Raw genomic sequence first — 66,468 nt, forward strand, 5'->3', positions numbered from 1 at the left:
GTTTAGTCACACTGCGGCAGGCTTCTGTGGAGGGAACACTGAAGTAACACGCTGCAGGAGAAACATCAGATGCTATCAAGGTCTGTTGTTAAGAGAAGCTGAAGTGGTTCTTCCTGAGCATGGCCCATCAGTTACAAGACACTGCCATCTGAACAGAAGGGCCTAATGGATGAAGAAGGTTCTGGAACACCTGATAACAACCCACAGGTGGATACACCACCACACGGAGAACTGTAACCTTCTAAATTCTATGACAGATTATATAAATAAGACAGCCCTGTTGAGCATCACCAATATTCCCTGAGCTGCTCCTACCAATTAATCAGAATAAGGCAAATGTCTCAGGCAGCAGATTCATGGAGGCAGTTGTGGCAGCTAGGCTGTTCCTATAGGTCTCCAAGTGACCCCTGCAAAATAGCTTAGCTTAGGTGTGGTGGAGGATGCCATCCCAATCAGCTTCTGCTCATGAAATGGGGAGGATGCCATCTTGTCCTTTGGCTCAGGTACCAAAATGTCCTGCATATTCTCATTCATATCAGACTATGTTGACAGAAAATAGGCTCTTTTCTAACGCACCCAAATACTCATAATTCCTCATGTGGAATATCACCCTTTTCTAGCTGAGGAGGCATTTTAATCGTCCCAGTTATGCCCTCTTCTATAGACACAATAAATTATTTATTGGTTCCTTTTAATGATATTTCTAATGGTTGTCACAATTTTGTTGAAATAAAGGGTATACACACACACACACACACACACCACACCACCACACACACACACACTTGTGAACAGAAGTGTTTGTAGGTGAGTATGTGGTTCGCGCCCCTTTTTATAGCCTATGTTGACAATCTGTAGATGACTCTTCTGTCCATTTCCCTCCATTCCATGCTCAGAGAAGCTACTCTTTTATTTATATCCCCCTCCCCCCCCCCCCCGTCACCAAAGGCAGCTAGTAGTTTCCTGTGAAGGGGGCAGTCACTCCATTCTGGGGTTTAATCTGAAATTTTAAAAGCTAACCACAGTTTTGAACCTGTCCCCAAAACAAATTCATATGAACAAAAGTGCCATAGTAAAACCAGAGATGGATTCACTGCCCCAAACTGAGGAGAGCCACCAGTCACCAGGCCCCCTCAAGAGCCTACATTTTTATCCATCAAAAGCTTGTCTGTTTAAAGTTCGTGTAAAGGATCTTCAACATTTTTGTAAACACTGTAAAAACAGTTCTGGGGGGGAGAATGTTGAGACAGTAAGACTGTACATATTTGTCATTTGCTGAAAAGCAGAAGAAAATAATTGAGGACTCACAATCAAATGTTGCCATGGTTTTGGAATACTCCCACTATATATTTGTAAGGCAGTCAGACTCATACCTGGCTTTTAACTGCTGTTAAAAGTGAAGGGTGCTCCTGAACAGATGCTGTTTTCGCTTCCTAGAAGTTTCCCTTGTAGTAGAAGAGCAGGAGCAGATATTTTCTTGGGAGTTTTGGGACAAGCTGGGGCCAGCTGAAACCATTGGGCAATTCATTTCCTCAAGCTGCTAGGATGCTGCCAAACATCAGTAGTTCAGTGTCTAAAATAGGTCATAACTTGACTTCAAAAGAAGGTGGGCTGGGGGTGTTTGCCTTGCTTTTAAACCACATTGCACTTCCAGCAGCATGGCAGCTTAGATGCAAGGTGCATGCTCCTTGCAAACCTGGTTTTAAAGGGAAAATTGAAAGGGGGGGATCAGTGGCACCACAAAAGGTTTAGCTGTAGTCGCAGGAAGACAAGGGGCTGCATATTGTCCACCCCTGCCTCATAGTAAGGAGAGGAGAATTGTGGCATACATACATACGTACATACAGCAATTCTTCCAAGATATCTATATCTATCGATATAAGCGTTAGAGATTAATTCCCTCCTCCATTTCCCTTTTTCTTTTCAACTGATATGCCCAACATTCTATGGCTGAATAGTCCTTAACATCACTGAGATATCAGAACTGCAGTGATTTGTAGTTTGTGAGCTTCATAGAATTTTCTGCTAGAGAGCTCTCCTCCTCTCTCCAGGACTATAGTAAAGATTTCTAAGTATGACACCAAACCACAAATCCTGGGATCCCTTAGGATGCAACTATGACTACTAAAGTGGTATTAGGCTATAATATTATAATATAGATACTCTCATGATCCTAAACAGGGAGTTAAAAAATCTTTAAAATTAATTTATGAATGAGGTTCCCTGGGGGGAGGGGGGCTGCTTCAGGCTGATAGATGTGGGACTTCCTCACTGCTTGAATGAACAAGGTTACTGCCAAGCCCTAACTGAATGAGAAGAATATGCATTAGTCTAGAACAGGGATGTAATTCTTTGCTAAGTCTTTTCTCATAGGTAGCAACAAATAATTTCAGTAATTTTCTTCCCACTATGAGAAAGTATTCAAAAGCCACAATTTTTGAAAGCTAATTGCATTTGAGGACTTATTCTGTGCAAAATTCACACGTGGCTTTGTGAGGGAAACTGCATAAAACAGAAAATACTATGCAAATCAACAATAATCCCCCCTTTTTTGCAGAATAATTTCCAATTACAGGATTTTCCATGTGGGAATTAGTATTTCTGTGTTGAAATGTTATTTTCCACACAGAAAAATGCTGTTTTCTGTGCAAAACAACCCCATGTGAATTTTGTGGGTACTAAATCCTTAATTGCAAAGATTCTTGTCAGTCCAGAATTCTTCTCATCAAGGTTTCTGAGTACTTGAAAAACATATTTTTGACCATATTTCAAATATTTTAAACTATTTTTTCGATTCATAGTTTGGAATAGGAGTGAGCAGACTCAAAACTTGTGGATATTCTTTGTTTTTTACTGAACCCCTTATGTCCATCAGCTAGAGCCAGCTGCAAAATGTGAGCTCAGGTAGGGAAGCATACACTATGATGTAAGTAACAGGGTGCCTCTGAGTCTGAACACATGTATGCTCAACCCAGGAATTCATGATCATAACCAGAACCAGAATGTACAGGGTAATAGGTATGATACAGTCACATCTTACTTTGCTGTCCCAAGTTATGACTTTGAGGGGTGAGGGATTCTGGGAGCTGTAGCCCATCTCCCTAAACTTTCTCAAATGGCCTTCATGTGTCAGAGTGGTTTTGAGAGCTGGGGACAGGAAGATTAACACTTCCCATTTTTTTGCTAAGATAGAGATTCAGAAGTACTTTCAAATGCTAAATAGCTGCTGATCACTTGTAAATCTTACCCTGCAGCAATTAGCATTTGTGAAGAGAGAACTCAGAGCAGGAATGATAGAGAGGCATAATTTCAAAAGATTTGAGCAGACAAGTTTAGCAATAAGTTTTAAAGCATAACATTCATGTAGAGTATAATAGGTACCACTCTGATACACTAACATCTTACTTTGCTGTCCCGTGTCATCTGAGGTATAGATGACAGAAAATTCATCTATGGTTGCATTAAGAATTTCTCCAGAATCACCTGAATTGTCTTATTCAACCAGGGGAAAAAGCATAGGCCAGGGTTTGTCTTACAGCAGTACTTTTAAATGCTAAATAGTTGCAGACCACTTGCAAATCCTTATTATGCAGCATTTAGAGGAAGGTATTATTGACCTTAAAAACCTGCTTCAAAAAGGTTGCTTCTTATGGTTTAAAGCTGAGGTCATACACTAACTCACTTGGATAGAATGAATGGAAAATTGAGTTTGGAAAAGTTACTGGTATGGACTACAGCTTCCAGAATCTATCAGTGACAATGTTAACTTCCCGTGCCCACCATGAATAAACATAAATGAGCACAAGACTTCTAAATGTAAAGGGCTGTAGTGCTAAGGAGTAAATTTTCACAGGATTCTGTGGAACATACATCAGAATAAAGATGAGTAAACTGCTAAATGTCCCATTTACATCCATAGGACTGATTCCCTCATAGTGCTGGTTAGAACTGTTGGACTTCAAGGTTTTTGCATACATACATAAACATTGATAATGAAGTTGCTGTCATACAGAGCATAATTCACTTCCTATTGCCCCTGTGTCCAATCTCTGTAAATTGCAGAATGACCAACCAGCATTTGGAGGTTAATCCTATGCTTCTCAGCTTTGTGTCAGATTCACAGCATGCTTCATTTTCAGTCCTGTTCCTAAAGCTGGCAGCTCATATCTTATTATCTCAATTTTATACAGGAGGTTCTGCTCAAAATAATTGTTGTGCAGCTGAGAAACTGAATTGAAAGCTTTTATTACATTGCATTGTGCCTCTTTTGGATTTTAAATAGGTTGTTGAATAATAGATCCTGGAGATAGGGAGTTCAAGCTGACCTTTTTGCCAGCAGACTTCCTCTTGGATTAGTTCTTAGGGTTTGGTTGCTGAGTATGGAGACTGCAGTCAATAAATCAGAAGACTATTTAGTAACAAGAAGGGCAGCTATGAAAGAACTAGACAAGATCCTAAAGATACTAAACAGAGCACTAAAGTTAGAATTGTCCAAGCCATTGTATTCCCCATCACTATGTACATATGTGAGACCTGGACAGCGAAGAAAGCAGATAGGAAGAAAATCAACTCATTTGAAATGTGGTGCAAGAGAAGAATGCTGAGGATACTGTGGATGGCCAAAAAGATGAACAAATGGGTCCTAGAACAGATCAAGCCTGAAATCTCCCTGGAAGCCAAGGTAATTAAACTGAGACTGTCATACTTTGGCCACATCATGAGAATTCACAGCTCATTGGAAAAGACAATAATACTAGGAAAGGTAGAAGGCGGTAGAAAGAGAGGAAAACCCCCAGCCAGATGTCACAGGCCTGAATCTGCAGGACTTAAGCAGAGCAATGGCAGATATGAGTCTTGGAGATGTCTCATCTACAAGGTCACCATGAGTTGGATTAACAACAACAAAACTTGGCTCAAACTAGAGGCAGACAAGAAAGAAAACAGATGAAGTAGGTCTGAGGTCAGATTTGCTACCTATGCTCAATATCTATATCTATATATATTTTAACTTATTGTTCCAACCAGTCAAACAGGTTTCACAAGGTTTTTTAAAACAATGCAAAAACCTAGAGAAGCTGCTCATGGGAGCCAAAAGGAGGAGGTGAAGTAATTCAGGGGTGTGCAAAGTGCATATTTCCAGATGTTGAACTGTAACTCCCAGCAGGCTAAGTCAGCCTAATCAGTGATAAGGAATGCTGTGAACTGCAATCAAACAGTATCTGGAGAGCCGTACTTTGCCAACTCCTGTAGCAATCCTTTTTTCCTAATTTACTACATATACTGCTCTCTGCTTGCCTTTAAATTTTCCTTGTCTGCAGTCTCTTTCATACTTCAGTTATTGCATTTTAATGCCACTTTAGTTGCCACAGCTACACCCTATGGAATCCTGGGATCTGCAGTTTTATGAGGCACAAACTCTGTAGCTAATAGTCCCAAGCCCCTCACAAAACTACAAATCAAAGAATTTCATAGGATGGAGCCATGGTAGTTAAAGTGCTATCAATGTACTGTATTAGAATTGTTTCTCCTTTAATCTGTTTATTGCAGATGATTCTTTTTAAAATGGTTCTCTGTTCCTTTTCTGAGTCCAACCCATGGTAGTAGTAAGTAATCGTAGAAGTAGTAATATTTATTTCTTATCCACCACTCCTGATGGATTGATGTGAGGAACAACACCAGATTAAAATACAACACAATATTGAGTTCACAAAGGCAGAAAATTACATTTTTTCTCATCCCTTAGCCAAACCTGCCCATGATCTGACATATTATTCTTTATGTGTGTTGATCCTTGGCTATTTTTGTATGAAGGAAACATGTTAAATTAGAATATGTTTAGGCCATCTGCATCCATTGCAAATTTTTGTTAATTTTTCCTTCAGTATATATAGTTCTTCCAAGGGTTTCTATGAACAATACAAATGAAGAATTTTAGCAGCACTTGTTAGAAAATTTTTGCTGGAACAGTACTTTGGCACACTGTGCTTGCTAGGGACATAAATCCTTGATTATTCCATCCTTGCATGAGAGGACAAATGATTAATTTTCTCTATACTGTGGGAAGAAAAGAAATATTCCTCCACAGTATTCTGTCTGTACTTAAATGTCCTGAAATGCTGCAGAGGAATTATTCTGTGGAGAAGAACACCTGATTCACTGTGTAAAGAAAATGTACAGGAAATCCATTTTCTTCTCAGAAAGCAAGTTTTTTGCCTCCTTCCCCCCAAACCAGGTGTTTCTTGCTGCAGAGTAATTCCTCCTTAATAGCTTTGGACATTTAAATACCAGAAGAAAATGGCACAAAATTCTCAATGGTCTATTATTCTTCCCTCTAGGCTTTCTCAACTGTCAGATAACTTGCTTACAAATATTCTTTTTATCTCTTTAGTGCTTGCTGACAAATATTCAAATTTATGTTGTCATATCAAACTGCCTGTGCCCTGATGTAACGGAAGTGATCTTCACAACCAGCTCTGCATTATTATTATTATTATTATTTAGAGAGCACTGTAAAGTTTGCACTGCGCTTTTACATAGTAAGAGTCAAATAAAATAAGGTGAAAAAGAATAAAAACCAGCCAAGCTGCGTACAGTGTAAAACAACAACATTAAATGATTAAAATATCTCTAAAATAATACTAATTGGTATACAATAAAAACAAATGAAACTAATTTGCCGGACTGAAGCCACGTGTTCTAGAGAGAGATTTGGGAGTACCATCTAAATTCTTAATTTTACATGGGGTCAAACTGTCTATTTTGTGTATTTTGTTTGTTTGTTTATTGTTGTACTCTGCTGCTTTGGGAAAACCATTTGGTGGTATGCTTGTTAGAGAAAGGGTGCACAATCTGTGGCACCCCAAGGGGTATCTTCTGTTCCCTGCTACTAAATCACTATACTTTATGAATTTACTGCCAATAAAAGTTCTATCCCTTTCTCTCTCATACAATTTCTTCTTTTCCTGCTGCTACTGCTAGCAATGAAGAAAAAGCAATCTGTGTGGTGTGTGTTATGGAGCCTCCAAACCTCTGAGACAGCATTGCATGTTGCATTTTTGTAATGAATAAAAGTTGAAGCTAGAAAATTTAGGGATATCTATTTAAACTGTTTTATCCCATCTCCTGCTTTTTGATGTTGTAAGCTGCCCTGAGTCCCTGTCTTGGGAGAAGAGCGGGATATTAATGATGATTGATGATGATGATGTTCAAGACCAAAAAATATATGCAGCTAGAGAGTGTTAGACTGCAACGGGCAAGACTTCAGCTCACATCCCCATACAGCTATGAAACCCACAGAGTGACTTTGGGCCAGTCACTTTATTTTCCTAACCTACTTCACAAGTTACAGACAGTAACATCCAAATTCCACAGGCTACTCCTGAATATATTTCAGAAGGGTTAGAATTAAGAGACATAGCTGTGTTAGTCCAGAATACCAGTATGCAAAGGGATCTTGTAGCACCTTTGAAACTGTGTGAAAGAAGTGGTAGCATAAGCTTTTGTAGATGGTGTACTTCCTCAGAAGTATTGAGTGATGTGATGCCCAAGAAGAGCTGAGGAAGTAGACCAAGTCCACGAAAGCTTATGCTACAGCTTCTTTTGCACAGTTAGGGGCAAAACAGACCATTGGAGCCGCCCCTTTCTTCACCAGATTGGGGCTGCAACAACTGCATGCTGCGGCCCTGATCCAATCCTTTGCTGGCCCTAAAAAGAATGGCAAAATGCCACTCCTTTTAGCACCAGCAAAAGGGTGCCCTTGTTGCTACAGTGGTGGCTTTTCAGGGTTTCTTTGGCGCAGTGCGTCTAAACGCTTATCTAAAGAAACCATGTGATGCCGCCTGCTGTCTGGTTGAGTGAGGGGCATGGCGCCAGCATCAGGGTGCAGTCGGGCGTGTGGCATGCGGTCACCACACCCTCACTCTGCCCCGATGCTGGCATTTATACCAGTCTGTTTAGCCCCGTAATCTCAAATGTGCAACAAGATCCTTTTGCACACTACTTCAGAAGGGTTTTTTCTTAAATGAGAGATAAAATTAGTCATGGGAAGAACCACAACCACTCTTGAGCTCCTTAGAGGCAAAGCAGGATATTGATCTGGCATATATATGTATTTTATTAGTAATTTGATAGTATGTAATTTACATACATTACACTGCAGTTTCAGAAATCTGTTTTCTATGGAATTTATAAACTAAATATAAGAATACATTTGGATTTTTTTCTTCTGACCTCAGCTGCCAAAATGGGAATGACTTGCTTGGGAGGCTAAACCTTACATGACATGTTTCCTGAGTATTCTCCTATCAGTAACACAGTATTCTTTACAACTGGCTGCTTTATTTGACCTTTCAGTTGCCCTCCTCTTTTCATATTTCAGTTCTATACATTCTCCTTGTTTGAAAGAAGCAGAGTGGAAGCTGTGTAGCCAAGTGAAGAAACACTTTCTTTTGCTAGTCTGGGATTTTCTGGCTATCTGCATAATTCTCAACCATATCTGATCACAACTGTTGCATTGTGCTTGTTAGTTGCTGCTATTTTAAAACAGCTGTGGAATAGAAAAGAAGATTTGAAGAGGAATGGATGCTTAACTATATACCTACTATGTCAATTATCGTTTACTCTAAACATGTTGTTTGAATTTTACCATGTGTATTATAGATGCTCTGGTTTGGTCTTGAAATGTTTACTCTGCAATCTTCCATTTGTTTTGGCTACCTGAACTATGTAATTATTTTTAGTGTTTCCTATGAAAAGCCTTTCCTTCAGGTTCTTATCTGGAAAGCATTTTTAACTAGTGTCCTAAAGGTAATGAGATTCATGAAGCCCTGTCCTATATGTATCTTTATTTGGAAATGAATCCCACTAAGAAAGCACAAAGAGTATGGTGGATTTGGATCCATATTTATGATGTTTTAAGCAGAGTTTGGGGGAAGTAATTAATTAGTTTATTAATTCATCAAATGATACCTTAACCCTACAGCAAAGTGGCTGAACTTTTTATTTCGAAAAGGGTATATATATATATATATATATATATATATATATAAACTGGTTGGTGTGGAAGGGTTTTTAAATGGGTACTGTGATTCCCCCTCCTTACCTTTTAGATTGTTTTCTTTTAATTCTGTACTTGGTTTCAAACATGACTTAACTGACTTTTTAAAATTGTTCTCCTGTTTTTAGGTGATTGAACTGTATACGGTTTTAATTCATGTTGTAAGCTGCCTTGGGCCATGTACTGTGAGAAAAGTGGTACATAATATAAACAGACAAATAAACAGGCGTGCTTCATAAACTGATGGTCTAGTGCTATAGATTGTATAATTGTTGTGTGGCACTGAGTCTTTCTTTTCCAATTCACAGTGACTCTTAAGGTGAACTTATCATGAGGTTTTCCTGGCAAGATTTGTGGTTTGCCTTTTCCTTCCCCTGAGGCAGAGAGAGTATGTCTTGCCCAAGGTCACCCAGTGGGGTTTGGTGACCAAGAGGGGATTTCATCTATTCTTACATTTTAATGAATTAATTATTTTAGGGCACCAGAATTCATTGGAATGCCATATACAATATAACTGGAGGCCTCTGGAGAAGGATGATTAAAATTAGAGAAAATTCAGTATATGGCTATGTGTTGGCTGGCTTCTTATTCTTAGCTTTCTGCTTCTACCTTATGGCTGTTGGGGAAGCAGGGGAATGAAAAAGAGAAACTGAGTCCTATGGAGGAACTGAATAGGGGAAGATGATTTGTTTGCTTGGCAGGAGGCCCTGGGGCAGCTAGGTTTATCTCAAAATATGCTTTGATTGAGATTTCCTGCATGGCAGGGGGTTGGACTTGATGGCCCTTGTGGTCTCTTCCAACTCTATGATTCTATGATTCTATGAAAATGTCAGGCCCTTTGGAGCCAGAGGAGATTTTCACATGGTCAAAAGTGATGGGAGCATAGCAGGATGCTCCTGTCACTATTGCACAATTGAGTTAAGATGATCAGATGATGCCGCATGATGTCATGATAATTGCATAATTATCCTGCAAATAAAGAAGAATTCTAGTGCCACCTTTCATTCACGGGATTACTGTGATGTCGTATGACATTGTTTGATAATCTTCGCACAATTTCACAATAGTAACAGGAACATCCCACTATGCTCCTTTCACTCTTGCCCATGTGAAAATCTCCAAAGGTTCACATACATTTCTTGGTCTATACTCTATATTGATGCTAGAGCCTTTCTGGGTGGTGAGGGTGTATGTGCTATAACTCTTCAGTTCTCCTCTGATTTTCATCATTTTTATTTTCTGGTTCTGTGCATTACTATTTAGTGTGTCCTGCAATGAACTCCTTCCCTACGTCTTTAGTGTATTTATTGCCCAGACAGTCCTGGGCACTTTCAGATAATTAAGTAAAAACTTTTCTTTAACCCCATCCTCCTTTCCCTTTTCTTTTGGTTTTCTCGCTCTCTCATCTAATTCTGCTTTTCACTCACCTCTTCTTCAGAGGGTCGCTCACATTTCTGTGTAAATTTCACAGCTTGTTCTGAAAATTAATGATTAAAGGAAGGAATCAGCCAACATAATTTAATAAATTAAAACATTTCAATTATTAATGTTAATGTTTCTAGTGGCCCACATTGGCAAATTAATTTTGAAATCTAATATTCCATGCTCTGATTTTAGCTATGATGTTCAGCATTCTGTTTTGATCTAGATCCACTGTTAAAAGATGATGGTTTGCTGCCTTGATCTGTGCAATGCAATATTAATAAGGCTGCCTGTTCAGAGAACTCAAAAACATCCTGGTTACTTTATATGTGTAAATGTTAACTAATTTAAATGTATACTGTGCATGTGAAATTTCCACAGTCAATGGTTCCCTGCACCTTGAAAAGATGTCCACAACGTCATGTGATAAGTAGACACTATTATCCTACTGTAATTGCACTTTACTAGCCTCTTGTAACAAACTCCTAAGGGAAGATAAAAATGAGCCAATTTAAATCTTTTCTGCTGCCAGTCTTAAGGGATGCTCTGCTGCTTCATTCATTCCAATTGTCCTTCCCTAATCAAAGCTGGGACACAGTGGTTCCTTATGGTTTATTGCTGACATTCGTCAAAGGAGAACCTTGGTAGAACATTTCTTAAAATTGCAAAGTACCTACTTGTCACCATGGTGAAGCATTTTAGACATGAAGGGAGAGGAAGCAGAGAAATCCCTACTGCAGACATTACCATGACTATTCCCAAACTGGTCAAAGGTACAACAGGAAACAGAAAAGTACATAGATGGTCTGCTTTACCATCCAAGTGCACTCAAACTAAATGAGATTTTCTTCATTGATCTTACCTTATGGATTGATTTGAAGGGGCATCATCAGAACTGATACTGTGGTTTGCAAGGAAAGGGGAATTAACACTTTCCTCTGCCACCGCATTCCAGAATAAAGCAGAGGTGTTCAGCAAAGTTACTTTCTAGACTATAACTCCCACAATCCCCCAGCCAGCATGATCAAGATCTTGGAAACTAGTCCAAAAAATTGATATTTCCAGTTCCATTCCTTGTAGCAACTATTAAGAGGCAAGTTCCCACAAGCACTGATGTGGCTAAAAATTACCGGAAGAGAGATAATATCAATAGGAGCATAGAGTTAGAAGAGATCACAAGGGCCATCCAGTCCAACCCCCTGCCATGCAGGAACTCACAAATAAAGCATCCCTGACAGATGGCCATCCAGCCTCTATTTAAAAACCTCCAAAGGATGAGACTCCACTATTCTCCAAGGGAATGTGTTCCACTGTTGAACAGCTCTTACTGTAAATAAGTTCCTCCTAATGTTGAGGTGGAATTTTTTCCTGTAGCTTAAATCCATTGTTCTGGGTCCTATTCTCTGGAGAAAACAAGCTTGCTCCATTTCGAATATGTCACCCCTTCAAATACTTAAACAGGGCAGTCATATCACCTCTTCATGAGGATTTCGGAGAAAGGGATAAGTCACTCTGACATGATTTGGACAAAAAGAGAGGGAGAGCAGCAGTTATTGTAAAGACAACTGAAAAATTACAGCTCTTAAAGTGTAAAAAAAAAAAAAGAGAGAGAGAGAGGGAAGAAATAGAAGGTAAGAACCAAGAAGCATCCTTGAGCACAACTGATTTATTTTGACATGAGCCTTTGTAGATATCAATTTACTTTTTCAGCAGCACTGAACTCATTCCTTCCAATTGTCTCAGTTTGGCAAGGACAGTCCTGATTAATCCTCTGCTCTGCTACTTTTGCAAATGGCTTCAAAATGTCCCAGTTTCTCTTTCCTCCTTCCTTCCCTGTGTCTGTTGTTGTGGCCTTCAAGTCATTTGTGACTTTGGGTGACTGCAAGTTTGTTTATTTATTTTGGGCACTTAGGCCCAGGTAGGTATGTGAACCTATCCTTGGGCTTTCTTGGCATGATTGTTCAAAGAGGATTTGCCACTATCTTTTTCTGGGGCTGAGAGGTTATGACTTGCCCAAGGTCATGTAGGTTTCCATTGCTGGGTGGGGATTTGAACCTTGATCTCCCAGACCCAGAGTATTAGTCCAACATTCAAAACACTATTCCACGCTGGCTCTCTCTCTCTCTCTCTCCTTGATAATTACCAGAAATATAGCTTCCTTTATTTTGGATGCCATAAGCTCATTCTATCTGGCCTTTTTAAAATGTCTCCTGAAGTTGTCCTATTTCCCAGAAAACATTTCAAGATTACCATTACTGCCTGTCCTCTGCCTCTTTGCCTTGTCTACCTTCAACAGTTTTAAGGAGCTAGACGCAAACAGAAAGGCCTGAAGGATGGAGAGCATTGCTCATAAGAATGAGCCAGAACATCTCATACTATTTGATGTAAGTAAGTAAGTAAGTAAATAAATAAATAAATACAGTGAGTACATTTCTTTGTGAGTGGGTTCTGGATATTTCAGAATATGTGCTGCCAAGATCAATAACTCTGTGATGTGATGATGGGCTGGCTCTGCTCAGGGTTCAGCTCGGGGAAGTGGAGGAAGAAATTGTGTGGTATGGGCTTGATTCTCCTACCTATCATTCTGATGAGACTGAACTGCCAAGAGAATTATATCTGATTTGACATACAGTACACAGTTTAGAAGTTCAAGGCATTTCAGCTTAAAACATCAGTGGAATTCAGTAAGGAAATGGGGAGGGAATATGTGTTCAAGGCATGAGCAGAGCACCACGTCTATCTACTCAGAAGTAAACCCCATTGGGTTAGGTGGGACTTACTCCAAGGTAGGTAGATACTTAATAATTTTATTAATTAAGTTATTTTTATCCCACCCTCTATCCAGAGATCACAGGGCGATATACAATAAAAACAATCTGACAAATTTATAATGGTATAGATAATAAAGAGCCAGTGTGGTGTAGTGGTTTGAGCATTCGACTCTGGAGACCAGAGTTCGATTCCTAGCTCAGCCATTAAACCCATTGAGTGACCTTGCTCTCAGCCTCAAGGGAAGGCAATGGCAAACCTCTGAACAAATCTTGCCAAGAAAAACCCATGTTAGCTTCACCATAGGGTTGTCATAAGTCAGAAACGACTTTCTGGCACACAACAACAACAATCACCCAATACCCTTTCTCAGTGTCCCCCAGGTTTTGGAGTAATGCTCTAATCTGCACTGTGCAACAACAACCAGATAATAAAAATGATTTTAAAACATACTGAAGAATTTACCAAGTTATTAGTAAGATAAGATTAAAACCAGAAAACATCCAGGGGTAGCCATGTTGGCCATTTAGCAAAGTCAATCAAAAACCCACCAAACAGGGATACTTTTATTGGCCTACCAAAATGCACAATATATATGTTGCAAGCTTTCAAAGCTTCACTGGCTTCTTCATCAGACAAGATGTTACAAACCAACAGGAGAAAAAAAATTGAAGATGTTAGTCATATGCCTGCATTTTGTTGTTTCTGTTCTTAGTTAAGATGGTAGGGAGGGGTATTTCTTGCAGGCTGGCCCCTCCTCCTTCTGGCCACATGGCAATTGGGAGATTTTCAAAGTCCAGGAAATTTAACATCCATTTGCATCTCAACAAGGACACTTCCCTTGTCAGTTAACATAGTTTAAAACAAGTATAACATAACTCAAAGGATATGAAACATTGGACTAATAATTTTGAGAACAGGCCTCTAGGGAAACAAACCACTTAGAAGCAGGGACTCTGACTGCAGTGCTTTGCATATTTACTTGGAAGTAAAACTCACCAAAGCATACATAGGATTTCATTGTGTGAGCCAGAACTGGAAATACAAGCAAAGAAGAAGAGCAAACGAGCAGAAGAGAGAACATTGATACAACACATTTTGTCATTTACTTTGATGGAGTTAATCCACCTGCCCATTCCCCAGTCACAGATCTGTCATCCTAGTAACAAGCCTGAATTACAACTAGTAACTAATCCACCAGAGCTAGTATGCTGTTGCAAGCCTTCTATTGTCCTGAGCTCAGGTTGAGTTAATCAGATTGACCACTAAAAAATCAACAGGGAGGTATTAGCCTAGAAAAAAATGGAGGAACAAGAAGCTTTGGTCGGAAGTGATTGGAAAAGTGAGGGCAGGCAGTGGGGAACAGATCTATTCATCCACAAACAGAATAATAAAATTGTAGATTCTTGGAGCTAAATGGGACCACAGGGGCCATCTAATCCAACCCATTCCATGCAGGAGTATACAACGAAAGCACTTCTGAAAGATGGCCATCCACCCTCTGTTTGAAGACCTCCAAAAATGGAGGGGTTGTAGAACTAGCAAAGGAAAATGGGAACAAAGAAGAACCTTTGTTCATGATGAAGGAAAATATGGATTGCTTACTACAAAGCTACCTGGACACCATCTATTCACTTTACAATGAATTAGTGGTTATGCTTGTTTCTGTCTCTGTTCTCTTGTTAATTTTTATTTGCATTGTTACCATTGCTTATTTTATTGTTTGGTTGTAACTTTGCTTAAGACCAGGGGCAGAAATCATACAGTCCTCCAGATGTTGTCGGATTGCAGCTTCCAGCATTCCTTATCATTGGCTATGCTGACTGGGATTCCTGGGAGTTGCAGCGCAACATAATTTGGAGGGCTGCACGATTTCCACCCCTGCTGTAGAATTATCTGTAGACTGCCTTAAGAACCAAAAGGTGATATAAATATTTTACTAATAAGGAAAGAAGTGTGAACTGAAGCCTATACAAATCAGATACATATATTAAAATCTGGGCCTTCCAACCTATATTCTAATAGTGAATTCATTCTTCAAGTCTAGATCCTTATGTAGCCACTGGTGCCATCCATGCAGAAAAGGGAAGTATATTAAGAAAATTAAGGAAAAAAATTAAAAACCTAAGACGTTTTAGGTTCCATATATCATTCCCTAGAAGGAAAGAAATATTCAACACTACAGTCCAACAATCTCTGAAAAACCACGGTTAGCCAATTCCTGCCTTCAGGGGAAAAACTAAAAAACAACCCAGTGAAACCAAGCATGAGAAGAATGCAAAACAGTCACACCACTGCTTCAGCACATGAATTTTGCACAGATCTGCTCAGTTCACATTCACAATGTGTCAGTTTGTTCAAAATTCATTCACACAAATTCAAAGTATCTTCCGTATCATGTCCAGGTTCATTTTTAGAACAGGATGAAATTGAGCAGTGATTTGGTCACATATGAGGCAGCCCCACATATGATGGACCAGTAAGGTGGCCACAGATAGAACCAGACTTTGAATTTGTAATAAACCTGGAGCCAAATTTTGTTCAGATAAACATCTCCAAAGCAGTTTGAAAACATTCCTGAATGCATATTAAAATTTAAAAAATGGGTGTTTAGAAAATAAAGAATTCTAGATAAAATTGTGTAGCCACAGATCGAGAAGCTTCATACACTCTGATTTGTGTGCAGATGATATGCTATGGGTGGAGTTTATTTATTCAAGCCAAGTATCAGAATAAAAGCAAAGCCAACAACAGAAATCATGAAATGGATGCAATTTAAAATGACAGCCGTAGTCTAGAGAAAACCTGTCGTAGGACTGGGATTTAGGATAGCACAGACTGTGTTCCTGGCCTTGCCTCTTCTGTGGCACACTAGAGAATATCCAGTCTGGTACTACCTGCTTTAAGATGTATGAAGCAACATGTTTATGTGGGTGGGAGTAACACTGACAGTTCCAGGTTTGTTGAAAGCAAACAGGAAGAAAGACAAGGATATAAATAATGCCAAAGAGAACCAGTGAGTGAACAGAAGTGTAGGAAACCAAATGAGAAGACTGGTAAATAATTCATTGACACCATAGGATGGGTTTTATAATTCCAGCTCATCCATTTGAGGCAGCAGCCAATGAATATAATTAAAAAGAGATGAAAATGATACTTCTCAAGAGAGTATGAAAGAGAGGGTATTTCTGCTCTGCTGTATTTTCTATGAGCGGTTTCAAAAGTATGTTCTTGCAGTTGCTGTTTCTTTTTAAGTGCAGGGTTTCAAAAATATGAATAGGGAAAAGGTGGAGGAGGAAAAGTGTGAAAGACAACTTGGGAATGTTTTTGTTAATAATTAAATAACACAACACTTGATAGTTCAAGATTATATTCACACATGCAATGGGAAATGGTGGCTTCCATCTCAGTGGGATGGACTCCAGTTTGAATTTAAATTCAGAGGTGCTAAAACCTAGCACCAAGAAAGGTGTAGTACCTTGGATAGCTCCTTTAAAATGACAATGAAAGCCAAAATAGATCCACCATTCCACTGGTATGCTGGAAGCCACCAGCCACAACTGCCTACATTTAATATTTAGAGTCCATAGGTAGCTATGGTCTTTGGTTGTAGCAGAAGGAAGGAAGGAAGGAAGGAAGGAAGGAAGGCTGGCTGGCTGAAACAGAGAAATACCATACCTGTCTACTCAGATGTAAGCCTCCTTGGATTCAATGGGGTTAATTTCCAGATAAATTGGAGACAGAGAATCCAATCCTAAAACCAATTACTGAAGAAGTAAGGCTTACTTCTGAATAGACATGTAGACATGAGCTGGAAAACTTTTGGCCCTCCTGATGTAGCTGGCTGCAATTCCCAATATCTGTCTTCACTGACCATTGAAAAACCATGGGAACTAGACTTCAGTTGCAAATTGCTATTAGGAGAGTGAGGCTACATCTGGACTGCAGAAATAATGCTGTTTGACACTGCTTTAACTGCCATGGCTCAATGCTATGACATTTAGCTTTTATTTTGAAACTTCCTACATTTTTCTCGATTGTCCTACATTCTGCAATGCCTTCTCCTTTGCAGTCATGACATCTGGTCACCTTGTATGGGAAACTGAGGGAAACATGTGCATACAAAGAAAATAAGGATAGTTCAGTGTGGCTTGAAGGAATAACAGTAAAGAGAAAGTGAATAAAAGTGGATCACGAGAATCAAAGGGCAAAGAGCTAAAGCCTTCTTTTTGCAATTCCAACCCTCACTAAGCCATCAAAATTGTGTCTTTAGGTAGTACTACCAAGGCTGAACTTTCCATTAGAGTGTGGGATAGCACACTCTGTCCTGGCACAGCAGTAGTGGCATCCCATCATTTTGGATCACCCTGTTCACCAGCCCCACAAAAGATTTTTTGATGGCAAAAATTATGCCACAAAAATAGGGCCAGAAGTTGTATCATAAAAATGGAGGACTTAAGACGATTTGTGGGATCGGCATGCATCTTCAGAGGCTGCAAAGGGTGTGTGTGTTCAGATTCAGCGGCCTCTCTCATCAGTCTCTGCCTATGGGATGGGGCACGGCGGAGATGCCATTTTGTCTTTTTACTACAGGCAGCAAAATGTCTTGATCTGGCCCTGAGTAAAACATAAAAGCTTGAAGAAAATTTATACTAGAGTTAAAAGGGAACCCAAGTTAATGAGCTGCTGGAAATGTTGTTATGATGAGTGCCTCAAGGGTATGTGTGTGTTTTTTTGTCACAAAACACTTACTAGCTCTATGGGAAACACTACAAAATAAGATTTCTAATACTGCCTTTGGTTTCCAGAGAATTCTTTTGCTCCCTCCAAATAATTAACATCGTGACATTTTGGCTCTTAGATGCTCCCTCTAATTAGAACAATTTACTTCATGGACTGTGGTTTGGTAATTTTCCATCTCTTTTACCTAGGAACTTTAACTCTTTATATGTTGGCTTATAGCATTTCTCTGCATGTGCTGACATGCAGCTTAGGAAGGGCATTAATAGATCTCATGAGACTGCACAAATTATTTTTTGGAGGAGATGTTTCTTTGTACTCAGGCACATGCTGGATTTTTAGCACAGAAATAACAAGTGGGACCTACAACAAAATGTAAATTGGAAAGATCTGTCACATTCTCTCCCTCTACCCATCCCCCCAAAACCAGCATTTCTGTGCACATAGAAAGTGTTCAGATATCTCTGTATTGTTTTGGTTATCAGCAAGAGGGATTTTTTTAAATGACCAGAAAAGTTAAAGAAAATTCATTTTTTATTTGTTCACAATACGTAGAAGCTTTGAGATTTGCCTGAATGTTGGATTGAGACTAAGAATGTTTGTATGTGCCTTCAAGTCACCTGTTGATTTATGGCAATCCCATGAATCTTATAGTGTTTTCTTAGGCAAGGAATTCTCAGAGGTGAGTTTTTTTCCCCCTGAGCCCTGACTGTGATATAAGCTACTCACAGTCACTCACTGAGTAGCATTGCAATTTTACATTCTCAGAATGTGGAAGTACAGGCTTCCCTTGCTTTTGGACACCTTGCTTTCTGACCACTCATTTCAGTGTTTGCAAATTACAGACAAATTCCACTAATTCAACAGAGGTTCTGCTCTTTTTTCAGTTTTTCTTGCCTACCAGGCTCGCTTGGGATCTCTTACATGCACTTTTGTCTATAGTATGTTAATTTAGCTTTTGCACACATTCAAAAGTAATAGTATGTTATGTTTTTCAGTGGACAAAATGCATTTGAAAGCTAACAAAATCCTGGGTTCCACTTTTTAACTAATTCCACTTTCTTCTGGCCTCTAAACTGTCAGATAAGCATGGGCTTTCTGTATTCCCCGTTTCTTCAGTCAAGCAGAGAAAAAGCTCTTATCCCTCCTTCACACTTGTTATCAGAAGATGCTTTAACAGAGCATCTCTGGAATCTAGGTCAGGCTGATCTATTCAGCAGCCAGGCACACAGGCGTCTCCATAATAATTTGGATAAGCCTTGGTGAAAATGTATTATTTGTCATCCCTGCTGGTGACTTTGATATGTTATGAGAACCAGAAAGATTAGGAAGTCATAACAATGTTACTCTCTGACAAACTGCAAATTTACATGGACTGTAATCTAGATATGGTAGTATTCATGGTGGTTTTCTATGATATTCTTGGTGATTACTGTCAGACCTGTAATATCCTCTAACATTGACTGGGATACGTTCTTTCTTTTTAAATAAAAAGCTAATCTTGTTAATAGTTCTGGGAAGTATGCAAAACTATCCCCACCTAACTTAAACCCTTTCTGTGACAGATTAATACTTTAAGATGGAAGACCATGGACCAAATTTCTACTCAGACACAAAGGGCATCATTTATTTATTTATTTAAAAAAAATATTTATCACATTTCATCAGAAATTGGTTTCAGGACACTTGACAATATTACAAATCTCTCTTTCCATCTCTCCTTCTCTCCCCCTCCCTCCAATAACATCCAGGTTAGTTCAGAAATGGGCAGTGTGGTGAAGATATTAGTCTAGGACTTGGGTTCTAATCCTCAATAGCCATAAAGCTCATTGAGTGACATTCTGTCTATCACCTTTTCTCAGCCTAACCTACTTCTCAAGCTTGTTGTGTGAGGATAAAATGGAAGGGAGGAACACATATATGGCACCTACCAGTCTTTGGGGGAAAGTCGAAGGCTTTCATGGCTGGCATCCATAGTTTTTTGTGGGTTTTTCAGGCTATGTGGCCATGTTCTAGAAGAGTTTCTTCCTGACATTTTGCCAGCACCTGTGGCTGGCATCTTCAGAGAAAGATGCCAGCCACAGATATTGGCAAAACATCAGGAAGAAACTCTTCAAGAACATGGCCACATAGCCTGAAAAACCCACAGAAAACTTTGGGGAAAAGTCAGTTATGTGAATAGTAAATAGTGAAAAGGCTAACTAGATGAGAAATTGAGATTTTTTAAAAAATCATCATCATCATCATTTGCATCTCTGTCTTCTCCAGACTTTTCCACATAGCAGCCACAGGAACGCCTGCTTTTAAAAAGCCAATGGGCTGGAGTGGTTGATGGCTCTCTCTTGTAAATATCCTCTTGCAGATAGCAAGAAAGCACACCAGTGAGAAAGATTCTAGGTTACACATTCCATCCCATGCTTTTTACAAGCAAGGAATCTTTCATAGAGGGGTTTGTTTTAAAAAGAGAGCCCACATTTGAGATCTGAAGCAATTCAATCCATTTTATTACTTCAGGCCTCTACAGCCTTATATACTCTAACATATAGACTGGCTTATATAGACAGGCTTTGCTTAGCCATGAAACCCATTGCCTGTCTTTATAAGCCAACCTACATATTGGGCAAGTCACCCTCTCTCAGCCTCAGAGGATGGCAATAGCAACCCCCTCTGAAGAAATTTGTCAAGAAAACCCCATGATAAGTTTGCCTTAGGGTTGCCATAAGTCAGAAACAAACATGAAGGCACACAACAACAACAGTGAAGATCACACAGTTTGCACTGATCTGCTACTTGGCTAAAGCAACAGTAGACTGGCAAGTTTCACTCTTGACAGAAAAATATATATCAATAATATTACATTTCTGTCTGTTACTGCATGATGCAAAATGGGTTGGAAGGAATTTTCACTAGATGTAGACATGATGTTTAGGTTGCTCGGACTTAAAATATAGGCTATGTGGTATATACAAAATTCACTTCAGGTGGGAGGATACCCCAATTATTTTTAATTAACAGTGAGTAGTATGTTTGGTGGTCTATAAGGGGAGCCATGCTCTCTCAAGATAGTGTAAGGACTACTGAGCGCCCAGAGAGATAAGTACTTATCTTCCAGGAGAGTTAAAATTGACTCATCATTCAGAATACATATTCTCCCGAGCAGTACTGAGTAATATAGCTAGTAAGCCATACAGAGAAACCACTCTCTCACACAGTTGTTTGACAATCCTTTCCTGTAACTTTCCCATTAATCTGAATTCTAGTTTATGTATGCCAATAGTTGTAATTGCTGCTTGCACACCTTTACAATTTGTTCATCTTCAGTTAGTGCTGTTGGCTCTTCTGCCATTTGCATTAGTCCCATTATGGATGTGATTAGTACTACATTCCATCACTTCATTCACTCCTGCCCCCGTGTACGTATGTGGGAGCTTATGTCATCATATTTCAATATGTGATGCTTTTATACTTTCACAAAAGACTACTTAGCCATTTGCTAATAGCTTCATTTTAGTTTTTCTTCTTCTTCATTTTTTAAAAATCATGTTTGGGGAATCATATTCTCCAGTTCTCATATAGGCTTTTGTTAATCTAATGCATCTCCTCCACTGACTATGGACTTTTCTCTCACATTGTCCCTGCTCCTTGTAGAGATTGAAAAAAAAAACCGAGTTTAGAAAACCTCTCTAGGGGGTGGCAAAAAAACCCCAGTGCTTTGCATGCATAGACCAAATAGCAGAGCTTGGAAAAGTTACTTTTTCAGAATACCAGAATCTCTCAGTCAGAACGAACAGTGGCCATGATGGGTAGGGATTTCCAAGAGTTATACTGTAGATCTAAAAAGTAACATTTCACACCCTCCAAATGAAAATATTTGGAAGGGATAGTCTCAATTGATCCAGCCATCACACTTGTCTGGCTGCTTTTATAATGTCCCAGTTTTTCCACTCCTCCTCCCACTTTCTCCATTTTCTGCTTGTTTCAGGTGAAGCAAGCTGGGTTCAAAATACAAAAATGCTAAATTAGCAGGCGAGACAGGAGAGGAGGGGGCAGAGCCTTGCCCTTCCTATCAGGCTCTGGCAAAAGCAAACAGCTGCAGTCTCTCCTAACTTGCCTGTTCTTCTCCAATATCTTTTGCCATCTTGATCACCCACTTGATCACACTCTCTTGTTGCTTTGCCACAAAACATCCTAGTTTTCATCTGGGAAACACAGGGTGTGACATTTCCAAGCTGTGGTACGTAGAAAAGAAGGCAGGCTATGAGAAATTGGAGAGCTCCATCCATCCACACCTACAAACAAGGATGTGAAAGGAGGTATATTTTGATTCTTGGAAAGGCCAATTGTCTTGATACCTAGCTTTAATATTTCAGTAGCTATTTCAGGAGCTACTGCTATTTGCTTTGTGTTGTGTACACAGGTAGCATGCACTGAAGTATCTGAAATTCATGAATTCTTCATGAGAGCAGATGCTCTGCAAGCTTGCAGATGTTTGTGCCTATAGCATTGCCCTAACTTCATTGCTGGGCCCTTGATTAACATCTGTTTTTGTCAAGATAAATGTGGGGAGGACAGCAAGATAGACAGACAGACAGACAGACAGAACAAATAAAGAGTGCAAAAATGTAGACAGGCATATTTATTCATACCTCTGTGTCTTCTACACTCACATACTGCAAAACAGCAGTACCTCACTTCCAATGTTTAGGGTCCACTGACAATATAGAACACCAAACTGGCAAAAACAGTGTAATGGCTAGCAGGTTGACTATGCTGAGGAGGAACTGGGATGCTGAGAAGGTAGTAGAAGATGCCGCTATTGTCTCTGCTATCACAAATTCCCAGAGCTTTGACCTTGTTACTCCCAGTTCCACTACAACACTATTTCATTTTTTCTCCATAGAAGCCCCTCTTGCTTCTGATTAATTGCTGAATAGGCATCCTTGCAGAAATTAAAATATGGGAATACATTGGACATGGACAGCCAGTGTGGTGTAGTGCTTTGAGTGTTGGACTAGAACTCTGGGAAACCATGGTTTCAATCCTCAAGTCAGCCACAGAAATCCACTGGATGACCTTGGGTAAGCCACTCTCTCTCAGCCTCAGAGCAAGGCATTAGCAAACCTTCTCTGAACAAATCATGCCATCCCCATGATAGCTTTACCTTAGGGTCACCATAAATCAGAAATGACTTAGAATCATAGATCTGGAAGAGACCATAAGGACCATATAGTCCAACTCCATTCTGCCATGCAGGAAAACACAGTCAAAGCACTCCTGACAGATGGCAATCCAGAGTCTGTTTAAAAACCTCCAAGGAAGGAGACTCCACCATACTCCGAGGGAATATGTTCCACTGTTGAACAGCTCTGACCACTAGGAAGTTCTTCCTAATGTTGAGATGGAATCTCTTTTCCTCTAGATTGAATGCATTGCTCCATGTTCTAATCTCTGGAGCAGCAAAAAAACAAGCTTGATCCTTCTTCAATATGATGACCTTTCAAATATTTAAACATGGCTATCATGTCACCTTTTACCCATTTCCTCTCCAGGCTAAACATACCCTGCTCCCTAAGCCACTCTTCATAGGGCATGGCTTCCAGGCCTTTCACCATTTCAGTTGCTCTCCTCTGGACACACTCCAGCTTGTCATCATCTTTCTTGAATTGTGGTGCTTAGTACTGGACACAGTATTCTAGATGAGACCTGAACAAAGCAGAATACAGTGGTACTACTACTATTGTTTTCCTTGATCTAGAGTCGATACTATACTACTATTGCACTGAATCATATTCAAGACAGCATCAGGCAGAGAAAAAGACAGGAGATCAGTATTGAGCATGATATTATAAATGGACTTTCCTCCCCAAAACTCAATCCTAGCCTTTGTTACTACCAGCATTGCTATACTTCCTGAGCTGAAAGCTAGTCTATCCTAAATTGGGATTAGTATATTCTGTTCCTCAAAGGCAATGGGAAGAGGGTGGGGAGGAATGGAAGTTCACTCTCACATGTGTGTTCTCTCCTGATAGATGCAAGCCAGGAGAGTTTAAGAAATTATAGTTCCCCTGCTATGGCCTGTTCCCATCCAATTTTACATGTGCTCTACCCCCTTTTAGAAGAGGCTTTACTATTATGTATCTTCAAGTTGATTCCAGTTTATGATGACTTTGTCATAAGGTTTTCTTGACAAGATTTATCCTAAGGAGGTTTCCTTTTTGGCTGAGAGAGTGGATCTTGTCCAAAGGCAACCACTGGTTCCCATGGCTGAAAGGAGATGTGAACCTGGTCTCCTGAACTCCTAATCCACTATCCAAACCATACCACCACACTGAATGCTGAACCACAATTCCAAATCTGATTGTTAGCTCTTAAGAAATGCATATCCTACCTTAGCAAACCAATCTACAAATAATGCAATAGAATCTTTACAGTCAATTTAAGGAATCTATGGTCATATGTTTAATTGCAGTTCCCACCAGTATTAGAAAGCATAAACCGATAGTGAGGGCTGATGGGAGTTGCAGCGTAACATCTTCTAGAGAAGTAAATACTTCCCTTTCTGATTTTATTCCCAATTAAGTACACCTATCTCTACTCTCAGTCACTCTATGGCGCTAATTCTACACACATTTGGAGAGTAAGCCGCACAAAACCCACATATGGGATTGCACTATAGATTACTGATATGTTCCATAGCATTTCTTACATTAATTCCATCTTTTCGGCAAATTACTGTTAACTATCATATCTAGATAGCAACATGTTAATATATGCTGTAACCTCTTTAAAAAGAGTGAGCGAGCTGTGACTTGAACCAGGCTCATGCTGTGAGGAAATAAATGAATATAGTAACTATGTCTATTCAAAGTGCTATTGTGAAGTTTGCAATGCCTGTCATTTATTTTTCTTGACATCTAATTACAGTTCTGAGTAATTTTGAAACCTATACCATGAGAAGTACTTGTTTTAAAGTAACATGGTGAGCAAGGTTGGTCTCAGTCTCAAGCATAGCTGGCCACCTGCAAAGGGTCCTCAGCCCAGAAGGGAACCAGACAACAGACTTATTTCTCTGCTTCACCCTTTATAGGACTGTATCTCCCTTTATGAGCCAATTAGGGGTCCAAGATCATCCACAGAGGCCCTTTTCTCTCTCCATCATCCCCACAGGCTTGTTTGGTGGGAACAAGGGAAAAGATTTTAGTGGCTGCTCTGACTTTGGAACTCCCTCCCTAGAGAGATTAGGATGATCCCATCCCTGCTCTTCTTTCAGCAGTAGGTCAGGCCTTTCCAAACTGACAAGAGCTTTTAAATTCTGTACGATCCAGGTTTTAAGATCTGCATGTAGTTTTTTAAAATACATGTTGCTATTTTAATGTTTAGTTTTTAATTTCATGAATTTTTAAAAAAACATTCTATTTATATTTTTAAAACAATTTTGTATTGTTTTAAATCTTTTTAGCCGCCTTGAGTCCTGTATTGGGAGAAAAGTGGGAAATAAATAAAATCAGTAAAAATGTGCAGCCTGTTTATCCACTTCTTGCAACAGCTCAGACATTGGCAATGAAAAGGAGCAAATGTCATTTTCAGTGCCACTGCTTGCTTGTGTGCTGCCATGGGTTACAACTGTGTCCCTAGGCTCTGGAATTTCCTTTCAAGGGACTCTGAAATTTATGCTCCTTGCTGTCCCTCAATCAGTTGGCAAAAAGTTTTATTTATAATGACAACCTTTTCAAAAAAAAATTTTTTTCCCCCAAGGAAAGCCAATTTTAAGAGCACACTAGTTTTAAAATTCAGTTTTCACATTGCATTTATTACTTCAGAATATGTTTTCAATTGTTTTTGGAATGATCATTAATTCTGTTTTAATGCCCACTTTTTGTATGCTTTTACAATATTGCATTTGTTTCAATTTGCAAACCACCTGGTTCTGGGAGGAAAAGCTGGGCAATAAAAATGATAATGCCAATGTTTGAATTTTGCACTGGGGGCTTCACTTTACGGTGGATATAGTCCACCACATGAAAACACATTCACACTGCTTTTCCCTCACCTTTTGTGGAGATAATCTTCATAAAACAATTTCTATGGAGGGCCCAGCTCACAGAAGAGGCTGCCTACAAGGCAGAGAGAACAGCTCCATCCTTTCTTCCACCCCAACATTTCAGCACTGCCTATGAATGAACCAAGCCAAGTTTCCATGTCTTACGCTGCTCCCATTCCTTCAAAAGGAAAATGTCTGGACGGATTATGCCCTAAAGGTTTTGCTTTGAATTTTCATGTGTGGGCAGATATCCTAAGCAGCAATGTGTCACTAATACTGCTTCATCTGTCCATACTTTAGAATGCCTTTAAAAACATTCAAAAAGCTTTCCCATTTTCTAAAATGTTGCTGTAGGCATGACACAGATCCTACCTCTTTCTTCAGACCCCCAGAACCCTTTACATGTTGTCTTTTCCCACTTATTACATCTAGAGAACCATTTAAATATGAGGACAATTCTCTAACACTAACTCTGTTATTTCCCCCAATAGCAATGATTAATGTTTTCGCCTGCTGCACACTACAAGAGCTCAACTCAAAAATCTGATTTAGTTAGACAGCCTCGCTATTTCCCAGGTACAGCACACGTAAGTGGCTGCCAGCAAAGCAGCAGGGGGTAGCAGAGACACATTGATTTTTATAGAGTCCTCGGCAAGTCTATTAAGAGTCAGGAGTTCGCGACAATGGGAATTTGAGCCACATATACAAGACAGAGACAGCAAATTACATCAGGTCTACAAGCTGCCTCGGCCTTGGAGCTCAAAGCAACAAGATGCTGTCATCTTTCATTTCACTGCTGTTCGTACAAGTGAAGAAACTCCTGAGTCCACCTCCAGGCAGAGACAAGAAAGGGGGGGGGGCATGGGGAGAGAAAATGGCAGGCAATAGAAGTATCCAAAGACACACAGAAAGCAGACAACATTTTACTGAAATTTACAATTACAAAGTTCATATTGCCTCCTGCCCTGCTTGCACACTGGAATAAAGTTCTTGGCATTCAACACAGTGACAGCTCAGGCAAGGTCAGTCAACTTCGTCTCAAACTTTCTTCCAAGTATCTGGACTCTTATTTGGACTGATGCAATTTTGCTTGTGAAATCCAAGATATGAATCCAGTTATTCTTGTCTGTCACAAAAGCAACACACTTTTTTAAAAAAGTCATAATAACCTACCAGTCTCAAGGTCCTAAAACAGTCTCGTATTTCAATGATAAAAGGAATAGACCACTGACTCCTGAGAAAGTATTTGCTAAATACACCGACATCATTCTTCTAGTGACCGTGGATTGGCTGAAGTCAAAACATGATGCTAGGCATCAACAAGATCCTTGTAGGCTTTCAGTGTAACGGGTCAGCATGTAGCAGGCATTTGTATCTTTGTATAAGCGGAGTCCTTGATGTCTCACAGTGTGCAAAGGCCATGAAATAAATATTTTTCTTCGTAATTTTAGCATCACAAACAAGCATTCTTTCTAACTGTGACACAAATGAGACAAATATTCAAAGCCTGCTCTCAACCAAAGCCAGCAATCATGGTGGCATGAAGTACAGTGGAAGGACTGCCTCAAAAGGTGGTGGAGCTTCCTTGGAGTTCTTTAAACAGAGGTTGGAAGACCATCTCTCAGGAACACTTTTGTTATGTATTCCTGCTATGCTGGCTTTTTGCTGTAATAAATGAAATACAATGTATTCCTGCATGGAAGGGCACCACATTACCACCACACAATAGGAGGGTTTCAACAGAGGAAGGAACTCCCTAATATATGATTAACTTTATGGAGGAACAGAGGGAGTTCAGAAAAAAGACTGGTATGTGTTTAGATTGCATGAATCCTAACAGACTGTACAGATGAGGACTAATGGCCCTTGTGATCCCTTTCAACTCTATGATTCTATGATCATTTGTCTAAGGCAAAAGCTCATTCACGCTGCCCTTCCCTTAGAATTTACACCTGATGCTAAATGGATACTAAAACATACCTTGTCTCTGCAACAAACCATGTTACCCCTATAATCCTTGGGCCTGCACTCCCCCCACTTCCTTTCTCAAGTGTGTAGGGAGAGCATTTAAAGGAGATTCATGATTGGACTCAGTCCAATTTCCTTGATGGGATGATCACTGGACCTTAAGAATTTTTTTATGATACAACAGCTACTTTGATCTGTGCAACAAACAGGCAGATGCAAAGATAAATTTAACTCTCTTCTCCAGTATTCTGAATATGAGCAGCTTTGACAGAGTTCTCTTCTGACCCACACGTATGAATCAAAATGCAGTATGGGGCAGAACAGCTGAGATGCAGAAGTTAAGAATCTCAAAGAAATGCTGATGCCAGGGAAATGGTAGAGATTAATGCACTTTTTCTTAGCTGTGGGCGCAGCTAGCTTTGTTGGCTGGGCCCTTCAGCCCATTCTCAGGTTAAAATATGCCCCATGTTAAAAATCAAGGATATAAAGGTTCTAAAAATGCTCAACAATTCCTGTGCTTAACTACTGGGGGGATTAAAGGCAGATAAGCCATGTGAAATAATTCATCCTAGAGGTACGGCTTTCCCCCATGTGCTGAAAACACATTGGAACTGGTACATGTGGGACCTGGCAGTATCCTTAAAATTCAGCAGCTCCTCTTTAAACATTAAAACAGCAGTCCAGATGCATATCCCCCCCTGCCCTACCCCCCCAAAAGACAAAGAAAAGAGGCCACTGTGTCCAAGGTCAGAGCCTCTCCCTGAACCTCTTGCCCCCAATGAAGAGTCTGAGGCAGTGACAATGCCCCAACAATCTCAGGCAGTTCGGTGGGGATCCTGGAGGAAAACCATGCTTGGTAGAGGCAGCAGTAGACCTGTGGTCTTGCAGAAGACCTTTGGCTGCTCTTCTTCCTCCCTTTGACTCAGAGAACAGTGGAAAAAGCCGATTACCTCTTCTCTATCTTCTGCTTCTGCAAACTGAGTGAAGTAAAGCTAGCAAGGAGGTCGGTAACCTCATCCACCTGCCAGAGAAATAATACAATATGGTAAAGAAACCAAAACAGACTCTGAATAGGAATAGGAACCCTATAAGTAGCTAGGGATGGATTTCAGGTGCAAAGGCATGAAGACCTTGTTGCAGCAACAACAACAACAAAAACAGCCCCCCCGCTCCAGAGCTATGATCACTCCATATTATGCCAAAGGTGAAATATTGATATTGCTTTTATTTATATTATTGGAGGAAGCCAGCTGCAGATACAATTCCAGCACTGTATTAATCATATGTGAGCCAATCTGCTGGTACATCACTCCTATTGTAAGAGGGATAGGCAATTCCAAAAGATCTTTGGATTGTATCCACTGCATTTTATACTCCAATCTCCAAAGCAAGCATTTCACTGTACCCAAGGTAAAAAGGATGATGTTGATGGATGCCATCCTTAAATGTTCACTTCACTACAAGGCATAGGTTAGGCTGCTTTAAGGGGGTTAAAAAAACCCTACTTGGCCCTGAATATAACAAACCACCTTAGACATATTGTACACCAAAGTGAAGTTAAGTAGCTGTGACACCAAACATATACTAGCAGTGGAAAAACCTGTCATCTTGTGAAGTGCTATAAAGGCTCACACTGCAAAAACAATATTCTATAATTCTTACTGTGATTAATTGATATTCAGCAAGTTCTGCCAAGTTATCAAATGGTGCATTATGCAACAGAGAAATACAGTGAAACACATATTGAGGGGCAAACTCTTAGCTGAGGAGTATGTCGGAAATGCCCCTCTTTGTGAGCAGAAGCTTCTCTGATGGTCAGTCTCACTGCCATGGTATACTCTACTTGCAGTGTTATGTGGGTAGCGTGGGCCACCACAGTCGTATGCTGGGGGGGGGGGCTTGGATCTCCAACAGCTTATCCCCCTCCACCATTCTCCTGACATACTAGCATCCACCTAAAGTGGCATGACCTTGGGCTTGGATCTGAAGCACTGTATCCCCCTCATTGTTCTGACACACCCCTAAACAGGCCTCCTACTTATACCACCCCAGTCATACCACCCCTGCAGCTGGTAAAGTTTAATTCCCCCCTACTGGTTTTAATGAAAAGAAAATATTAAAGCACACCAGAACAAAATCCAGCAAAAAGTTTTCCCAATCCTAAACATGGCCCATTGCAAGAAGAACTTGGCAGGGCTTTGGATGCAGTAGACCAGATGCTGCAGATTTCCACACATACCCCACCCCACATGGGTGAGGAAGACTGCTCTGTTCATGAAAGATACAAAGTCCTCTGTGGTTACTCACTTGTTCTTTTGTACTAGTCATCTGTAGCCTTGTGCAAAGGTCATCCAGCTGTTCCCGCTGTTCATGGTGCCCAAGGCGGTTGAGGTATTCCCGCAACATCTGAATGATCTGAATTAAACAGGATGAGAAAGGTGTGGTCTGCTATATTTAAGGAAGAACTCCCAATCTCCCACCCAGAAAATTGAAGCATACCTGTATATATAAAAAAGGTTTTGGGGAAGTTTTATAAAAGTAAAATGGAGATAAACATTTCTAACAAAATATTAGAACAAAGAAGCAGGAAATGTGATGCTAAATAGAGCCAGATACCCTTGTTTTTCTACAGGAATACAAAACAACTATATATTTTATATATACTTGCATTCTTTGGGGCTGTAGGTAGTCTGCCGACAATTTAACATTTTGGATTACAATTTTCAGAATTCTCCAGCTAGCATGACCATCAGCCTCATGAATTATCACCTCCCTGGTGCCATTTGAAACATAATATATCCCACACTGTGTTTTAAAAAAAACCATCCTTGTTTTGTGTACTTTGAACATCACATGAATCAGCCAAATTTTCTTTACTTACTCTGATATTGGTTTATTTGTAATTATTTTGATTCTGGAGCTCATAATGCAAAAAAGAAATATTTCCAAGTTCTGTATTTATAATTGCTTTGTATATTGTCTCAGAAGACAAAAGGAATGCCAGAGTAAGTATGGATACTAACGGGTTTTTTTAATCTAAGAATCGTTATTGTTATGTCAAATGTGCAGCTCTGAATCATATACAAAGATAGGGTGGGAAATGGAAAATCTCTGTGGCTTAAACAATTGACTCTGCTCCAAGCTTATCCACTCTGATGGGCAGCAGCTCTCCAGGATTTCAGGCAGAAGCTTTTCCCAACATTTGCTAACCTGATCTTTTGAACTGGAAGTGCTATGGGATTGAAGCTTTCATGCAAAGAATGTGTTCTGTCACTGAGCTTCATTCTGCTCCAGATATAAAGAGTTGTGTATGCTTGTTATGGATAATAATAACTGTAAATTAGCTCCAGCTTTTCTTAAAAAATATCTAAACTGGCTACCATAACCAACTTGTGCAGTGAAGAATTTTGCAAGTAAATTCTGTGTTGTGAAGTCAAAGGTTTTCACGGCCAGCATCCATAGTTTTTTTGTGGGTTTTTTGGGCTATGTGGCCATGTTCTAGCAGAGTTTATTCCTGATGTTTCGCCAGCATCTGTGGCTGGCATCTTCCAAGAATGCCAGCCACAGATGCTGGCGAAATGTCAGGAATAAACTTCTATAGAACATGGCCACATAGCCCAAAAATCCCACAAAAAATTCTGTGTTATCTGGGGGAAAAATAACCTAAGCTTTATCCAGCTTTAACTTTGCCAGGGTCTGCATCTAGTCAAGAGGGAGCAGATTCAGAGCCTTCATTTCCATGCTCACTCTTCACCAAGCTGCCCAAATCCTTTTGTTCTTTGCTTTCCTTTTCTTTACCTATTTTTATTTCTTTCAATGTCTAGCTCGTTCACCCACAATCCAAACAGTGCCAAAATGAGAAATCTCCCCTCACCTGCTTTACTTCGAGACGCACTGCTTCTAGGCTCTGCGAGAGTCCCTCCTGCAAGATGTTCAGCTTGGACTTGGCCAAATGCAAAGGGGTTCTTCCAGCTCGATCCAAGGCATCTACTCGAGCTCCTGGAAGATGTGCATATACATGAAGAAAGTTGTGGGGTTAAAGAGGCCAGGCCCCTAGGAAACTATAAAAAGAAGAGAAAGCAGCTTTATAATTTGCCTAGAGGAAGCATTACCTCCACGAAGCAGTGTGGTGATGACAGGAACATGGTTCGTGCAGGCAGCTGGGGAGGGAAAATAGGAGACATAAAACTAAGTTGTGCTCTATAATAAAACAGTAGGGAAGAATGCTGCCTTTACGATAAAACATGACCCCCTCTCATGATAGCCTAATGATTAAGAATGTAAACTGAGAAATCCACATTTCAAATTCTTTTGCCACAAAGTACTAGATGGCTTTAAACAAACCAATACTGTCTCAACCTCACCAATCTCTATCTATGAAACGGGGATAATAATACTGCAGACAGGATTACAGAGATCACACATCTACAATGTTTTAAACACAAGACATGTCTCATATAAATGGAAGTATTACTAATGACTGAAAGCAGGCTGTGGCCAGAGTTTCATATCTAATGGTCCCATTAGACCATTGTCTAATTGATTAATTAATGAAAATCATTCATTTGCATAATTTTCCATGCACATAAATCAGCAATTTGCTTTTTAAGATAGCCAGTGGAATACAATATGTTCCAAAAAGGATGTTGACAAGCTGGAGCATGTCCAGAAGAGGACAACCAAAATGGTGAAGGGTCTAGAAATCATTAGGGAGCTGGTTACGTTCAGTCTGGAGAAGAAATGGTTAAGAGGTGATATGACAGCCCTGTTTAAGTATTTGAAGGGGTGTCATACTGAGGATGGAGCAAGTTTGTTTTCTGCACCTCCAGAGAGTAGGACCCGTAGCAAAGGATTCAAACTAGAGGAAAAGAGATTCCACCTCAACATGAGGAAGAACTTCCTGACAGTAAGAGCTGTATGACAGTGGAACAAACTTCCATGGAGGATGGTGGAGTCTCCTTCCTTAGAGGTCTTTAAACAGAAGCTGGATGGCCATCTGCTGGGGGTGCTTTGATTGTGAATTCTTGCATGGCAGGGAGTTGGACTAGATGGCCCTTGTGGTCTCTTCCAACTCTATTATTCTATTCTATGATTCAATCCTCAGTAACTCAGTGATATCCTTGCAGGTATAATACTTCCAGATTAAGATTCCAGATAAGAGCTGGTGTGCCTCTAGCCCAAGGACCAGGGCAGCCTATAAGGGTTCCCTATCCTGACTACAAGCTTCTTTTCCTATTATTTCCAATCTGCGATTGGAGATAAGGGGCTATTTAAAGCTCAGAAAACTGTTGAGTAGAAGTGTCATATTGGTGTGAATATTGGACTCTTAAATTCAATGCCCTCCACGCATATTATCATAGTAAATGTGATCCTAAGCCTGAAAAGCAGCATTGGGATTCCAATACTGCTAGTGGTTGAGCCAAAGAGACAGTATTTTGTGTAAAACCACCTAGTGAGTTCATGGGTGTGATGAAATTTGAGTCCAGACCTCATGGACTACAACTAACACTGTTAGACATTAGCCTACAGCCAGGAGAATGCTACCTGTATTCATCAAATTTCTTACAGCTTTCTGTTGTTGCAATAAATACTCAAATTAAGGCATCCCATTGCATCCCTGCCCTTTCCCCTGAACTCACAGCTTGCTACTGTGACTTAAAGGAGGAATAAGAAAGGAAAGAAATAGGCAAGGTACTCTATAGTCAAGGTTAGAGTAAAAGGTGATTATTGCATTCCAGGTGGTTGATGCTCACCCAAATGCAGGGGAGTGTTTCCTAGTCCATCTCGCTGGTTTGGATCAGCTCCATGGTCCAAGAGCAACTGCACTAAAACACAAACACAAATTCAACTCAAGTTTGTCCATAATTCTGAGCACAGAAACTTCACCCAACAAAAATGGGCCTGCCAAAGTTCTAAGCTCAAGTTCTTTATAGAAGGGCTTTCGCTCAGCCCCACCATCCTCACAGCCTCATCTGGTGAAGACACAGGAGATATGATGATGATGATGATTATTATTAATATCCTGCCCCCTTTGCATTCAGGCAATCGGGGCGGCTTACAGTATAAAAAATATTATGCAAATGATACCCCCCAACCCTCCCTCCCTCCCTCAAAATAGAATTAAACATTTTACACTTTACAACATGTTAAAAAATAAATGACAAATTAAAAAATAGATAAAAACAAACAAACAACAATAGACAAGCAAACAGCAAATGGGATAGATCCATTACTTTCTCTCTTTGGTAGCTGGGCGTCTAGTCTGGAAAATCCATGTTGGTGGCTGCTCCGAGGCTATGGAACTATCTCCCAAAAGAAGTCTGACTGGGCCCTTCTCTGCTTTCTTTTCACCAGAAGTTCAAAGACCTTTTTATCTAACCAGGCTTTCAGTTTTTAACTGGCTAGGACTGAAAGGCTTTTTAAATAGCTGTGCTGTGATGATTATGACTAACATGGCTATATCTTTTAATTCTATTATTATTATGCTTCGACTGTGTTTTTAACTGATTTAAATTAATGATTTAATTAGACAGTTTGTTTAATGGTTTTTAAACTACTACACTAAGTCTAGCTATGTTTTAACTTATACTGTAAGCTTCCCTGACTCCCACTTTGGGAAACAGGAGTGAAATCAATCAAATCAAATCTGTAACATCTAATTCTACAGTAGATAATAATTGAAAATGGCTAATTCAAAGGTGATGGCTCGACTACCCTCACTCATATCACATTTACTCCTCTACAAAATACTTTAGAGCAGGAATGAGATAATAAATAATAATAATAATAATAATAAAATAAAATTTATTTATATCCTGCCTCTCTACAAAGTGCAATTGGGGTAGCTGTGGTTCCCCACTTCTTGTGGGGTTCCAACTCCCATCATTCCCTGTCTACATGACAAATTGTTAGGGAACATATTTTCAAGCAGTCATTCTCAGACTTTGATCCTCCAGATGTTTTGGACTTCAGCTCCCAGAATCCCTGATCATTGGCCAGGTTGGGTTAGGCTTCTGGGAGCTGATGTCCAAAACATAGAGGAACAACGTCTGAGAACCACTGCTTTAGAGAAACTGAGACTCCCACGAGAAGATACTTCCTTTGTGCCTGTTGAAACTGTTATGTATGTAAGTGGAGCAGAAGAGGCTACTTTATGATTTAATACTGTCAGTGTTTTATCTGACTGGAGGAGCTTTTGGAGTTTTCAAAGTGCTTTTCCCATTCCTGCTTTCTTAAGCTACTTTAAGCCAATTTAGGGGAATGTGTGGTCCTCCAAGTGCTTTTGGAGCAGACTTCCCATGATTCTTCATCATTGGTTATGCTGGGCAATGCTGACAGGAACTGCAGTTCAACAACATCTGGAGAGCCACACATTCCCCACAGAAGCTTTAACTAAATGTTTCAGAGATTCCATTCTAAGCCTCAAAAAAATAAATAAAATAACTACAACCACTTCCTAGACTGTTCTAAAATAATGGACCCTTGCCAATCCTACACAACATCATAATTTTAGAAAGTGTGCTCCAAAAGAGTGTCACTGTGCAGCACATTACTCCAAGCACCAGTTTCTTCCTACAGTCAGGAGCAATGTCAGGCCTGAGTTAAATATGGGGAAAGAGACCTTGTGCTTTAGAGAAAATAGCTTTTTAAGAAGAATAAAAAACAAACAAAACAAACAGCTTCATTTACATACTGCTTCATACCGAACTAGCAGTGTAAGCGGTTTACAACTGTAAGCTAATTGATCAGGATACTGTCCCCAGATGTCAGAGGTTCCACTTCATTTTGATAGGGCTCACCAATATGATCGTTTCCATTGCAGGAAGCAAAGTGCAGTGCCGTTCGACCTTTGTCATCAGCCGCACAGGGGTCTGCCCCATCTTCCAGGAGCTGCTGCACTGGTACCACCAAAGAAAACAAAAGAGTGAATTTAACAGAGTTGAGGTTTTCTGTGGATTACAACTCCTTACCAGAACCATAGCTAAAGATGCAGTAAGTTCTGGCATGTGTTCCCAAGACAGACATTTAGTACTAAAGCTCCATGGACAGCAGGCTTCTTCAGTTAACAATTATTAATAAGTAACTAATTACTTATTAATTGATTAATTGTGCATAAATTGATTAATTAAGTTGAAGTGAAATAGCAGAGGTAATACAGTATGTTAAAAAAGAATGCTGCTATTGTTATTTCCAATGCAGGTAATGAGGACCAGCAATGGTACCGCTAATAAACTGTTCCCTAATTAAACATATTTTCTGACCCACTCATTATTGCCTACCTTCCTTATGCAAGATGGTTTGGGGGACGGGAATAGGAGAAACAAGGCCCTCTCTGTTAGTCCATGGACATCCTTCTTTACCATGTAGTGGGGAATTCCAGGAAGTGTGGGAAGCAGCTGCCTATACCTGCAATGTCTAGAATGTCTTGATAATAAAGGAATTGGATAACCTTGGTATTATAGCAGGTGTGGATTGCTGCCTCTCACACATCCCAGATTGTGGTAAAGGAAGGTACACTATAAAAATAATGTCACACTCAGAAGAACAAGTAATATGTTACTTCAGTACTTGGTGCAATGAAAAGAATAATGTGCTCTGATCTCAGTGAGTAATAACATGACAAGTTACTTCTGATCAGAAAAAACAATAAAAACATAGGGCCCATACAGACAGGCCTCGGGTCACTTTGGAAGAATGCTGTTTAAATGGTGCATGCGTCCTAAGAGGCTGGAAGCTGCACCAAAGCCACACTCCAGTACTTATGACTACAGCATGGCTTTGGTGTGGCTTCTAGACTCTTAGGGCGCATGCATCATTTAAACAGCATACCTCCAAAGTGACTCAAAGCAGTTTTATTTTGGCCTGTCTATATGGGGCCATACACATGTATAATGCACATTTGTTGTTGCTGTGTGCCTTCAAGTAGTTTTTGACTTATGGCAATCCTATAATAGGATTTTCTTGGCAAGATTTATTCAGAGTGGATTTGCTTTTGCCTTCCACAGGTTGAGACACTGTGACTTGCTCAAGTGGGTTTCCATGGCTGAGCAGGGATTTGAACCATGGCCTCCAGAGTAATAGTCCAATGTTCAAACCACTACAGCATGCTGATTCTCTAATACTCATTTCATCATTGCTGTGTGCCTTCAAGTCACTTCTGACTTATGGCAACCCCAAAGCAACACTATCATGGGGTTTTCTTGGTTTAATTTGTTTGGGATTGGGTGCACTTTCTCTGAAGCAGAGAAAGTGTGACTTGCAAAAGGTTTTCATGGTCTTGTAGGCTTTCATGGCCAAGCAGGGATTTGAACCCTGGTCTCCCAGTGTCCTAGTCCAACACTCAAACCATTACACCATGCTAGCTCTCTAATACATGTTTACTGAGACCCAGATCAATTTCAGATGAGTAATAGCCTTCCTCCCCACTGTTTGTAGCCATGTCTAAAACCAGCATTCTTGTAAATATACTTCATACTTGCAGTGCAATTTCTTTATCAGGATCTGGAACCTCGGGATATTATCTCCCAGCCATTGCCACATACATTTTACTTTCTTGATCTGATTATTCTTTTGATGCAAAACAAAATCATCATAGGATGCCTTCTGTTCAAATATATTTCATGGCACAATCCAGGCAGAGTTAAGCACAAATTCTTACAATGTCAGTTGGGGAGTGGTGGCAACAGTGAATATTTGACATAGCTAATAAACTGGTATGTTGGTGATGCAATCTGCACCTCTCCAACCTTCTGGACAACAACAAAACCATGACTGGCAAATGTCACAAAGAACAGCATTTTAAAACGGAAGGCTGCCATTAACAACATTATCTTTAATATGCAGAAAACTATTCTTACCTTACTATTGTAATGTACATATTCCTCCACTGGAACTTATGTAGAGGAAAACATATGGAAATACATGTTACACTTCTATTATGCAGTCTTACCTGTTTCCAAATCATTAGAATTGGCAGCATCTCTCAATCTTTTCAGAGCTATGGAAAAACAGAGGTGTTTTTGTTTGCCTACTGGAATAAGAATGAGCCAACAAGAACAATTTAACAACAAGTGCGTTATCAGACTTATCTCCTACTTACCTGTTGCACACAGATCTAGACAGTACCAAGCCAATTGTTCAAAGAGGCTGCTAGGCATAGATTAGCAAGAGCTCCAAAGAGGTGCACAGAGACCTTGCTCCCAACAGACATTTGGGCTTTCATGCTTTCATTTTAAAGATGGAAGGCCTTATCTTAAAGATGGAAGCCCTTTGGAATAAGCTGCCCACTGAGCTCCGCTCATCTACCACCCTGGCCCAATTTAGGAAGGATCTCAAGACCTTCCTATTCCAGCAAGCATTCCCCGAATAAATATCCTGTGGGCCTCCCTCCTCTTCCATGGCCATGAGGTTGGGCTATAGGGGCTTTTATTTATTTGTTATTGTGTTTTATGGTTTTAATTTTGTTCTGTATTGTATGTATTTTAATCTTGCTGTTAGCCGCCCTGATCCCTGGAAGGGCGGGATAAAAATAAAAATTTTATTATTATTATTACTATTCCTAAATGCATGCAGGCTTTCTCTTTGGCAAACTTTAATGTTCTCCCCCCTAACGTATTAGATGGAAGCTACAAAAAAAATTCCCCTGAAAAACAGATGAAAGCCCAATAATAATTTTGTAGAGTCCATTTCACTGTTATCAAAGAGCTAGGAAAGATGGAACATATTCAATTCTACTTTATACTTTTTCCTACGGGCAGATTCCCAGAGTCTCTTTTGACTATTTGCCCCATGACTCTAGTATGTCAGCTAATGAACAAAGTTTTAAAATTTCATTATTGTTAATAGTTTACTTATAACGGCACACCATCTCTAAATCTTAGGGCATAGGTAAGAACCATGAGACCCTCGGATGTTGCTGGACTGCACCTCCCAGCATCCCTAGCAGCACGGCCAATGGTGAGGAATGCCAGGAGCTACAGCCTGACGACATGCCATTCTAACCTCTGTCTTAGAGGCAGTGCTTTTGAAACAAAGTACTATCTATGCCCAAAACACATCACAGAAATAAACCAGTTTGAGAGGGCTTTAGCTGCCCTGGCTCACTGCTAGGCAATCCTGGGAATCGTAATTTATTGTGGCACCAGAGTTCTCTGACAGCGAAGGCTAAATGTCTGACAAAAGTATAGTTCCCAGAAGTCCTTGGCATTGACCCAGGGCAGTTAAAGCTGTCTCAAACTGGATTGTTTCTGCAGTGTGTACTTGGGCCTATGTTTACTTGGGCATAAACCCCACAGAGTACTCACTGCAGGGAGTATGTTTGGGGGTGAGCCCCCATTTGAGCACATCTAGGGGTTTCCTTGGGAGAAAAACATGCGCCAGACTAGGCTGCTGGGTGCCCTTCCTACTCTCTTTCCCTGCCATAATCCTCCAGGCTCCATGAGGCTCAGAGACACACTAGAGAGGCAGGCAAAGGGATCTTGCAGCACCTTTGAGACTAACTGAAAGATGGCTCTGAGGAAACAGGCCCAGGCCTAAAAAAGCTCATGCTGCCAATTGCTATCTTTTCATTTTCTTTCTTTAGCTTCCATTCAGTTGGTCTCAAAGGTGCTCCAAGGTCCCTTTGCAGAATGATCTCCCAGACACAACGTGGTGAGGGCCTTGGCTTCTACCATTGGAGATGAGCCCTAAAAGTACCAACCCCGGGGTCCCACAGGATGGAGCCACAGCACTTTAAAGCGGTCTCAAACCGCATTATCCCCGCAGTGTAGGTGTCTCCATTCTGGGCTATGTAGCGCTATGGCTCCCTCTACTCTAAAGCACCAACCCCGGGGTCACGCACAAGGCAGAGCGAGGGCGCTTTCGATGTCCCCGCAGTGCAGCTGCGCCCTCACCGTGGCTCTCCTTGCCCAAGGGCCCCGCTCTGCGGTGGAGCCTGGTGAGGCGGCGCCGGCGGTGGCCCAGGATCTTGCAGACGCGGGGCTGGCGCTGCCAGGGCAGCTGCAGGTAGCCCACGAAGGACGGGTCCGGAGCCTCCGGAGCGGCACGCAAGGCGGCTCCCAGCCCGGACAAGGAGAAGACATTCGCCGCCGAGGCAGCATCCGCCGCGGGGCCTGGCTCTCCGCCTTCCATCATCACCGCAGCCTCTGCTTCTTCTTCGCCTCACCGCCAAAACCCAACTGCGCCTGCGCGCCCTGGAGGTGGGAGCACGCCCCGTAACCATAGGAACCGGTTCTGGGATCCAATCAGGAGCGCCGTTGAGGGCTCCGCGGAGCCAATCAGCGAAGCCGGGGCCTGCACCACCAAAGAGGTACGGAAGAATGACAGAAGAATGTCAACGCGGGCTCTCCTTCGACGTCGCTCCTCCCTCTTCTCAGCCATTGGGGCGAAGAGGAGGCACACTGTCTCCGCCTCAGGGAAAGGCAAGGGCCAAACCTCCTCTGAGCAAATCTGGCCGAGGAAACCCTGTCGTAGGTCCTCCAAAAGCGACGTCAAGGGCACACAACAACATGGTGTCCATATTAATATTAAGCCGCAGAGATTCTCCTCATGTTTTGGACTTCAACTCCCAGAAGCCCCAGCCATCTTGCCAAATTATCAGGAATTCTGGGAGTTGAAGTCTAAAAAAATGCTTGGCGGACCCAAGTCTGAGACCCATATTAATAACGAAGAGTCTTCTCACCGGCTTCCGGTTTGTACCGGAAGTGACGTCAAGGTGTTCACCGGAAGTCGTTCCTTTTCCTTCAAAGCCCTCGCCTGCCGGTCTGGTGCTCCGGTCGTTCTCCCTCTCGCCTGGAGGCCCGCCATGTCCTACGGGATGGAAGACTACGACGAGGTACCCCTGGCCTCGGCTCTCCTTCGCTCTCCCGCGGGGCTGGGCGGGGGCTGGGGTCACTACCAGGCATGGAGCAGCAGGAGCCACGTGCCCCTGGCCTCTTGATAGGGAGGATGGCGATGCTGCTGCTGCTGCTGCTGCTCTAGGGTTGGGTTGTGGGGCGAAGCAGGAAGGCGAGGGCGAAGGAGGAAATAACAACAGCCACGACGACGACGACAACAACAATAGAATCGCAGAGCTGGAAGAGACCGCAAGGGCCACCCAGTCCAACCCCTTTATTCTGCCATGCAGGAACTCTCTTTCAAAGCATCATCCCCATTGACAGATGGCCATCCAGCCTCTGCTTAAAGACCTCCGAAGAAGGAGACTCCACTACACTCCGAGGAAGGATCCTGGGAATTGTAGTTTATTGTGACACCAGAGCTCTCTGACAGAAGGCTAAATGTCTCACAAAACTATAATCCCCAGAATTCCCTAGCATTGAGCCAAGGCAGTTAAAGTGGGGTCAACCTGGATTATTTCTGCAGTGTGTTTTGAAACCTTGAACTGCCTTGGCTCAGGTCTGTGGCATTCTGGGAATGGTCATTTGTTGTGGCACCAGAGTGAGCTCTGATGCCACAACAAACTACCATCCCCAGGATGCCATAGCCTTGAGACATGGCAGTTCAAGTGGTGTCAAACCTGATTATTTTTGCAGTGCGGATTCAGCCAATGAAGGCTGGAACCTGGATCAAAGTCTCAATCCAAGAGTTTATAACTACTACCCCCCCCCCCTCGGCACAGACAGGGAGGGCATTTGGTCTGAGGAAGTAGACGCAAGATCCAAAACACACTGCAGAAATAGTCTCAAAGGTGCTATAAGATTTCTCTACAATAATAGTAATAATAATAATACTATTTTTCTGCCCATGGATCAAGACAGGGAACAACAATAATTAAGCAATGACATCAGACATAGATTGTTCTAATGTGTGCACATCTTATTTTCCCCTTTAAACTGATGTGTTTTATCAATTAAAAGGACAAATGAGATCTGCATGCAATAAAACAATTCACACCAAAAAAGGATCAGTTACAATTCACAATTTGAAAACGGTTTGAATAACACTGCCAGAAAGCAGCTTGCCTGCCTGCTTTCTAGCCTAAGCCTGTGCTGAGGGCATACACAGTGAACTTCTCTCTTTCTACCTTTCCAGGGCACCTATGATCCTTATACGTATCCGGGGGATTATGATATGCACACCGGTGAGTCCTTTCTTCCATTTTTGATCGCAGTACTATTTAGGCAGTGAGGAAATAGAAAACAGAAAAAGAGTTCTCATACCTGGGATCAAACATAGAGCAGAACAAAGACTTCAAGAAATCAGAAGAAGATTAAGAATGGGGAGGGCAGCTGTGAAAGAATTGGATAAGATCCCAAAGTGTAAAGATATACAGATGAGCATAAAAGTTAGGATCGTTCAAGCCATTGTTTTCTCTTTCACCATGTATGGAATAGCTGAATGGTTAAGGAAGTGGATAGGAAGAAAATCACTTCATTCCAGATGTGGTGCTGGAGAAAAGTGCTGAGGATACCATAGGTGGCCAAAAAGACAGACAAGTGAGTCCTCGAACAGATCAACACTGAACTTTCTGATGGTTAAACTGAGGCTGTTGTACTTCAGCCACATCATGAGACGGGAGGACTCAATGGAAAAAAACAATAATGCTAAGAGAGGTGGAGTGAAGCAGGAAGAGAGAAAGACCACATGTCAGATAGATGGACTCTATAAAAGAGGTCATAGGTATGAATTTACATAAATTAAGCATAATAGTAGAGGTCATGGAGTCTTGGAGCTGTCTTATCCAAGAGGTTGCTATGGGTCGAGATCGATTTGAGGGCAGTTAACAACAGCAACTGTCCAGGGATAGTTTTCCTCAAGGGGCATTCAAGTTTATTCTACGTTAGCCAACAAGGCTTTTCCATACAACCGTAAAACAGTCTGGTCCCATATTAAAACATAATTAAAATGGGATAGTTAAATTAATTATAAAACATATAAAATAGGATACAGATTATGTCTTCTCACTAGACAATTGAAAAGTTTCTCTTTTTATCAAAAGCTAATTTGATGTACTTGGCCATTCGATAGGACACATAGTAATCAAGGGTTAAAGTGTAAGGTTTGTTGGTTGTTGTTAACTGCTCTTGAGTTGACCCTGACTCATATCAATCCTGCGAGTGAGACACCTCCAAGATCCCCTATCTTCCACTGCTTTGTTTAGTTCTTGCGGATTCAGACCCATGACCTCCCTGATTGAGTCTAGCCCTCTGGTGTGTGGCCTTCCTCACTTTTTCCTACCCGCTATCTTTCCTAGCATTATTATCTTTTCTAGTCATGCTTTCTTCTGAAGTGGTCAAAGTATGACAGCCTCAGTTTTGTCATCTTGGCTTCCACAGAGATTTCGGGCCTGATCTGTTCAAGGACCCATTTGTTTCTCTTTTTTGGCTGTCCATGGTACTTCCAGTACTCTTTTCCAACACCGCATCTCAAATTATTTAATTTTCTTCCTGCCTGGTTTCTTCACTGTCCAGCTCTCATATCCATGCATGATGATGGAAAATACAATGGCTTGGACGATTCTAAGTTTAGTGCCCAGTTGTATAGTTTGCTTCCTGTATCCATGGGTGCAAGCACTCATGGCTTGAAAATATATTTTTAAAATATATAAATTCCAAAAAGGAAACCTTGATTTTGCCATTTGATATAAAGCACATAATTTTACTACGCCATTATATTTAATAGGACTCGAGCATCTGTGTATTATGGTATCCACAAGGGAACCAAACCCTAGCAGATTCCAAGGGCACACTTTATATCTTAGTCTTTAGGATCTTTTCTAACTCTTTCATGGCTGCACTTCCTATTCCTAGTCTTCTTCTGATTATAATATAGGGTGGCCAGAGTGAAAACTGGTGAGATCCCCTGTTGTTTTAATGGTTTTGCTAAGACATAATATTTTTTTCCTATACAATGGGACCTTCTTTAAGATCTAGGTTGATTCCGCCTTCCAATCTCATAAGGTATGTGGTCACTAACACCTTGCCCTATTTCCACCCTTTTACCACCATCTGTATGTGTATAAATATGTGTCAGCAACTATAACTATTAAGGAATCAACTGAAATAGTATTTTTAATAAGGTCATTTGTGTTCAGCATTGTGACAGGAAAAATCATCACAAGACAGATCACAGTATCTTTTGGTTTAACTTCCTTACTTTAAACACAACCTCTCTCACTGGAATCTCTCTGAAGCATCAACAAGTCAGCAAGTCTTGTTTTTCCTCTGCTTACATGGCAAGCAGCACCTGCTGAAATGTCCATGGCTGTGCTGTCATTAAAGGTACACGAGCTCTTGTCAGTTTTCAATCTGGCAAGCCTAGTAAAATAGCACTCCAACTCTTTCTTGTGCACTATACAGCAGCTGAAGTGGCTGGATTTAATAAAGGAAGGCTGGTGCCGCTCTCCAGAACTGATATACTGTTTCAGCAGCTCTGGAAACTTCTGTTTACTCTTAAAGAAATGAGCATTGTTTTGTACTGAATTTGGCAACTTTGTAGAAAGTTCTAACCAGTTATTTTGCTTCTCCTTATTTTGCCACCTTTTGTTTGTAGTAAGCAATAGGAAGATACAAAAAACAACTGTTTGGAAACCAGAACTAAGAAATTTTGATTAAATGACTTATGATCAGGGAGCTGGGTTGTATTCTTGTAAAGTGTTACATGTGTCACTAGTATTTCAGCTGTTTTCATGGGGTGCGTATTGAAGCTGAGAACCTCTTACTTTACTAAACTTAATGTCCCCAAATCAAAATAAATAATTTATACCCTTTTTTATTGCTCGTTCTTGGGATTTAATATTTTCCGTAGTAACATGTATGAAAACTTGGGGAGAATTAAATATATAAAATAGATACTGATAGAGAAAAATAGGGCTTCTAAGATTGGGATGCAAACCGTACATGTTTTATGCCTTCACATTTTGTTTTTTAATATCGTGGCTGTATCTCACAGGAGATCCCAAACAGGATTTAGCATATGAACGACAATATGAACAACAAACCTATCAAGTGATTCCTGAGGTGATAAAAAACTTCATCCAATACTTCCATAAAACTGTGTCTGATCTGATTGACCAGAAAGTGTATGAGCTGCAGGCCAGTCGTGTATCAAGTGATGTCATTGACCAGAAGGTATATGAAATCCAGGACATCTATGAAAACAGGTATGGTTTTATTTTTCTCACAGTAGATGTTAGGACTTCCTTATGCTATTCAATTTCTTGTAATGACTCTAGAGAGAAATTGCAAAATGGCTGAGAGATCCATAACTATTTATTTATGAATTAACTTAGGAAGTAGTAGCGGATTTGGTAAGGAAGTGCCTGGTTGGTCTACTGAGTCTAGTTCTCTTTACCATTAAGCAATCAGATCTCTAGCGAACATTCTTTTAAGCCAAGCTATCAGAGTTCCTCATTGGTAGTGTCAGGGACTGAATTAGGGTCTTTCTGGGGGGAAAAAGTTTGTTTTCCTCACTCCATTCTGAAGGGAGCTCTTCTGTTTGTTTGTTTTTTTAAATATATGCATAAAAGTAAATCAGCTGAACTGCTGATTAAATGGAAGACTTCTTCCTTCCAGAAAATGAGTGAACCTTACTTAAGTTGTCTTGATTAAAAAGTAGGAAAAGATAACATGAGATGCAGTAGATAGAGTTAAGAGCCAGTGTGGTGTAGTGGTTTGAGTGTTGGACTGTGATTTTGGAGACCAGAATTTAAATCCCAGCTCGGCCATGAAACCCAGTAGTTGCCCTTGCGCAAGTCACACTCTCTCAGCCTCAGGGGAAGGCAGTGGCAAACCTCCTCTGAACAAATCTTACCAAGAAAACCCCATGATAGGGTTGCGTTAAAGTCACCGTAGGTTGGAATTGACTTGAAGGGACACGACAACAATAAGATAGAATTAATGTCTACTGCCCTTGGGTATATTTTGACCTGTCATGTCAACTTTTATATGTATTGTAGCTGGACCAAACTGACAGAAAGATTCTTTAAAAATACACCATGGCCAGAGGCAGAGGCGATTGCATCACAAGTTGGAAATGGTAAGTATCTTCTGTTTTTCTTCTCTGGCAAGCTGACAAAACACTGCTTGCCTTAAGGAAAGTTTGTGGTGGCCTGTATCTTAGGTGAGCCAAAAATTGCTTGGTTTTAGTATGGAATTGCTGTTGTTTTAATTGGGCTGAAGGAGGTTGCACAGCTAATGAATTTTTGTTTTGAAATGAAAGGTAGTCCAATGAGAGAGATTCCTTTTAGTACATAACTTATCATTATCCATCTAGCACTACCTGAAAATATTTGCCTATTTGTGGTTTGCTATTACACACACACACACACACACACACACACACACACAGTGTTGGCCCTCCCCTCCGTTTTGATGGGATCCTTCCCCCCAAAAAAATGGAGACTCGCCAGTATTCAAGCCCATAGGCTTGAATGGTGTGTGTGCGTGCGAGCATGAACAGGGCATGTGCCGACATCACAGCACTCCTCTGGTACTGTGTTCTACATGACACAGTGCCAAAGGAGCACCGTAAAGCTGTGACCCTTTTTCCGGCTCCTTTTTGCGCCACAGAAAGGTCATAGCGGAGCTGCAGCATGCAGTTGCCACAGCCCCGATCTGGCAAAGATGGAGGTGGCTGCAGCCTGCCCCTTCAGGGGTGGTCTGTACATCCCTTAAAACTCAGATGATGGAGTGAAAACACGGTGAAATTGCCCTCATAGCCCTTAGAGGGTTTAAAGGCCTTTTGGGGGTGTGTGTACAGTTGAATGGGGACAAGTGAGGCCCTCTTAGCTACATTAGAGTTGTGTGTGCCCTCCAGATCTTGCTCACCTCACTATAAAGTATGCCAACCACCTTGGAGAACTCATTGAAAAGATGGCTTGCTGGCAATTAAAATGAAGTAAATTTCTCTTCCTTCCCTGTAGATGCTGTTTTTCTTATTTTATACAAGGAACTGTATTACAGACACATCTATGCAAAAGTTAGCGTGAGTATCTTTAGGTTATCCCTAACAGAAACCAGAGTTGTTTTGCCTGCATTGGAACTTTGGATTTGCCTTCATTAGGGGATACCCATATGTCACATAGCCATTCTTTTGAAACCCATGGGTGAAACAAGCCGCCTCAAAGGGGGGGCTTCAAGCTGCCCCGACAAAGCTGGATTGGGGCCGCAGCAACTGCACACCACAGCTCGAATCCAGCCAGAATCCGACACAAACTGGAGCTGCAAAGAGCTGCTCCTATTTGGGGTGGATTGAAGCTGACCCATCATAGCTTCAGCTGGCTTCCAGCAGGTTTGGTGGTGTGTGGCATCTAAATGCCCCCAAGTTGCCCTGAAGCCGCCTGGCATGTAATCGCCAACACAGTTTAGGGACATGGCACAGGTAAACATCATGCTCCAAGCCGGCTTGAAGCCGTTTAAAGCTGCTGCTATGTTCTGGGCCCCTCGTCAGCTGAACAACTAAGCTTGTTTACCGTAATCACACTTTTTGTTTTATTGCAGGGTGGTCCATCTTTGGAACAGAGATTTGAGTCTTACTACAATTACTGCAGTCTATTCAACTATATTCTCAGTAAGTTCCTAGAATTATTATATGTAATATATATTGATGTGAAAATAACTATGTGTGTCCTAGGAGTGACATTTAATGAATTTAGCTTCCCAGTTCTATCGCCTTGATTTGTTTCTTACTACCATTGGGACATTTTATTGCCTGACAGCTGCTTTGCTTATGTTATCATATAATTTAAAAATCCATCTCTTTTCTCTCTGTACAGAATTATTTTTCTTAATATTCCAATTTGAATTTGTAACTTCTATTATTAAAATCAAGACCTTTTATGGCATCTTGTTTAGCCATATTTTTTCCTAAGTAACTTCAGGGGAAAGATAGGAGATAATGCCAATTAATAATATAATAGTAGTAAGCATTCTAGACATAATAATCTTTGTATGCTGAAGGGTATTTATTCTAAACCCGGCATTAAAATAATGAACTAATAGTATTATTGATTTATCATTAGGTACTGATATAGATTTGGCCCCCGTGCCCGAAGTTTCCCACCTCTGTTCTAACATTATAAATTTCTTGTCAATGTATTCCTTTAGATGCAGATGGCCCAGCTCCTCTGGAACTGCCCAACCAATGGCTCTGGGATATTATTGATGAATTCATATATCAGGTACACTGGGTTATTGCTGAGGTTATACCTATCCAATATCCTCCTTTTAAAAAAATTAAACGTTATTGTTGTGCACTTTCAAGTCATTTCTGACTTATGGCAACCCTAAGGGGAAGAAAGGTTTTTAAAAAATTTATAGCACCATCTTGACATGCATGCTGATAGTATATGTAGAAGGCTTCATAATAGGTTTAGATAGAGATTTGACAACCTGGATTATAACAGAAAAATTTAGGGGGAAAGTATTTTTGAAGGTTTTTTTCTACCAGAAAAAATTGAAAATTGAAAAAGAAGTTGAATTAAAACTGTATTTTGGAGAATTTTATTTCAGAGTGAGGAATAAAATGTTTAAAGGAAGTGAATCTATATTCACTTCCCCAAAAATATTTCTAGAAGCTATACAACAAGAAGATTTTTTTATGTGCAGTATCTGATTTCAATTTCTGGTTTTGGTAGTCTCTCCTCAATTATTTTTTAAGGAGTAAAAGCTTTTTGTTTTACTGACACGATGGAAAACTAAAGGCAACAAAACCATTTTATCTGTTATATTAGCATTGATTCTTTCCTCTTGTTTTGATTTTGTGCCTGCTCCGAATAAAGTGCCAAAACCATAGATGTTACAGTTCAGGACCTTGTAGCTCTATTTGCAACCAATTTTTTAAATCAGAATTCAGTTTGTAGCTATTGTCTGACTGAAAATTTAAACAAATGGACTGTAATTTTAATATATCAGATATGATACATTTATCTTTTATCATAAATGTATTTAGGAATATAAGATATATAATGATGCAAACAAAATTGTATCATTATATATCTTATATTCCTAAAGCAACACAGTGAATTTCGATCTGTAAAGGATGCTAATAACCCTTCTTAAAAAATTTCCAAAATGTCTGATTTTGTCTGGGGGAAAAAGCTTTCTCATGGGTTCAAAATTTCCAGAAATTTTACATCTCTAATTGGGGAACCAATCATCTTGAGCTTAGGACTTTTATCCTTTGCTACCTGGCTTTCAGCATACTTCCCAGACATCTATAAATAGGGCAACAATTCACTTGGACTGAAGTTTCAGTCCAGTGAAGAGAGAGGACACCAGATTGAGGAAGACAAGTTACAATCTTATACACGTTTACCTGAGAGTACGTTTCATTGAGGCATTGGGTTTACTTTTTTGTCAGTTGGTATAGGGTTGCAGTCTAGCTTTTCCTTGATCTAATCTAGATAGAATATCAATGTACTGAACAGAAAAATCTATTATTTTGGAGATGTTTAATATGGATGGACTGAAGATTACTTCCCTGTTGCAAGTAGTTTCTTCAAGTTTTGATTTCTGTTCATCTTAAGCTGTTTTCTTTCCCTGATAAATTTTTATTGCTGCAGTTAGACATATAGGTCCAAAACACACTGCACAAATAATCCCATTTGAGACCACTTTAACTGCCCCTGCTCAGTGCTAGGGAATCCTGAAAATTATAATTTATTATGGCACCAGAGCTGTCTGACAGAGAATTCTAAATGTCTCACAAAACTATGGTTCCCAGAATTATCTAGCATTGAGCTAGGGCAGTTAAAGCAGTTTCAAATGGGAATATTTCTACAGTGTATTTTGGGCCATTGTTAACATAGAAAACTTCGTCAAGTTTTCTAGTACAAATACCTTAACCTTTAAGATGCCCTTTTTGTGATTAACAGTGTGCCCTTTATATCCACGGATTCTTTATCTGAGGGTTTGAGCATCCATAGCTTGAAAATATTCAAAAAGATAGAAAGCAAACCTTGATTTTATGTAAGGGACACCATTTCACTATGCCATTATATATAATGGAACTTGAGCATCCATGGATTTTGGTAACTACCAGAGGTCCTAGAAGCAAACCCAAGCAAATACCAAGGGGCCACTATATAGGGAGATCTTTAGCACGTACATTAATAAATGGCCTTCCCCACCCATTCTTATCCTAATTCGCGTTCATTATTTATGTAAGACTTCAGTATGCAAAATATTCAAGGTACACATATAAATGACCAATTTTCTCTGCCATCTTCCTTTTCTCCTGACACAGTTCCAGTCCTTCAGCCAGTATCGCTGCAAGACAGCCAAGAAGTCAGAGGAAGAAATTAATTTTTTGCGTTCAAACCCCAAGATCTGGAATGTCCATGGTGTTCTCAATGTGTTGCACTCCCTGGTTGACAAATCTAACATCAATCGCCAGCTAGAGGTTTATACTAGTGGAGGTAAGGAGGAAAAGAAGATGGGTCTTTGTAAACGAGAAGTAATCTTATTTCCCCAATTCCTTCTTGACAGTAGACTTCAAGAGATTGCAAGTTCTCCATTAAAAGAGTTGTGTGTTTTTCAACAAATAGCATTAATGGTTGTGGTTTATTGTGGCATCTTTCATAGTTTACGCTTGGCTCAGTTTGTAAGAAACACTGTATTATGATTGTATTAAATGTATGTTCAAGATCAAATATTGTGGGTTAGTTCCATCCAGGTAATAGTATTTCCTAAGTAATATTTCCTAAGAAATAAGTTTTACTGTGTTCAATGAGACATTGGTTCAGAACACACTGCAGAAATAATCCAGTTTGAGACTGCTTTAACTGCCTTGGCCCAATGCTAGGGAATTCTAGGAACTGTAGTTTTGTGAGACATTTAGCCTTCTCTTTCAGAGAGCTCTGGTGCCACAATAAACTACAATTCCCAGGATTCTGTAGCACTGAGCCACAGCAGTTAAAGTGGTCTCAAACTGGATTATTTCTGCAGTATGTTTTGGACCATTATTAAATGACATTAGGACTATAGCCTTAGATTGTTTGTATACTTAAAAATAAGCCTAATTCAAACTATTGTATCTGTGTAAAACATAGAATAAGCTGTGCATGTCTAAAGGAGTACGATCAAGCAGAGTCTTTCATTCTCATAGTACTAATAGATGTTGTAACTGCAAGGTCAAAAGCAGAGGGTAGCAGTTACTTGAAATGTTACGATGTCCTTCACAGTATTCGTTCAGTGCTATAATAAAAATAGCAGTATCTTAAACTCTGAGAAAATTCCTGTTATTATACTTTGAATTCTTGATGTTGCAGTCTAGTTAAACTATTATCCAATAGCTGGTTCTGTATGGGAAGTCTAACTGACATGAATCTGACCAAGATAACACACTGCAATCTTTCCCCCTATTCTCTGGTAGATTGCATTGTGATCCTTTCATTCCTCTCTCTTTCCTCTCACTAGGTGATCCTGAGAGTGTGGCTGGAGAGTATGGCCGCCATTCACTCTACAAGATGTTGGGCTATTTCAGTCTTGTGGGTCTGCTGCGCCTCCATTCACTGTTGGGTGATTATTACCAAGCCATCAAGGTCCTGGAAAACATTGAGCTTAACAAGAAGGTAACAGCTGCTATAGTGTTAACAGAGAACATCTTTATAAGTAAGCTTTCTCTGTTCTGGAGTATTTAAAAAAAAAAAGATTTAGTATTTAGTCCTCGAGTATTTAAAAAGAATTGGGCAGCTGATGAAGTCCTGACATAGTTCTTCCTTCACTATCATGCATGTCATATACCTCCTTTGATCCTGCATTTAAGAGTTCTGCATAGAGGTTCATTGTATGATGAGTGGATACTGTACATGGTCATTTCATACAGTTGTATACATAATTTGAGGTGTAGCTCAGAAATTTGGTTACTTTAGAATTCTAACTATCTGTACTATATAGAGGTATTCATAAATATCCAAAGAGTTTCTTGAAAGGCTCTGCTGTTTTAGGACAGCTTCTGTCTTGTCCCATTGTTTCCTTTCCTATATATAGTTTGTATTCTCAAGAACCTAAGTGCTAGTTCATCCATTGATATCCTCAGTGATGCCATTTTTGTCTCCATTGATGTCATTTAGAGGATCAAAGTCATGTCTTTTCTGGAGAGGTCAGCCTAGAAATATGACATTTCACATGCTACCTTTTAGCTATCCTACTATGTTTTTATCCTCACTGCCATGTTATTCTTTAAAAAAAAAAAACCCACAAACCCATAAACATTGGACATCCCATTTCAAATAAAACGTGAAGATTGTGTCTATACAAGCAAGTTAGCATTGAGACAACCAATTGTGCCTTTACATTATGACTATAGGAGCTTAAAATACACACCATGAAACTAGAGCATGATAATTTGCTATTACTTCCCAGACTAATAGTTTAAGTATGCCAGAGGGGTGAAACAGATGGGCAAAATAAAGCAGTATCCAGCTCCTTTTGAAGGCAGGTTGTTTATATGGTGCATGCCTCCAAAGCAAGGAAAGCAGAACGAAGTTGCACTCTGGAGCTAAAAAACAGAACAAAAAGAAGCCGGGGGACTCCAGCTTAGTTCTGAAAATGTGCATTTTCGTGCATGTGTATAAACAGCCTGGCGCCGATGCAGAACTGCAAAGCAAATAAATGAAAGTGCAACACTTCCAATGGATGTAATTACAATACACACAAACCAGACAGTCCAGTGGGGGGTATGGGGTGAAGGGGATTGTATTGGGAGGGGCCTCCATAATTGGCAAAGCACAATGTATCACTTGCATACCGGTGCACCAATGCCCTGTATGGGCAGAACATTGCACATGTGACTGTGTGGCTGATTGAAGGGGTGGTCATGCAATGAGAAGGAATCTGGGCGGATGCAGGAGGTACTTGGAGGTCACAGTCAGCGTGTTTGAACCACAGTGTGCATGCATGGTGGAGAGGCAATAAAAAAAATTACCAAGTGTCACGGCTTAACACCATGCTGTTCAGACTGCCTGTGGGTGTTCAGCCCATCTTGGCAACAAGCTATGTGGGCAGTGGGCTGTCAAGTCGCTTTTGGAAAAAGCAGGATTGAGCCACTTTTTCCTGCCTATGCTCTGGCCCAGAATAAGCTTGTTAAAATTTAAAGTGTCACAGGTCTTTTTATTACAGAGATAGGGAATGGGCCGCCCTCCAGATATTGTTGGACTTTGTTTTCCATCAGTCTCTAACCAACTCTAGACCTACTGTATTGCTGGGACAGGCTAATATGTCTGCCGTTGGAAGCAGTTAGGATAAAATGGTATATTGTATTGTAATTCTGGTTTGAAAAGATACAGAAGTCCTCTGTCACATTACTTCAAGGTGACCATCAAAAAAGTCCCGATCTTGTGAATCTGCCCTTTCTAATAAAAGGAACTTGGAGCAAGACCCTTCCATAATATATTTTGAGGGGGGGGGGGGAGCTGTTCTCAATAATTGTTTGATTGTTTCATGACCGTGAAAAGAATCTTGCCTTCTTGCAATCTTTCTCCTTCTCTTCCCAGAGTATGTATTCACGAGTGCCAGAATGTCAGGTCACTACCTACTATTATGTGGGTTTTGCATACCTCATGATGCGACGCTACCAAGATGCCATTCGTGTCTTTGCCAATATCCTCCTGTATATTCAGAGAACCAAGAGCATGTTTCAGAGGACAACATACAAATATGAGATGGTAAGAAGCATTAAATTCATTTTCCTCCTATGTAATGCTTGAACACCTCTCTTTGCAAAGCTTTCTGTTTCTAACTACTTTGTTAACACTGCTGGTTTCTTCCTTTGGAACATACTGGTCAGTCCTTTCTGTGTCTACTCAGAAGCAGTGACCTGGACTTGTATTGATGCAAGCCTGTGTAGAAATACACCTGTTTGTTTCTTCCAGATTGTTACATATGAATATATTAAGTAGTACTCAGGTTAATCCTTTTCCAGCTACAGGCTTAACTGACCTTCTAAGCTCCACGTCAAACTCGTCCAAAATGTAACTGATCACATTTTCTAGAAGCAAGTTTCTTCCTGGCCCCATATAGTCTGTCCCAGATATAATAGAATTCAATCTTCGAGCTTCTTTTTTGCTAATTTGACCTTGTGTCTCTTCTCCTCTGATCTACTTTTATGTTCTGCTTTTCACTGTAGTTATATAATTTAAAGGTTGGCTCTAATTCTTATTTCTGAGCTGACCAAACATTTGTCCTGTTTATTAATGTAGTGAGTCTCCTCTTTGGAGCCTGGTGTACTTTGCCACTAAGATATACAGTTGGCACTTGGAGGGGATCCATTCTGGACCCCTTGTGAGTTCCAAAGCTTGCGCATATTCAAGCCCTATAGGCTTGAATGGGGCGTGTGCATGTGGAGTGCATGTCACAGGTGTGCGCCCCATTGGCGTTAATGACAGTCACTCCTCCATTGATTTTCAAGTCTACAGATCTCAAGTTCGCAGACTTGGAGGGGCACCTGTATTAGCAACATGTTACATTGGCAAAAATGCAATGGTATAAAATCCATCATTTTTCCCATAGAGTCCTACTGCTTCTAGTTTTACAAAACTGTCTTCGATCCTATTTTCTTGTAGGGCTGCTTTTAAAGCTCATTTTTCAAAAAACATGGCAAGTTGTGTCTTTGGGGCACTTGGGGTACAGAATTGGTCTTGAAGGAGCAAATGAATTAATACTGAGGACAGGTGAACGATATCAGTACTTCTGTTAAGCATTTAATGTATGTTATGGTAAACTGCATAATAGGGTAGTATTAATATTATCTCCATTTTGCAACTTGTAGTCTCAAGGCTAGCAGCTTGTGTAGCTGCCATAATAATATTATTCCAAGTCTTTGTTGACATTTCCAGTATTACATTAAACCAATAGTCACATCAAGAGTGGCTAGGCCTTGAACCATAGAAATACAGGACTGGTCTTATACTTCTGTCTACATCCATAGAGTGTGGTGGCTCATGTCAGTTTTCATTTTAATTCTGAAAATTCAGGCAGAGTGTCAGACTACCTGTGAACTTGTGGCCGAAGTAAGAATTAAATTAAGATTGGAGTTGCTTGATCTTGCTATGGTGCTGAATTTGTTTTCATGTGCCATCCAAGTATTCGGAATTGCATGTTCCTAATGAGATCACTTGTTGTCTTGCAGATTAACAAGCAAAATGAGCAGATGCATGCTCTTTTGGCCATTGCTCTCACTATGTACCCTATGCGCATAGATGAAAGCATTCACTTGCAGCTCCGAGAGAAGTATGGAGACAAGATGCTACGTATGCAAAAGGGTGACCCCCAGGTATATGAGGAGTTGTTCAGCTATGCTTGTCCCAAGTTCCTCTCACCTGTGGTTCCCAACTATGACAATATGCATCCCAACTACCACAAAGAGCCTTTCCTGCAGCAGCTGAAGGTCTTTGCCGCTGAAGTCCAGCAACAGGCTCAACTGTCCACCATCCGCAGTTTCCTCAAGCTCTACACCACCATGCCTGTTGCCAAGCTTGCTGGCTTCTTGGACCTCACCGAGCAGGAGTTCCGCATCCAATTGTTGGTCTTCAAACACAAGATGAAGAACCTTGTCTGGACAAGTGGCATCTCTGCCCTGGATGGGGAGTTCCAGTCAGCATCTGAGGTGGACTTCTACATTGACAAGGTCTGTCCACTAATATCTTTCAGTTCACTCCTCTCCATTGTTATGAGCAATGTGCAATATTCAGACTTGTCACATTGTATGGCTCACAGAACACCTGACTCTTGGCACCACTGGTATCTTAAAGGAGGAATGCACTCTTCATTTACTGATGCCTTAGAATAGAAATTAACCCTAAAATTGTAAGGATGCTACACATATATGACCGATAGTTTCACAAACCATGAGAGATACATTATCTTAACATATCATCAGCTTCCTAGAATTGCAGAATAGTACAGTTGGTAGGTACCTTGAAGTAATTTAATTAACACCCTACTGATTCACGCAATCCACAGCTGAAAGTTCCCTGACAGATTGTCATTCATTCTGTTAATAAACCTCTAATAAAAGCCCAGTACAGATGGGCCTTTTAGCACGTAAGGAATACGTGCTAGGGTTGCCTTGGGGCATTACTTACAGACGCCCCGTAACCCTAGCACATATTCCGTATGTCCAAATGGCGGCGCCTTGTACAGATGGGTGCTGCCATTTTGACGCGACGGTCGCGGCGCACTTGTCACGTCGTGAGTGCGCCATTGGCCCACTTGGGCGTCGCAAGTGCGCCAGGAAAAGAACATGCTTTTTGCAGGTTCTTTTTGCTGCACAAGGAAGCCGTGCAGTTTGTCCACTGCAGCTTACTTGCGCAGCAAAACAAGGCATGGGCAGACTACCCTTTTTGGGCGGTTTCTACCCCGCCAAAGATTTAAAAGAAGAATTTCTCCACCCTTTGAAGTTATCTATGTGTAACTAAAATTGCATATATAGAACTACAGCACTAAAAAGAAGAAGAACAAAAACAAAGCTACAGGCTTCTCTGAATCTTGCCTGAGAGTTCTGTTCTCTCTTGCTCCCCTAGAAACCTGGTACAGATACAGCTATTTTCATTAACCCCACTTCCCCCAATTATTCACCTGAAAATACATCGTACTTTCAGTGGATAGTGCAAATATACACATGGACCATAAAAATAATCTCTGTCTTCATCTGCTTAACTGCAATTGCACTGCAGATTGGAGACATATCTCTACAAGAGATTGCAATATCTTTCAGAAGTCCTGCCTGCCTCTTTCTTTTTAGAATAAGAGTGAGTTGCTCGAGATAGTTGAATACATGTACAGCATCATGGCTTAAGCAGTGATTATGATGGATAAATTGCACTGTTGTTGTTGCTTTAGTATGAGGAAAGCATTGTGGAAAATCCACCCTAATCCTAGGTTAGAGTGAATTTAATCTGCAGCAGTTCCCTGCTAGTAGGTCTGAGCCCCTCATCTTTGATTCTCTCTTGGCAGGATATGATTCATATTGCAGATACAAAGGTTGCTCGCCGCTATGGGGATTTCTTCATTCGTCAGATCCATAAGTTCGAGGAGGTAAGTTGACAGATGTATAAGTAGGACAGATTTATTCAATATATATGTGTAGATGCATATGGGTGGAGATATACAGATAGATATAGATACAAATATAGAAAATTCATTTCTTATTGATGTTCTTTTTCCAAAATATCTGATGGAATGCAAGTATAAAACTGTTTTTGTCTTCTTCACAGTTTTAGTCCAATTTGGGGGAGGGCACATTTTTCTGTACAGGAATATGTGAAATGTTATGACAAGTGATGTCCCTTTAACATAATTGCCTCAAATTCCAGAAATATATAGCACTGCTGCCATCTTTGTATGAGCAGGAGTTCTCTTATGTCTCCTTGCTAATGTGCTTGCTCCAACTCTCCTGCAGAGGGCACTTTCTAACTATATGTCCACCTGAAGGAATGGAAAAGCTGTGTGTGAAAAATAGCCATAGAATTCTTTTTTATCTAAAAGGTTAATTCTTATTTGAGTTGCATGACAATGAAGCAGAGAGCATGGAATTGTGAGTAGAAGACACTGCAGAGTAGAGGGAGAGAAGAAAAGAAAAGCCTTTTTTAAAATCCTTTAGCTGTCCTCAATTAAAGCTACTTCCCCTGGTTACTTGAACTGTTTCTGTACCAGCTATAAGAACAGACATCACCTAAGGTGGCTTCCAGAAGTTACGTTACGTAACATATTAAAATCCATAGGTAACACATTTAAAATATGTCTTCCTCTCTTTCCTCTGTTTTTGCCCCCTTTTTGCCATTCTGAGAGCCTTTTGAGCTAAAGAATAGAGTTAAAAAAACTTAAATAAAATAAGACTACCATTCTGAGTGCTCAGTGGGCATCATCTGGAGCTGCCTTACAAAATAATTCCGTTAAAAAAATTACTAATCAGCAAAAGTGTTACTGGGCTGATGGTGACTGACAGAGGACAGAGAACTGCATTTCCCTCCAGAGTTTGGAATTATTATATAGCCATAGGGTGTGTGTGTAAATTGGTGTGCTGTATTTTATTTTTTAATCTATTAGTAAATATATTTTAAATTGTTTTGAGTATGGTTTTCTAATACATTAAATTATTTTTTAAATTTTGTAAAATAAGATTTTTAATTTAATCTTATTTTAAACTTCTTGAAGTCATCTAAGATTCCATCCTAGGAGAAAGGTGGAGTTGAAATTCAATAACCAAATAAATAAATAAATACTACTTTGGAGTGCAACTCCCAGATTTCATAGCCAGTTTCTACCCTGGTTGCAGAAGAATGGACTTGCCTGCTGCTATTGTCCACTTGGTTACTATGCTGGTTGTAATGTCATTGGATCAAGTACTCTAGCCTTCCTTTACCCCAGTCAGCTTGGTCACTTTTATACTATTCCTGATTAGCCATGAAGAGAAGATGACTGCTTGAAGACCTGGAATACTGTATGTTTTGTCATTATTAACAATAAGGATGCAGAAAAATTTCATAAGACAGCAGTAATGTTACAGATTTAAGTGCTGGCTATATTAAGGAAGTACTGTACATAAGGAATAGGGAATATGTAGCACTGAGTTAATGATTTAAGGTACAGCGCACCCACGTTATATGCTGGCGTGCCTTACGTGGCTTTTAGCATATGCTGGACGCCATTCTGGAAAAAACGCTGACATGCCCCGGAAGAAATAATGGAGTGTGCACCTGTGGCACGCATGCCATGCTGCAGGTACGAGCCCCATTACTTCCAACAGGACTTGAGCATACTCGGTTTTTCCCTTATGCGGGGGTGGTGGTGGTCCTGAATGGATCCCCTGCCTAAGGCAAGGGCCGACTGTATGATGTGTTGGGATGGGGCAGATAGTCCTACTTACATTTGTGAAAAGCTGCTTAATAGGCAGAAAGCCTCGGAGGAAGAATCCTGAATCCATAGGTGCAGAATTTGTGCAACTTCTTTTATTCTGGCTTTCATTTTTCCTAACTGAGAATGTCAAAAGAATTTGTTTGCTTTATGGGTTTTATTTTGGGACAGAAGATGGCTAAACATCTCTTGAGAATGATAAAACTCTAAAGAATCTTATAACTGCCGATCTTATATGAAATATTCTTTAAATTCTTTGTAACTTGTATGATTATGCAGACTACCACTGAGTGCTGTGATTTGACCTCAGGTCTCTCCACCTAGGTTGAGGGAGTCTGTGGGTCATATTTAATTTCTCCACATAACTGAGCTCAGCATTCTGGCAAGATATGCAAGCACTTGATTAGGGCCTGCATAATTGGGGCTGTGACACAAAAGGGTATGGCTGTATGTGGGTGTTCTCTCCCTGCCCCCTCACTAATTCTCTTGTAATTAGATGCCTGTCTCTCTTCCAGCTGAACCGCACGCTGAAGAAGATGGGCCAAAGACCTTGAAAGTCCTTGAATCAGTCGTCAGGCTGCCTGGCTCTTTGTAAAGGGGGCAAGGGGAAACAGAGAAAGGATGAGCTAAGAATTTTGGAATTTTCTATAGCTTGCTGCAGTCGTTGCTTGGATAGCAGATGCCTGAATTCATACAAAAGACTAAAAAAATAATTAAATGATTGAAATATATCTGTGTCTCTGAATTTATAATTCATTTGTTCCTTCAGGGGAGAAGTGGCCAGCTCTGTTTGATAACTTAGTTTACCCTGTGGGTGCTCTGCTTACACTCTGTGGGAAACATTTGGGAATAACTGACAGCCAGAGCTCAAAAGGGAACTGAAAATACAGCTGTTTACCACGACTTTGAAAGATGACCTATACATAATAGTTTCAGAAATAAAAATGTGGATCTGTGCAATTTGCACTGTTGCTTTACTATTTGTGAAGATCTGACATGTTGTATAGTGTACTGTTAAAGAGAAGCTAAACTCCTGTATGTCTCTTAGACATTCCTATCATGCCATGTGGATTTAACCCAGCTTCATTTGAGTGTATTGTGCAGATCTCAAGCTATATATTGCTAACTATGCATAGGTGGAGTACTGCCACTAAGTCCCTTTTTTGTTAAATGTATATTGAACCCAGTGACTGAAAATTCATACAGTTAGCTCTTTCTATCTGTGGGGGTTCCATTCTGAACACACACACCTGGCATGGGTAGCAAAATCCATGGGGCTTCAAGTCCTGTTGTTCCCATTGGTGGCACAGTGTTCATGTCACCGCATTGGCACGGCTGTGTGTACACAGTGCCATTAGAGTGGAGCAGCACTCAAGGGTTGTTTCATGTTCCTTCTTTATCAAATAAAAGAAACAAAAGGCTACATTCTCTTCCTCACTTCCTTGGTAGTGAATATGGGGAAAGTGGCTTCTGAATAAAGATATGTTGGGTTGCAAAAATTAGCAGCTGTTGTAGTCACAGCATGTGCTATGATAGTTTCTATTGTATGAGTAAGGACGGCAGATGTGGGGAGGCTCATTGTGCTTACTGAAAAAGCATATCTGTAAGCAATGTGTTCAGGCCTGTTCCCTTCCATCTTTTCCCGCTGGGATCTAGAATGTGAAGCTATTAAGGAAAATAATTTCATTCACATACTCAAGATGCTAGCACCTGTTGACAAAACAGTTGTGCCTTGACCTCAGCTCATGCATAAACTGCAAGCCCTGAAGGACTTGCTTGAGAAGTATAAACCCCTCTGTTTAAGGGTTCATGCAAAAGAGTAAATCTTTGTCTCTCACTTATATTTAGTATTTGAGGAATCTGTTTGTACTTTCTCTCAGTTCTTTTTGAATGCATCTGATAGGTAATTGTTTATGCAGGATGCTTGCAGCATACAGCTGAATGTAATTGTAGACATAAAACGTCTAACAGTCTGTAGAAATATTTGTGGGTCACATTGACACTTGAGCATAGGCATTTGTGAGACATTAATCCTGAATGAAGATGTTGCACATTCTGCTAACAGGTGTACATACACAAGTTTTAGGACTGTAAAACCTTGTTAGTGCTAGCATGATTATTCTCAGACATAAAGATTGCCTTGACAGCACCTGTCTATGCCTTCATGATAACAGATAAGAAAGAATATGACTACATTAATTTCTAACATGTATTAAGACAAGACTCAACAGGAATTGAAATGTGATGCTTAGATAGATCTCTGCCTTATGTTAGATTGGTAGGAATTTTCAATTTATAATTGTTTACTAGTGGCAACAATAAAATTAATTTTTCAACCCAGATTAGGCTGCTGACATGAAGAAAGCTTGAGGTAACCAAGAGTGGACAGTTCATTTCTGGTACATTTCATTTCTAAGGTCCAAAATACACTGCAGAAATAATCCAGTTTGAGACTGCTTTAACTGCCCTGGATCAGTGCTATGGAATCCTGGGAATTGTAGTCTGTTGTAGTTCCAGAGCTCTCTCTGACAGAGAAAGCTAAATTTCTCACATAACTACTGTTCCCAGAATTCCCTAGCATTAAGCCAGTGCAGCTCAAGCAGTCTCAGACTGGATTATTTCTGCAGTGTGTTTTGAACTTCAGTGTATCTCCTGCATCTGGTTCTAGTTGGTTGTTCTTGAGGTTCTAATAGGGAAACAAGTACAACTGAGAAGCTTACAGTCCTTGTATTTGGTGACCCTCTGAAAAAAATCCACATGGAAACAAACAATAGTCTTGCTGTTTTGCCATCATATAGAAGGGTGGTTCTGTAGTTTTTTCAGGGTTTGCCTTTGCCTTCCTCTGAGGTTGAAGGCAAAGGCAAAGCCCCTCCGAGCAAATTATGCCATGAAAACCCTGTGATACGCTCACCATAAGTTGAAAACAATTTGAAATCACACAACAACAACAAACCTCACTTTAAAAGCAGAGATGCACTGTTAGTATGGCAGCAAACAATATGTCTCTTTAGGAAATTATGTCTGTCTTAAGTATAAATGGAACTGAAGAATTCTTCACTTTAGCTCCAGTGATTTCAGTGGAGTTTATTTTAAAATAAATAACACTGGAATTCCCATTTCTAAGCATAACTGTAATGATTTGGAAGCTGTACCCTTATATTCAAGGGTAGGCAATCTTTTTGAGCTGGGGGCCGGGTTGCTGTCCCTCAGACAACTGGGGGGCCGAGGCCAAAAAATAAATAATTAAATAATTAAAAAAATTAAATATATAAATAAACCAGGACAAATGTAGGACAAAATTTTCAAATGGAAGACACTTTTTTTAAAAAAATGGAGGACACGTGGAAAAAAATTGCTGATTTTTAAAAAAATGTTAATATAAATGCATGTTTCTGAGGCTTCTATAGACAATTGACCCCCAAAGGCCCCAGCGGCAATTGGCGGCAGGACTGGGCTGGGGCCGGTCCCAAGGCCTTGCTGGGCCGCATCCGGCCCGCGGGCCGCAGGTTGCCTACCCCTGCTTATATTTCTATGGAACCTACTTTTAAGTAAACATACTGATAATTTCAACCTTGAATCTTTATCTCATGCATGTTTGTTTAGCAGTTAGTCTTTTATATAGTAGGACTTACTCCTAAAGAAACTCCAGGGTTGCAAAAAGCCTTTTTGTAAAACATTTTTTGTCCTACCACTTTTAGAAAGTGGCCATTTTATAAAGAGAAGGAGAAAACCCCTTGGCTGTAATGGCAAATACTTTCACGTACTTATTTCATTTATATGCCACCTTTTTCCCAGCATGGGGATCCAAGACAGCTTGCCTTTATAATATATGATTCCAAGATTCAGTTCTAATAACAAAGCAAATTCAACTCAATTCATTCTCAAACTGTTAGAATGATCTTTAACAAAACAGAAAACTTGTAAATCTCCCAAGAGATACACATGCTACAGAAAATTTCAACCAGCTGGGCATTCCATGTAACACAAAATGTGGTTATCAGAGGCAAAGATAAAATGGAAAGAATAGGGATAGGTTCTTGCATCACAAAAAAGAAGAATAATTCAGCATGTCTCCGCAAACTTTTTATTCACAACAAACAATATGCACATGTAAAATGAATCAAACAGGTCAGGTAAGCACTGCATAAGAAAAAATGTTTTGAACCTTCTAGAGACCACTTACAGGCCCTTTCCAAAATGCATGCAGGGATGACTTTTGCTCCTGCCATACTCATTCTTGTGCTTTCCTTTTCAGTGGCCAAACTTACAGATACAGTACATGTGTTTTTGTTTTTAAATGAGGTGGTAGCTGGTTAGGCAGGTTTGTCTGCTCTCCCCTTTTCTCTTGCTGTTCACACATGCTCAGTAAGAGATTCTGGAAGCAGCTGCTTTTTACATTACCTGTTGTAAACAAACACACATGGCAACAGTAGGATCGACTAGAGTAGAATCGCACTTAAAAGCTCAAGCTTTTGTTTATTGCATTATTTACTGCAGACACACTACTGTAATCCCAACACCAAAAGTCTGTCCTTCATTTCCAATACCATTCATTCTAGAAATATGTCCAGGTAGCAGAAAATCTAGGAGGAAAACAGAGTTGGGCTAGGGTAAAAATCCTTTGTAAATACGTAGGGACTTCATTGTCAGAGGTTTTGTTAACTGAAACTCTATATCTTTGAAGCCACTAAGAATTCCAGTTCTCTCCCCACCCCCATAGGGTCAAGCAGAATATGGAATTTCTGTTTATGGCTTCTTTAAAAATGGCCCAGAACATTATATCAGGTGGGATAGCAAAAAGCAATAGATAGGGGGAGAGAGACACATTATTTATCTCAGTGGTTTTTCGGTTTTTAAAAATAGCAAGTATGCATGGCAAGTGGCTGAAACTTGGCAAAGTTGTTCATAACTCTGGGTAAAATATTGTAAAATCTCTACCTTGTATGTCTAGTTCTGTGTGACTTCTGAAAGGAAATGAAATTCTGTGGGATTGAAATATCTCATCCAGGTGATTAAGTGTTAAACAAGCCAGAGTTTGTTAGTAAACAACAAACTATAAATTAAGATTATGGTTTATAGCTTGTTAAACCATGGCTTGTTTGCAGAAGTGGGTTTGCATATCATAAAAAACCAATTTCCAGCAAACCACACCATGCTGTATGTGGTTGTTACGTTTTTAGCATGTATGATCAAATTCAACAGACTTTGTGTGTATGTGTCTTCACCTCGACTTATGGTGACTCCGTCAATTTCATAAGGGTTTCTTAGGTGAAGCGTACCCAGAGGTGGTTTGCCAGTTCCTTCTTCTTGAAGTATAGCCTACAGCACCCGAGATTTATTATTATTATTATTAACCTTTATTTATGAAGTGCTGTAAATTTACACAGCGCTGTACATACAATCTTTTTAGTTAGACGGTTCCCTGCCCTCAGGCTTACAATCTAAAAAGACATGACACAGAAGGAGAAGGGAGTGGTGGAGGGAAAGGGTAAGAGGTCCAGCAGTTCCTCTCTACCTCCAAGGCCTGGACCAAGGCAGATGGACTGGAGGGAGCGCTTGGCTTCATAATGGATGGTTAATCTTCTTCCAGGGAAAATACATACTCTCAAGTAGGATAATACATATACAGTACATAGCAATACAGGAAATGGTTTGATAAACAGGCACCAAAAGAACATCAAATAGTAAGCGACAATTATGCAATGCCTGGGAAGGCTTCTCTGAACAGGATGGTTTTCAACTCCGTTTTGAAGATGGTTAAAGAAGTGATGGCTCTTGCTTGTGGGGGAAGAAGGTTGGTGTTCTCCCATCCAAGTACTAATCAAGGCTGACTCAGCATAGCTTCCAAGATCAGTCAGGATCTGATACCTTTAGGGTATTTTAGGTACCATTCAAGAATGTACAACCACATGGCTGGAATTCTTTTGGTTCATCCCAACTACAGTTGTGCAGTGTTTAATTATGGCAGCTCTACATCTTTCCAAAAAAGATATTGAAAATTCATTTATCGTGCACATTTGCAACAGTGTGGTTTTTTGTTTGTTTGTTTGTTTGTTTTAGTTGATAACTTCAGCAATGAAAAGTTAGAATAGATTCCCTCCACTTACTACAGTTGACCTGAGTGAAAGAAATCTGACCAGTTGCTCTTTGCAGTGGGAGGAAAGATAGGCTGTGTCCAAGCCTCTGCCTGGCACCAGCTGAAGCAAAAGGAATTCAGAGCATGCAGCCTCATCAACAGAAGGCCAATTGTTGAAATGTTGGTGAAGCCTCTGTGGAGCAACATTGTTTTTTAATTCCCATCTCCAGGCTCAGCTGCTATGACAGAATCTGAAGGCTGGCATAGCTGAGTGGACGAAAACCACTACAGTCAGATCAGAGAGTTCCCATCACTGGGATGTTGGAATTAGATTGCTTGACTTACAATACTGTTGCAAATGGATAGCATCAATCGCTCTGAGCAAAATACACTGCAGAGCCTAAAAACAACAAAATCAGGTCCGATTTAAACATCATGCTGTATGAACAAAAAGAGCCATGTCCATGTGACATAACATACTGTTGGCCCAGTATTTATTTTATTTTATTTTATTTTATTTCTTGGGTGAGAGCCATTCTGACCTTGAGGTCCTGTCAAGCTAATACAGTGGGCCCTTGGTATCTGCTGGGGTTTGGTTGCAGGAACACCTGTGGCTACCAAGATCTGCAGATGCTCAAGTCCCATAATATACAAAAGCATAGTCAAATGGTGTCCCTTCTATCAAATCGCAAAATCATGGCGTGCCTTTTGGAATGTATATTTTGGGGGAATATTTTCAAACCATGGAGAAAAAATCCGTGGTTTGAATCCGTGGATAAAAAATATTTTGAATCCATGGATAAAAAAATCCGTGGTTACAGAAGGCTGATTGCATTTAATGTTTGGGAAATTTACTACTTTGGACAACTACTCTGAGAGTTCTCCAGGCGGTATCACCAATTACGTCCAAGATAAAGTTTGCCCAAAGAAAGGCTTGTTTCTGTGTCAGCTCTAGACTCTTTGAAAGCATTTCCATCTGTCTTGCTTTGTGTGATCAAAGCATTAATTAGAGGATGATGTTAATCAAGGAATGCAGCTCTGTTTTGGTCAGAGGTAGTTGAACTGTAAATCCTGCAGCTCTAACCAGCACAGTCAACAGGGAAGAATGCAACCCATCCACATCTTGAGACAAACATGATTTCCACCCTTAGTTTAGGCAGTACTGTTGGAAGTCTTTACTTGCCTTCTTAAATTTCAGAATAAAACAATAGCCTGCTCCTTATGTTGGGTAGCAGGAGGAGGTGGAATTTGGAATTCAGAGCATGTTCACTGACCTGAAGCAGTGAACAAAGTTGTTTAGCTTTTCTTACCGATGTAAACAGTGCCCCTAAATCTCTCACTTTTCTGTTCCTTTTAGCAGCAAATCCTAAAGGCACCTGATCCTGTCTGATCTTGGAAGCTAAGCAGAATTAGCTCTGGTTGATACTTGGAAGGGAAACTGCTATAGGATATATTTCAGAAGAAGGAACTGGCAAAACCACCTCTGGCATTACTTGCCCCAAAATCCTATTAAATTTATGGGGTCACCAGGAGGGGCAGGGAACCTCTGGCCTCTCAAATGATGTTGGACTACAATTCCCATCACTCCCTCTCCATTGGCCCATGC

General features: G+C 40.3%; 3 protein-coding genes across 4 annotated transcripts in view; 2 read left to right on the forward strand and 1 right to left on the reverse strand.

Annotated features, from left to right (window-relative positions):
- Nucleotides 1–363, forward strand: part of GALR3 (galanin receptor 3) — a 10,653-nt gene extending 10,290 nt beyond the window's left edge. The window contains 3 exon segments of the mRNA XM_042470094.1: nt 1–117; nt 119–145; nt 147–363. Of these exon segments, the coding sequence (XP_042326028.1) occupies nt 1–117; nt 119–145; nt 147–237 (235 nt within the window). The 3' untranslated portion in view covers nt 238–363.
- Nucleotides 364–26,936: 26,573 nt separating this feature from the next.
- ANKRD54 (ankyrin repeat domain 54) lies at nt 26,937–40,513 on the reverse strand. The gene is made up of 8 exons (XM_042467606.1): nt 39,887–40,513; nt 37,945–37,992; nt 35,795–35,893; nt 33,749–33,820; nt 32,108–32,155; nt 31,870–31,994; nt 30,303–30,410; nt 26,937–29,016 (listed from the first exon to the last, which is right to left on the reverse strand). The coding sequence occupies exons 1-8, from the start codon at nt 40,125–40,127 to the stop codon at nt 28,942–28,944; spliced, it is 816 nt and encodes a 271-aa protein (XP_042323540.1). The 5' UTR covers nt 40,128–40,513; the 3' UTR covers nt 26,937–28,941.
- Nucleotides 40,514–40,605: 92 nt separating this feature from the next.
- On the forward strand, nt 40,606–59,517 carry EIF3L (eukaryotic translation initiation factor 3 subunit L). 2 transcript variants are annotated; one of them, XM_042467603.1, is made up of 13 exons: nt 40,606–40,827; nt 42,024–42,072; nt 44,883–45,093; nt 45,889–45,968; nt 46,855–46,916; nt 47,432–47,501; nt 48,038–48,111; nt 50,178–50,349; nt 51,350–51,504; nt 53,428–53,598; nt 55,062–55,559; nt 56,888–56,968; nt 59,302–59,517. In XM_042467603.1, exons 1-13 carry the CDS (start codon nt 40,621–40,623, stop codon nt 59,338–59,340), a joined length of 1,869 nt encoding a protein of 622 aa, XP_042323537.1. In that variant the 5' UTR covers nt 40,606–40,620; the 3' UTR covers nt 59,341–59,517. The 2 variants fall into 2 exon arrangements, with proteins under 2 accessions (XP_042323537.1, XP_042323538.1); XM_042467604.1 differs by lacking the exons at nt 40,606–40,827; nt 42,024–42,072; nt 45,889–45,968 and having other exon boundaries at nt 45,015–45,093.
- The last annotated feature ends 6,951 nt before the right edge of the window (nt 59,518–66,468 follow it).

Source organism: Sceloporus undulatus, chromosome 5, assembly GCF_019175285.1.
Source record: "Sceloporus undulatus isolate JIND9_A2432 ecotype Alabama chromosome 5, SceUnd_v1.1, whole genome shotgun sequence".
Classification (NCBI taxonomy): Eukaryota; Metazoa; Chordata; class Lepidosauria; order Squamata; family Phrynosomatidae; genus Sceloporus; species Sceloporus undulatus.

Coding starts and splice junctions, on each gene's coding strand:
- EIF3L (XM_042467603.1), top strand. CDS start 40,621: ATGCTTGGCGGACCCAAGTCTGAGACCCATATTAATAACGAAGAGTCT. Junction 40,828..42,023: donor GGATGGAAGACTACGACGAG/GTACCCCTGGCC, acceptor CTACCTTTCCAG/GGCACCTATGATCCTTATAC. Junction 50,350..51,349: donor AGAGGTTTATACTAGTGGAG/GTAAGGAGGAAA, acceptor TCCTCTCACTAG/GTGATCCTGAGAGTGTGGCT.
- ANKRD54 (XM_042467606.1), bottom strand. CDS start 40,127: ATGATGGAAGGCGGAGAGCCAGGCCCCGCGGCGGATGCTGCCTCGGCG. Junction 35,894..37,944: donor TTCTAATGATTTGGAAACAG/GTAAGACTGCAT, acceptor TGGTGGTACCAG/TGCAGCAGCTCCTGGAAGAT. Junction 31,995..32,107: donor CACCACACTGCTTCGTGGAG/GTAATGCTTCCT, acceptor CACATCTTCCAG/GAGCTCGAGTAGATGCCTTG.